Source organism: Stegodyphus dumicola, chromosome 4 (assembly GCF_044657685.1).
Source record: "Stegodyphus dumicola isolate Sdum_Otavi_A_Nest chromosome 4, ASM4465768v1".
Taxonomy (NCBI): Eukaryota; Metazoa; Arthropoda; class Arachnida; order Araneae; family Eresidae; genus Stegodyphus; species Stegodyphus dumicola.
Window position 1 is genome coordinate 74,481,337 of NC_140771.1, and position 72,089 is coordinate 74,553,425.

A 72,089-nucleotide genomic window follows, 5' to 3' on the forward strand; every position below is an offset into this window, starting at 1 on the left:
AAAAGGGGCAAATTGCCCAGAAGGGCTATTAATTTCGTTTTGACATTTTGCTTTAGCTCACTATAAACGGCGTTTCACTTTTCGAATTGTTGCCATCAAATATTAGAATCCTGCATCATATTTAAAGAAATTAAATAATAAAGAATCTGCATGAATGTATGTATGTTTCTAGCATTGTGATAAAACAACGGTAACTAGAGACCTCAAACTTTGAATAACGTAGTCCTTCACTCGAATATAGGCATCTGGAAGCCCAAATTTGGAGTTTAGAATTTGCTTTATTATCTATTTCATATTTTGCAAAACTTAATTAAACGAGTAATTAATTAAATTTTAAACGAATTTTTGATTAACAAACTCATCGATTTCAAAGCGAGGAATGGCAACACTGTACGAAAAAAACAGCATTTTTATCTCCAGCGCTTAAGACTGTATCGGAAATTCTAAATATATCTCTTTTTAGTTTATTCTGTGGTATTGCTGTTGAATTGAATTTTATAGTTTAAGTGCGGAGAATATGATATTTAATAAATAAAAGTAACACTCAAAACGTTAAAAAAACACCCTTTTGGGCGTAATATAAAGTTATTTATTCTAAGTGCGTTTGTGTTTGGAACAAATAATCAGATAATTACCGATTAAAAGGAAGTACAAATTAAGAGAATTTAAATAGAATGAAAAAAGCATATAGCCCATTAGTGAGCAGAATGTATTAGATTGATAAACGATGCTAGTTCGACATAGGTTAGAATATCAGGGAACTAGCTGAACGAGTGTTTATGGTTTTCCTCGTGTGTAAGGTAAACAAACAAGTTTCACTTTGAAAGTCCTCCACGAATGTAACAGCATGCCTTCCCATAGACAGGTAACCTTTGTATGCTTTTTCCGTACTGATTTAAACAAGCAGTAGCAAGCATATATGAAATACTAAGTATAATGATAAAAATTTGATGTAATTGTAAGATGATATATCATGTAAGATCAACATCATGCCGAAACCACGAATCGACAACATCCCTTTCCGAGGGAAATAACTTTATTGCAATGGGCTTTCTTTTGCAAAAATCGATGTTCTACACTATAGTTTTAACATGTTATATATATAAAAAAAAATGCATCTTACTTTTTGATCATAATGCAAAACGGAAAATTTTTTTTAAAAATCAATATTAATATTAAAGGGTATCACCGTTATCCTCGGCAGGGAATGCGAATATATTGTTCATTTTTTCCTGGTTCATTTACATTAGCGTTTCTTAAACTGTGTCGCTACCCCCATCGGGGTCGCGGGACCTGCAGCAGGGAATGGCTAAACAATTTAGCAGTTTTGATATTTCTTTAACTTATTATAATAGTTTTACAATTACCAAATATTTTTACAAAATGTAGCTGAAACTAAATAAAGATAAGGAAATACAGACAAAGAAAAAGGAAAATGCTTCGACTCATTCTTTTTATAACAGAAACGTTCATTTTACTTGCTTTGCACGTGACGCTGTCATTTCGTCGGTTACTTATTTAAAACTTTCACATTGTTCTATGTCTTAAAATTAGAAATTAAAGTTAATGACCTAAAACTGCATTCGTATATTACAATACAAGTGAAAAAATTTGACACTTTCACACACGCGTGTGTCGGATTTCTTTATGGGGTCGCACAAAATTTTCGTAAATATTATGGGGTCCTGGAAATCGCGAAAAAATGTCAGTGATAAAAAGGGGTCGCGAATGAAAAAAAGTTTAAGTAACCCTGATTTACATCATAGAATAATTTAGATTCATGGCCTTAAATTTTAAAATGACATTTATTCATTTTTAAATTCTATAGTGTAGAACATCAATTTTTGCAAAATTCTTAAAGCTGTTTCTTTTTTTTTTTTTTTTTTTTTTTTTTTTTTTCAGTTTTAAAGCTAAGGAAAAAAGTAAACATCTAAAAATAACACAAAATGTGGGCAGATACTCTTTGCTCTCTTCCTCTGTTTAAGAACAAAGGCGTGTCGACAAATAGAACCGAGGCATTTTACTTAATTGCAGGAATTACTATAGAAAGTTTAATTAGCCCTTTGGGATAAACTATGAGGAATCCGGCCAATTCGATCATGATAAAGTGAAAAGTAACGGATCCGATTTAAAGTCTTCGAAAGTTACTAAACTAGAAGAGAAACGCTAATGTGACAATCAAAATCGTAAAAACAACCTTGTATTTAGCGTCTTCGAAAGTTACTGTTTGTTTTTCTTACAAATTTTGCTATGTGTTGTGTTACTAGAAATAATCCTTTAACTTGTATTGGAATAATATAAATCACTTAATATTGGACGCCTTTGAAAAAAGAAAGCATGAATTAGAAAAAAGTGTAAAAAAAATTGAGGTTCTTTTCTCCCAAAGCATGTACATTTTCAATCTACCGAAAGCATTTCTTTCGTGAAAAAAAGGCAACCAATCTTTCCCTCTCATTTGAAAATTGTGACTATTACATAATTATAGCCATTATAATAATAGGTATTATTGTGATTTTGTGTTTCATTATTATAAAACTATTTTAGCAATCCCTTTACTTGACCGTCTCATTTTCCATTTAAAATCTCAGTTTTCAAATTTAGAAGACTGCATTAACCCTGTTTTGCATAAAGCCATCAGTTTGTGCTAATCGTGTACATGAAATTGTGGTAAATAAGTTGAAGTTGGTATATAAAGATGATTTACCCTCTCCGGAATTTCTATCGAAGAGACGAAATGTTGGCGACGGCATTTTATGTCTATTCCCAAAGCAAAGCTCCCAGATACGATAGTTTTGGCTTTAAAAGCTTCAAATAAAATCTTTTTACCAAATATTGATGTGCTTTTGCACGTAGAAGCTACACTGCAGATAACATCTTGCGAATGTGAACGTTCTGCAAGTACTTTGAAAAGGTTAGAAAATTATAATGGAACTACTATAACGGAAGAGCACAGAAATTCTTTGGCATTAATGCACATTCATTATATCAAAGAAATAGCAATTGACAAAATTATTGATATTGTTGCTTTTTTCTTTATTGTGACACCAGTTGTTACGTTATTGTCTTCCTTCACGTTCGTACGGGGTTCGTGTGGATTTGGAGTGAATAACGACGACACTACTTGATGAAATATCCAAACACACTTTACTTAGCCAATATTAATCAGAACAGCTCTAAAGTCACTTTTTTTACAGTCGTCGAAGATCTACTATAAACACGCCGACACAATCAGCACAGCTTTCAGGTTATCAAACTATCACGGTGAAGACAGCTTCACTACAAAGCACCAGAGTACAGCTCCCGACTCTGCGTGGTCGTTCTCGGAACTTCACGTACTTTCGAGACTCTCCACGCTACAATTCGCGATGCAGTCGACGACACACAGAGCACAGGCTCCCGACTCTTCGGTTCAATCGTTTTCGGAGCTTAACACACTCTCTCGACGATGTACTAACCGCGATACACTAAGAGACTCTTCGATGCACTCGACGACCAACTCGGCACTCACTGGCCGGCTGTCAACTCGATCGTCTCCGCACGAACTAATTAGATGAGACACACTCTCTCGCACTCTATGCGAGACACACTCTCAATGACTGACTATCAGCTTGCTAGACGAGGCATACACTCACTCGTCCTCTCGACGAGGCGCTCTCTCTGACTGCGGACCAGCAGGGTTTATATAGCTTTCGGCTTGTGTTCGAGAACATTCTGGGCTAAACCGGCAAGAATTCGTTCCAGAAAGTTCTCCATCAGACCATGGCTAATCGCAAATTTTTGTCGCCAAATAGACGATTTCTCGCCAAGTTTGGCAACCCTGCCTTCCCTTGCTATTTTATGGAAACCCTAAACCTGCTTTGCGGGGAAGCGATCTTACCGCTTACATTTCGTAACAATATATTTGCCACGGAAAATGGAATTCGGGAATATTTTAATTGCCGAACAAAAATGAAAGGCCGGAAAAATGTTTGCCTTTTTTTTATTTATTTATTTGCAGTTTAATTTCATGTCCAAAATAAATTATGTATTTACAGTTTTTATGCATTTAATTCAATATCTTTATTATATAATTATATGCAAAATTAGTATGGATTTTATGTATTTATTTATCTTTATAGTTGTATTATGAAACAAAGAAAATTATGCTAATATTTTAATAATAATTTTTAAATAATTTAAAAACAAAAATATTGAATTACCCATTCAGTATGTTTGTAAGGTAATAATTATAAATTCGGTAATGAAATGCAATATATCCTTAATTATGTTACATAATTTTATTATTAATAAAATTCATAATATAATTATTATTTATATTAAGATAACTGCCATTAACATAATATATTTGTCATGAAATAATCGCCTATATACTTGAAGATGTTATAATAGGTAGAACAGTGTAGCCATAGCAGTCGTAACGGGCGCCCCCCCCCCGTAATTTGAGCTGGCTACGCCCATGTATGACATCATTTTCGCTTATATTGCCATTGAATTACAAAAGTAATTAATTGAGTTCACACGGAGCTTGTACTGGAGGCCACCGGAGCCAGTCTCCGGTGCTTCTCAGTTTTTTAGATAAATCTTAACTGCAGCCGGAGCCCTTTTTTATGCAACTGGAACCATAATTTCAGCAGAAAATTCATTGGATTTCCAAAAATTTATTTTAACAACAAGTGTGCCTTACGACGATTTTAAGCGGCGAAGTTTTTCAACCACTTTATTTTCGATGACGATTTTTTTACCACGTTATTTTAGAACTGCGATGTTTTCTTCTTGTTTTGTTTTTTCGCACGATTTTTTGTAGGAAGACGTTTTCGCCGTGCGGTGTTTTCTCCGCGATGTTTCCGGCGGACACCCGAACGGATCATCCTGCTTCCGACATAGTTCAGCAGACTGTTCTACGGATTAAGATGTTATGTCCTTGAATTTTTCTTACCTCTTTGCGTAAAATACTCTACGTAACAATATGGCATGCATAACAGTATTTGACATGATTACTATTTATATGATTATTGGTAAACTCAATAAACATGTGCAATATTCTAATATTTTAAGTTATTTGATAACTACCTACAAAAGCATCTTTATGAGTTTACGAAATAAATTAAATTTAAACGATGCTTGTTTAATTCATTTATTAAGAATTTAGGGATTATATTATATTGATGAATACTTTTAAAATGTCAATGACGTAACTTTCTATTGAGGCAAAAATTCAAACAGATTCTGTGATTTAAGCAGTGGTCTTAAAGACAACACGTGTATGTATCTAATGAAATTTTCATCTATGATAGAGCTGAATCGATTTTAAATTCAGTTCTAGAAATTTCCAGATACAACTTAATGGTTTCAATTATAAGGCAACATATTGCTATATAGCTGTGTTCATGACGTGACTTGCGAAATATGATTTGAATTTATTATATTGATTTTTAATACTAGCTTAAAACGAAATATTTTTACTTCAGCGATCAAGAATGTTGTGGTACGTACTGATATCTCATGATCGATCATGTTCTAGATCTACTTAACATAGCCTGAACGGACAAAGCGTTGTTACATTTATTTCAAGAATAAAGAAATAATATCATAACAATTTAGAAGATGAATGCAGATCTCATTCGGAATTTTAAATAAAGTATCATATTTCCGAATGGATTGCCTACATTTCAGGAAGATTGAGTTTTGATTAATTGCATGACATAGGAAAAGTATGAGTTTACTTTGAAGAGTGGTCTTCGTAAGAGAGATGTTATTGTTGTTTTGTCTATGAATTTCATGGAAGAATGGTTGCCAGAGCCTCAACGAGGTTGGATTTCTACTTCCGCCCTAACTTTGAGGCAGAGCGCCCCGGGGAAGGGCGGGAGGTCCGAGGATCTCTCAGCCCTATTTCTTCCACCAAACCATACTAGTGAACTTTCGGCTTGCCATATATTTAAAGTGCCTCCATGCCGCAAAGACACCATACACTTACAAACATCCACGCCTTCTCCGGGATTCGAACCCGCTCCCTTCGGTACCGCCGTAGGCTTCCCTAACCACTGTACCGTCTGGACGGCTTGTAGAGAGATCTTTACTGGAAATGACTCGTCGTCACATTATGCATATGGAAAATCCCAAGTGGCGAGTCTTTTGCTTAAGAAGTTACTTTAAGAAAATGTGCACTTATTCCAAAGTAAGGGTTTTTTGAGATGCTACTGCTTTGAATTCGGGCAGATGAAAAGAAATTTTTAGAATCCTAATTCATTGTTTTAGTAATCGTCAAGTAAAAAGAGTATATTTTTTTGTCAGTGAGTTACTAAATTGCGGTATTCAAAAAAGTATTACATTGCACTAACCAAAACGTTCATTACTCCCCCAATTGAATATAACCATTCTCGAAATATTACTCTCCCTAATCGCGTTTGGCATTAAAAAGAGAAAAGATGCGAATGGAAAACAAATAATGCCTTATTATTGCATATAGTAAGCATTGTTTTCTATATGAAGTTTATGAAGTTTATGAAAATGATGATGTTATTACACGTATTTAACTACAGTAATTAGTACATATTTTATCAGCACTTATGTTCTAAAATTGTATATAATTTGTAAATATATCAATATCTAAATTAAGATTAAAATACATTAAATAAAACAGAAAAGAAACTAAAAAAGACTTCATAACAATTATAATCGAAATTCATTAAAAAAATAATTTATTAATGTATAAGTTGGTGATTTGAAAACAGAGGTAAAAGAGACTGATTAGGAGGCCAGTGGGGAAAAGACCGTTTTCCACGGGGATTAACGGAGGAGAAAAATTGGGCGAATTTTAGACTTCACTGTATTTTTGTTAGTGGCGTTTTAATTGTTTTACCTTTTTTCGTTGGTATGCTGGAAAATTCAAAATCTTGTTTCTATCATCCTTTGAAACTGCATATTATCTGTTTATTCACAGCCTAAATATTGTTAATGCTCGGCTGAGCTATGTCTTAGCTCTAATGTATTCTTCTTGTCAAACTGTAACTCCTGCCGAACTGTAGCCCTTACATTTTTAATCAATTTTAAACTGTAGCCCTTACATTTTTATTCAGTTTTAATTGTTGAATATTTTAATTGCTAATTTTATCATTTTTATTATTTACTATTTTAATAACTAATGTTTTTAATTATTTTATTATTGTAATAGTTATTATGTATTTATTTCATTTATTTATTTTTCCCCTAGTGGGTTTTCTCATAGGGTTCCGGAACTTCTAATGTTAGAAATTAATCCTTGAGTTCATCTTATTTAAAAATTTTGCAGGGCTTCTAAAATAAGGATTTTATCCAGAAATACCGGAGTCGAGTTTAAGCCTTGCTTCTACCGTTAGGTCTATTATATATTAGTTTCGATGAACTAACATTTTGTGAAATTATTGGTAAAAAAGATAATTTTAATAAGCTAAATTATACCAGATTTTAATTACAAATTTTTTAAACAGAAATTTTAATTTTTGAAAGTTTATTCAGGTTGATAATTAATTTACCAATTATAGGATGAATACTTGCTTTGAGGGCTATTCCCGAGAAAATACTTTTCAATTATTTAATAATTGACTTTTTAAAATGCCCTATCATTAATATTATAAATACAGTATAATAACTTTTATTTACAAATATTAAAAAATATTATTTTAAAATTTACAATAAATTTAAAGTTACTTTACATTAATTATTTAAAATTTCCATCGTAAATATTTTCCTTTGTCATTTGCGATTAAGTTTCATAATTAAATCAGATGCAACGGAAGTTTTTACTCATTTAGATTTAAAAAAAAGTAACCATTCGGGGAAATTAGAATATTATTTTTTAAATTCATTTGGAAATGAACAAATTTCTAAACTGGGGGGGGGAGTAAGGGATTTAATGTTTTTTTACATTTCCAGTTTTTTAAAGAACTTCCTATATTTATACCTAAAAAAAAGAATTATGACTTATTCATAAAAAATAATATTTTAGGCATTCAAGAGCTCAAATCTTCGCTTTCATAACTCTTGTTAACCTTTCTATTAGCAAAAGGGGGAAGAACATATTAAAAGGAGCAAGAAATAACATTATTTTTATATTTAGAGAAACTGATTAGTTTTAGCTTATTTAATTTAGATAAATTCATTTATGAATAATTCAGTGAAAATTAGCCTAGTTTAAAACGTGTTTATAATAAATTTTGTAAACACCACATGTTTTCTTAGGCTAACATATTTCTTCTCAGAATAAAGTAAAATAACGGAAACATTTGAGGCATATAATTTTCATGCATTGAATTAAACAACGTACATAATGCCTCATTATCGCATAACCATTGCTTTCTGTATGATGTTTCTGTATACACACATACTAACTTTAAGGGAAAATGTATAATTTGATCATTAGTAATAATTAGCCTAATGTAAAAATTATTTATAACAAATTTTGTAACACCACGTGTTTTTTCTGCCATGTATTTTTTATAGATTAATATAAAAATAACGATAATTAAAAAATCTAATTAATAAAATTTCATTTATTGAATTAGACAATACAATTGTATACAAATACAGCGCAAATACATATTAAGTGTGAAGAAAATGTATAATTTGATCAGTAGTGATATACTGGAAGTATAATGCGTCTTATAAATAACTTCCAAAAGTAGATTAACGCACCAGAATGTTAACTCGCATATCAGCTGTTTCTTCAACAATGAGCAAATTTCTTGCTCAATCCAGTCTACGTCCGGGGACTCGACGTCACACTGACGCATGCGCTGACTTCATTCGTTGGACTTAGTGCAAATCAGTGTCGTGTACTTGTACGCTGCCGTGAAAAGCATTATTTTACCTTGTGTATTATAAAATTATAAATAAATTTTAAGATGAACGATCTAGGTACTGAGTGCTACCCATCTGGCCAGGTAAGATTAATTTCCTTCGTATAAATAATCTGTTATACTTAGTAGCCATAGCGAACTTAAATTCAAGATATCCGGCAAATGGCGACGAAAAATTCTAAGTCCCACGTACTGCTTCTTTGTAGTAGCTTTAACTAGGACTTAGTCTCTTCACGGGAAACATAGTATCTGAATGTGGTTCAGCTTCCCATTTGTATCTAGACCGTGTGAATTACTACTTGTATTATTCAATTTTAACTTGTGTGAGGGAAAAACTGTGAAATATTGTTATTAATTTCCGTAGATAAGGTATTTTGTTTATAGTAATGTGTTTCATGGTATAATTAAAGCTTTCTTCATTATTGTGGATTTTTCAGGGTACAACGACACCGGTTGTAGCTTCGTCGCCTGTGAAAGATTCTTCTGTCCGGCCGCACGGTAAGTGTTTGTTTTTAATAATATAAATAGTATAGGTATATATTTTATTTTATTTATAGTTTTTACAGAATGCGGAAAACTTTTTTAATTGTATATTTAAAAAGTAATTGCATTTGAAAGTAAAATGAAACACTTTTTTAAACTAATTTTACAGCAGTAAAAAAAAAAAATTATAATAATTTTTTATGTCGTGATATAATTAAAAGAATTGCCGTCATGAATCATTTATAACAAATAGATTAGTAGAATATTTTATCAGATTTGCTCAACGATACTTATGTTTGAGAGGCTGAATAATTTTGAATTTATCAAATTTGACTATCCATATGAAGAGGACTATCCATATGATTTAAGAACTGCGATAAAATGAGACAGAAATTTATTCAAGTTAAAAATTTAGGTACCAATAGAAGTATTAATATGATTTAAATTTTGCGTCATAACTTATTATTTTCTTGTAATTAAAAATATTAGCTTATTGCTTTGACATTGTTTAAATGATAATAGTAATAAAAGTTTTTGAAAACTGCATTTATTACATTATTTAAATGATAATAGTAGTAAAAGTTTTTGTGTGAAAACTGCATTTATTACAAATTTAATTTGCACCTTATATTAGAGGGGTAAAATAAAATAATGATCTTTCACCCAAAAAACATTTATTAATATGTAATGTAACAGATATTTTAAAGGTATCAAAAATTCTGTAGATGTTGAACTTTTTTTTAACTGAATCAGAAAGGTTTTAATTTGGTATATTGTAGCGTGTTCCATTAAAAAAATTTTTCTTAATTAGTTCACATGGTATTTGTAATATTGTACCTTAAATGTTTTCAATAATTTTGGTAATTTTTCCGAATGAAATTTGATTAAGATAAATTGCGAAAAGGAATTTGTCAGTTATTTATTGAAGGTTTATTAATATTAGGAATTAGTAAGTAATACTGGCTTTAAATTTTAATTTATTTGTATCAAACTAAAATAATACTAAATGTTCTGATGTTTCGTTTGTATTAAGAATTGGTGTTAAAAACTTTGCAAATACTTCAAAATTGATGAAGGCGATGATAAACTTTGTAAAATGTGTGTGTTAAGTATTCATTACCTTCTGTTATGAAAACAAAATACTTAATTTTCTGTCTCTGCAACATATTTGTATGCTCAATAATTATTAATGTCTGAGTTGAAGTATTTGATTTATAGTTGTATTGTAGGAAATTTATTAATTATTATAATGAAAAAAAAAATATTCTTTTGAAAGTTTTTTAACTTGCAGAAAAATAATACAAATTTTGCAATGAAACCTAATTTCTGGTTACCATGATAGTTTTAGCTTCCTGATTTTCTTAAAATGAAAATAGATTGGTGTGTACATAGACAAAGTTAAGGCAGTGCGCAATGCCTAGTTTGTGCAATTCTCTGATGTTTTTTTAAGTGAAAATAAATTGATGTGTGCATAGGCCCAGAGTTTGTGCAATTCTTTGACTTATTTTGGTTTTGTGTAGTGGCAATCTTGAAATTGTGCTTTCCTGGTGCTGATCTTTGCACCAGAATGAATCGCCAATAAATAAGGTGCACCCAATTGTAAACTTTTACTCAAATTTTTATTACATTTTGATAATTTGTGTTCCCATTGAAATGTTGCGACCTCGTTGGCGACTAAGGTTTCGCCAAGCTAACTTGCGAAGGACAACAGCTGTTTTCAAAATAGTCTTACTCTAAGAATTCCATTCCAGAACATTCAATTAATTAAAAAGGCAGGAAACATCTGTAATAAGTGCTACCTTTTACAACAAATTCTCCTTTTTGTGTAACTTATCTCCACATACACAGCAGTCTGTTTTTGCTTTAGAAAAAAAGAAGTTTTCCTATACTATTAGAAGCAAGAAATTACCCAACAGTGGTGAAATAAAATTCATATGGATTTAAGGTTGAATAAAAATAAACTATAATTTAAATTTAAGTTGAAAATAAAAATCTTTTACAACAGATTCACTTAAAACTGAGATACAGCAATACCTTGCATACTCTGGCTAATTCGTTCTGCTCTTATCGCATATTGTTTGAAATCTGACTAACTGAAAAATTAAATGCATCATACCAAAAAAAGAAAAGATAATAGGTTTTCCCCAAAAAATCTCCTTCCCTCTTGTCTTTCAACAAATAAAATGCACTATGTAAATTAAAATCTCTTATGAATAATTTTTTAAATGCATATTTATTGTAGTTCACTTTTAATTGTCTAAAAATTTTAGTATCATTGTCTGCAGACGTTTCTTTGGCCTTTTTACTCACCATTGACTGAATAGTAAAGTCTCTGAGCAATGGTAGTTTCTTGGGAAAGGGGCTGGCTGCATGAGTGTTTTTCCTGTTATAAAATTATGAGGGTACACTTTTAGCTTTTAGAAACTATTTACAATCTTAGAATGTATAATCACAGAGAACTGCAATACCAGCATAGTTCTATTTTCAAAATCTGTATCCAAAGTGTTGCCAATTACAAATTACTAAATATTAAATGTGACCATTTACAAATTATTAAATATTACATCTTCCTTTTTTTTTTTTTTTTTTTTTTTTTTTTTTTTTTAAGGAGTTCAAAAGTTTTAACAGCCTAAAATCAGTCCAAATATCTGGCCGGCTTTCTAATCACTCGCCCACTTCTAGTTCTTAGCTCACCGTTTCTTGTGTCTGAGTTAGCAGAGTTTGGTAGTTGATCTTCTAAACTTTGCCCTTGAGAATATCTGGAATCATATCCTTTTATATTTGTTTTCTGCATATTAACTCCTTGTTCTGTTCCTCTGATATTCTGATCAACAGCTGACCTGTTTTCTCTAATATCTTTTCTATTTCTTCTCAATACTGATCCACCTGATCTAAGTATATATGATCTAGGCGTCTTATGCACTTCTTCTACAACTGCTGGTTTCCAGCGATTATCTTGATATACCCGAACACAATCTCCTTTATTTAGCGATGGTAATGGTTTTGTACGACGATCATAATATGACTTCTGTTTAGTTCTTTCTTGGTTGATTTTTTCTTTTACATTTCTCACAACTTGAGGTTTAAGTAATTCTTCAGATGTAGGAAGAATCATTCTTGTTCTTCTACTCATAAGTCGTTGAGCTGGTGATCCTAGCATCTCATTAGTTGGAGTGTTCCTATGAGCTAACAATGCTAAATAAGGATCAGCATGATCTGCTTGAGCTTTCTTTAACAATTTCTTCGCTGTTTGTACTGAACGCTCTGCTAATCCGTTCGACTGTGGATGGTATAGACTGCTTGTTATATGTTTAAATTGGTATTTCTTTGCAAATTCTGCAAATTCTTTACTTGCAAACTGAGGTCCATTATCAGATATCACTATCAATGGTATACCGTATCTTGCAAAATGAGATTTCATGTAACTGATCACTGTCTGACTTCGAGTATCCGGTAGTTTGGAGATTTCAAAAAAGTTGGAATAGTAATCTACAATTAATAAATATACATCTTTGTTAATCTCAAATAAATCTGTCGCAACTTTATACCAAGGTAAATTGGGAATTTCATGTGGTATCATAGGCTCTCTTATGTTTTTGTTCTGGTATTCATTACATATAGAACATTTTGAAATTTTATCTTCTATCTGCTTGTTCATAAGTGGCCAAAACAAAACATCTCTAGATCTTTTTTTACATTTTTCTATACCAAAATGACCCTCATGAATTAAATTTAACATTCCCTTTTGCATAGATAAAGGAATAATTACCCTTCCTCCTTTGAAAAATAAGTCATTTTCCATTGTCAACTCATCTCTGTAGTCCCAAAATACTTTGACTTGAGATTCTACCTGATGTTTCCTTTCTGGCCAGCCTCTCAGAATATATTTTTTTAAGCACTGTAGTGTAGCATCACATTCACTTTCTTTCTTCAATGCATAAATTTTGTCCTCAGATGCTGGAATCAGTGTACAAATTTCTGTATCTTCATCATTATCTTCTGTTGTATTCAAATATGCTCTACTCAAAGTGTCTGCTATTAATAAGTCTTTCCCCTTTTTGTATCGTACATCTAGATCATATTTTTGTAAATTTAACAGCATTCTTTGCAATCGCTGTGGTGCTTTAAAAAGAGGTTTCTTAGTTATGCTTTCTAATGGTCGATGATCAGTTTCAACTGTAATACGTTTGCCATATATATATTGATGAAATTTAGAACATCCAAAAGTAATAGCTAAAAGCTCTTTTTCTATCTGAGCATAATTTTTCTGACTTTTTGTTAGAGCTCTGGAAGCATAAGCAATTGGTTGGTTTTCTTGTAGTAAAACAGCACCTAATCCTTCAGAACTTGCATCTACTGAAAGAGTTACATCCTTATTAACATCATAGAATTTTAATACGGGTGCTTTTGCAATCAATTCTTTAAGTGTCTCGAAAGCTTTTTGATGCTTTTCAGTCCAGTGCCAGAGGACATTTTTCTCAAGTAACTGTCTTAATGGTGCAGTAATAGTAGTTAAGTTAGGAATAAATTTGGCTAAATAATTAATCATTCTCAAAAATCTTTGTAGCGAAGGCACATCTGTAGGTTCTGGCATTTTAACAATTGCTTCCACTTTAGAAAAATCAGGGGTTGATCTTTACATTATGGTAACTTGGCGATTTTTTGGCGAAAATTTCGCAACCAACTCTCCTACAGCAACCCTCTATTTCCCCGCCGCCATTTTGTCTTCACGAAGTAAAGACATGTTTCTTTTCTTTTTATCTACTGAACACTTCTTCCAACAATCTACTAGCCGAATTACACTTATGCTAGAAATTTTATGTAACAAAACTGCTTAATCATGACAAATATTCACTGCAAAATTGGGAAAAAGTGCACAATACCATACTCCTTACGCGTTTTTCAAAATAACACATACACATAAACCATGTACACACCGACTTATTTTTACTTAAAAAAAATCCCAGAATTGCACAAAAATGGCATTGCGCACACTCTTCACTATATCCATGTACACTGCTTTTTTCTCAAAAATTAGAAAAATTTCACGAAAATACATGACAATTTTCTCAATCTTTAAACCCGGTAAAAAGAACATATATGAAATTACATGATCGCGAAAAAGTATTTACCCTTTCCAAATATGAACATTTCCACTTATAAAATAAATAAAATATCCAAAAACTTTTACCTCTAAATCATCTATTACATTATACACGTCACCAACGAATTTATACCGCAAGCATTACAAATACTTTATATCAAATATTTAAATTATTTCCATGCACGTCTACTTCAACTTAAACGTATACCAAATTCCTACAAACATAAAATTCACAAAATAACTATCATTTAATTAAAATATCACTAAACCATGTACACGTCGACTTATTTTTACTTAAAAAAACATCCCAGAATTGCACAAAAATGGCATTGCGTACACTCTTCACTATATCCATGTACACTGCTTTTTTTCTCATAAATTAGAAAAATTTCACGAAAATACATGACAATTTTCTCAATCTTTAAACCCAGTAAAAAGAACATATATGAAATTACCTGATCGCGAAAAAGTATTTACCCTTTCCAAATATGAACATTTTCACATATAAAATAAATAAAATATCCAAAAACTTTTACCTCTAAATCATCTATTATATTATAAACATCACCAACGAATTCATACCGCAACCATTACAAATACTTAGTGTCAGATATTTAAATTATTTCCATGCACGTTTACTTCAACTAAAATGTATACCAAATTCTTACAAATATAAAATTCACAAAATAACTATCATTTCATTAAAATATAATTAAATTCAAAAACACTACTTAAAATATAAATGAGCACATACATTAAATTAATAAAAATTACCTTACAATCCTAATTACTTTAAACTAAATCATTGCTAATAACAATTTTCCCAATAATACCAAATTCCTTTCCACCTTACATTTAGAACAATGCATAAAAATAATATCCTCAAATAATTAAAAATACTAACTTACCTAATCTTCTTCAGAATCTTGATTACGTGTCCGATAAACTTTTCTTCTTTCTGTTTCAGGATCTTTAAAATCATACTTATATTTTACAGCAAGGTACCAGGTAAAATAAATAACTTAATAAAACATCTTTATTTCTATCTCGCACAACCTTAAACAAACATTTATTACTACCCTTTTCAATACCACTAAATACCCATTTCGAATTCACTTTAGTTACGGCCATGGGATCCAAAAATTAACCAACACTGTTTCACACAACACAGAATAAAGCCAAATACAAAATTTCCAGATTTTTTCCCGATTTCCCCCCCTTTTCCGATTAAAGAACCGTAATTCGTCCATTAATATCACATGACATATCCCATGATCTCTCATTTCCCTCACACAAAATAATGCGTAATCGGAACTGAGTACTGCTCACATTATTACCAAAGTCCCAGGTAGTAATCTTTATCGCCTCCAAAATGTCGCCAAACTACCAGTTACCATATTGTAAAGATCAACCAAATCAGGTTTTAGTCCATTTTCACTTAACTCATGCCCTATATAATTCACACGATTAACTTTTATTTTACATTTAGTCTTATTGAACTTCAAATTATTTTCTCGTGCTTTCTGGAGTACTTTTTTAATTCGTAGCTCATGTTCCTTTTCATTAGATCTCCATATTAAGATATCATCTATAATACATTCAACACCTTCTAGACCTTCTATTATTTGGCTTAATTTTCTTTGGCAAATTTCTGGAGCTGAACATATGCTAAAAGGTAATCTTTTAAATTTGTATCTGCCAAAAGGTGTATTGAATGTACACAAATTACTACTTTCTTCGTCAAGCTGGATTTGCCAAAAAGCACTATTAGCATCTAAACCAGAAAATATTTTTGCGTGAGGCATTCTAGTGACAACTTTGTCAATGGTTAACATCGGATAATGTTCTCGTTTTATAGCTTTATTTAAATCTCTAGGATCTAAACATATTCTTATTTTGTTCGGTTTGACAACTGTGACCATTGAATTTACCCATTCAGTTGGTTCTCTTACTTTCTCAATAACATTTAAATTTTCCATTCTTTGTAATTCTTTCTTAACTTTATCACGTATAGCTATGGGTATTTTTCTTGGAGGATGAATGACTGGCGTTACATCTTGTTTTAACTGGATTTTATATTTTCCATTCAAACAACCTAAGCCTTCAAATACATCTTTGTATTCCTCCAGTAAGTCTTCAGTGTAAACAGACATTACTTTCTGAATCAAACCTAATTGCAAACATGATTTTAATCCTAATATAAAAGGTACTTCTTTGTCAATAACTTGGAATTCCACAACATAATTATTTTTTCCATATTGGCAGTTAAGTACTACTTTTCCTAAAGTATCCAATTTATTCCCAGAGAATGTAACTAATCTTTTAATTTCAGACTTCTGTATCGGAACATTTAGCAATTTCACTTTGGTTTTAGAAATAACATTGCACATTGCTCCAGTATCTAACTGCAAATTTAGTTTACTTTTATTTACATTAACGTCAACAGTCCATTTCTCTTCCTTGTTATCTGAATTAAGGTTTAATGTGCCAACATAAAATTCTAACTCTTCCTCAGATTCATGATTTATTAATTTAATTTGTCTATCTTTTTTGTTTGCCTTGACTGCTTCATTTTTTATTATATAGCTTTTACACTGATTCGCGAAATGATTTGCCATTTTACATTTATGACAGATTTTTCCATATGCTGGACACATTCGATACTCATGAGATGTTCCACATTTAGAATAAACTTTTTTTGTCTTTTGTTTATTGGTATTTACCTCTTTGTAGGTATTCTTATTATATTTACTTAGTTTCTTTTTCACTAAGTTTACAGCAGTTTCCTCATCTTTTATGATTTTCATTTGATGTGCACTTATTTCAGATCTGCATATATCAAGAGCTCTTTCTAATGTTAATTCTGTTTCATGTAACAATCTTGCTCTCACTATCTCATCTTTAATACCACAAACAATTTTATCCTTTATTAAACTATCCGTTAATTGTGCAAACTCGCATGTTCTAGCTTTATTTCGAAGGTCAGTTACGTATTCATCTATGGTTTCTGACGCAGTTTGATTTCTAGTAAAGAATAAATGTCTTTCATATGTAATATTTTTCTTAGGAATACAATATTCCGTAAATTTTGTTTTAATTTCACTTAATTTAATTTCTTTACCCTCTTCTATAGGAAATGTATTATATATTTCAAGACCACGAATTCCTATTACATGAAGAAAAGTATTAACTCTTACCTTCTCTTCTTTATTATGTAATCCACTAGCTACTTCATATATTTCAAATGATTGCAGCCATCTCTGCCAATTCGAAGCCAGATTTCCATCAAATTTCATCGGCTCTGGTGGTTTTAAACTTTCCATTTTGAAAGCAAAACACTCCTGACACCATATAAAATTATGAGGGTACACTTTTAGCTTTTAGAAACTATTTATTTACAATCTTAGAATGTATAATCACAGAGAACTGCAATACCAGTATAGTTCTATTTTCAAAATCTGTATCCAAAGTGTTTCCAATTACAAATTACTAAATATTAAATGTTACCATTTACAAATTATTAAATATTACACCTGTGTGTAATGTAAATACGAGCCAGTTAAGTCTTTCACGAAGGCATCTTTCCTCCTAGATAGCTCTCAAGTGCTTTCCCATAATCTTGCATTTTCTGTAATGTTGGAAATTTTAATAAAGTGAAATGCAGTTTTGGGAATTATTCATTCAGAATGTCTAGAAATTATCTACAAATTTTCAATCGGTTATATTCCTTAGAAACATACTTTTAAATTTACTATTCACTCTTTTGAGTGGCTTTCTCATTTTTTTTAGTATGCTTTTGCATAATTAATTAAACGACAATTTTTTAATTTCTTTATTTATAGTATTTTCCCCTTTTGGTATCAAAAAATGAGTTCAAATCAATCTTCTGTATTATTTTATTTGCTATAGTTTAGTTTGAAAAATCTTTTTTAAAAATTGTTTTTTATGTCTAGATAAAGAAGCTGCAGTAGCTTTAAAGCCATTAGTGCTAACTGCAGCTTCTTTATCTAAGATTGAAATATTAAATATGAGATATAACTAAAAAGCTGAAATGCAGCCATTTTCTATACATGTTGTGCGTGTTGCATCATTTAATTTTAAAATTATAGAAGTCATAACACATATTGGTGAAATAATTTTTATGATTTCTGCTATGAAATTTAATTAAACAACCGTTAAATTAAAATGAAAGCAATTTCTTCCAAGAATAAAATTTGAAAGCTGTACCTATGTCAAAGACAAAAATATCAAGTTAGCTGAATAAACTAATTACTTTTATTGCTTATTAAGGAAAAGAGTTATTTATAAAATTCAACTCTCTTTTTTAAGTAGATTTGTATGGTCTCAAAATCAGATTTACAAATAATAGCATTTGTAGGCATAACAGCATTTTTTTAAAATTCAATTTTATTCAGTATTTAGTTTTTAAGCACGATCAAATGTATACAAATTGTTTTCTATGCTGGATAATTTCGTTTAAAATATGTCCAACTAGAGAAGACACAAGTAGTCTGCTCTATAGAAGTTAGTGCTGTTAATTAGTATTCTAAATCTGGCAAACAGTTGCCAAATGTAATGCAATTGAAGACATAGGACTTAAGAAAAAGCTAGTGTCTAAATAAGACGGGCAAAGTTGTGAGGTCTTGGCTAAATGGGGAACGTTTATTTGCTTTCATCTACTTCATTTGCCCTTCTGTGTGAGGGGGGGGAAGAAATTTTGGCTCCAAAAGCTACCAAAAGTACACTATTTCCCCTTTTGACTAATCTTCCACCGGCTATAAAGATGCCAGACCACTTCTATCTGTACTCCCTTATTATTACAGCTTTTATTTTGTAAATGGTGCAACGATTATCAGTAAACTGTCAATGCAAACCATCTTCAAATGGTCGGCAGGCCTACGGATGACTTTATAACTTGTTCACGAAGAGAAGATTTAAACCTGTAACCAAATTTTCTTTTTCATACAAATGTGAAAAATTCACAAATCTCTCATAATTATCTCAGCACGAGAATAGTTTTGAGTATTCTATGTGTTAACATGTTTTCTTTTTTCAAAAAAAAAAAAAAAAATGAATGTTTAAAATATGTAATTGGTAGAAATGTGAGAAAGGTACTGTATCTTTTTTCCTGATTCATTTTACCTTCCATTCAAATATATATTTTGATAATTGGTTAGGTGGTTTTGGAATACAGATGAAGCATGACTGTCCAACATTCATCTAAACAGAATATTTTTTATTTAATGTCAAAAACTTTTTTTTTAACCATAAAGCATGACTAAAACCAAGGACTCAAATTGAACAAAATAAATAAAACAAACAAAAAAAAAAAAACAAAAAAAAAAAAAAAACCATCGCCAATCAATGTGATTATTTAGTGCCAGTAATGGATAAGTGTCACAATCCAATCATTAGATCTTTTCCTTGGTTCCATGTAAACCCAATTGATTCTCAGTAAGTTAGTTTAATTTTTGTAGAAAATGATATAATTCCTATTTATCTGTTTTTCTGTTGCATTTTGAAAAAAAAAAAAAAATATTAAAACTTTGGACTTGCCTTCAACAGAACTGCATTCAGTAGAGTATTTAGAAATTATGGAAACCTGGCATCAAGATATGTGTCACTTAACGTGAAAGTGAATAACACTGGCTCTGCAACATAAAAAATTATGGCTAGCAATTTGAAGTTTTTTATATGTTATGTTCGTAACTTGTATAAGTTATTTATCTGACTAAATAAAAATCAATCTGTTTCTCAACTTTTACTGGAATGATTGGCAAGATTTCTGTTAATTTTCATTGTCGGCAGAATTTCATAATCAAATATAATGTTTTACTGTAGTGCTTACGTCTGAAATGCTCATTTTTCTTTCAAAATCTAATGTAAATTAAATGTGGGCATTTGATGTTCAACTTGATAACAAATAAAATGACTTATTGTAATTTCAGATTAGAAATTGTTTTTCTTCAATTTATTCAGCAACTACTGGATGTCTGTGTCCAGTAGGTAATTAATCCCAAATAATGGCACTTTCTGGACACTGTTTGCTGAGGTGTCATTGTTCTGAATGGGAATAAGGGGTTGGATATAGAGAGAGAATGGTGCATCACAGAGTGTAACAGAATGGTGTTATAGCTTTAAAATGTACTATTTCCATAAAGATGCTTGTGGGCCTTGAAATTGATTCATTCTTTTTAAATAATTCTATATTTTCTCAGGCAGTTCTACCTTGCTGTCACAGTAAATCATTTTCCAACTTGGAGTTGTTATTGTAGAACTCCCAGTTCTCTGGCCGATGTAGAATCATAACCTATCTAAATAATCGGGAAATAAAGATATAATTGTGTTTCCCCCCACATGCAGGCTAAACACGTATTGAGTGAGGAATTTTTTTTTTTTTTTTTTTTTTTTTTTACTCATTTTGGTGACTAATAGTTCTGTATTGAATAAAACAGTACTTATCATGAGATTTGTAGATACCAGGAAAATATTAAGTGTTAAGGTTTTAAAATTTTTTTATAAGCCAACTAATACATAATGAATAATTGTTCTGTGAAGACCATATAAAAGCTACATATTATGTTTACAAAACATTTCCTGCTTGCCTGTTGAAATTATTCTCATAAAATTCTAAATGTTATTTTGAGAATATAACTTGAAGTACATGCCTAGTACAGTACAAAGTTCAAAATCTGGATATCCAATATCTGTACCTCCAGTTTAACAGCAAACCTTCCCTAATGAGACCTTGCTCATTTCAGCTATGGTATTCGCAGTGCTTGAACATAACATTTGATGAATCAAATGTTGTTGCCTCATTCACTGATCCGTATGATTACTGGATCTATCCCACTGTGATTGCTTTTCTCTAGAATTTCTTAAAAGATATGATGTATGACGTCCACAAGGACAGTGCTCAGGATATTCTACGCATCTCTAATTTCCGTGGCTGCCCAAGATATGCCCAGAATGTTCATGATTCCATGTATGGACAATAAAGGCATGTGTTGAAATTCATGGATGTAACTTTTGTGCATTTTTTAGGTATATTTGTTATTAATAAACTGCATTTTATTCACTTCTTATATTCACCATACACAAGCATGACGGTGATATTTTTATTCTCCTTAAATATAAGATTCCAACTCGTCTTTGAGTAGTCTGCCTTTCTCAGAAGCTTGAACAGGCTGTATTGAAATATCTTGAATGAGATATTAGTTTAGAGTGTAAAATAACTATGAATATTTCTGTATCCTTTGACAAAGTTAATTATGTTTTTGTTTTTATAGGTGAGAAGCTGAAAATGATGAACCCTACTCCCAATGGTTACAGTAGTATTCCTAATCACAAACCTAAGCCCGAAGGTCAAGATACTGTTAAAAAACATCATGATGATAATAAAAATTCTAATTCGGAGCACCACAAGCACAGTTCTGACCATGTAAAGAAGAAAGAGGGTGATCCTTTAAAGCATAAACATTCTAGTTCTCATTCAAAACCCAAAGATACTTCCAAAGACTCTAATGTAAAAAGTGATATTAAAAAAGAGCATCATAGTGACAAAGAAAAAAAGCATCATAGTTCGTCAAATAAAGACAGTTCAAAAACCAAAGAAAGCAGTAATAAACATTTAGATCATTCTAAGCACAATTCTATCAAAAAAGAAGATAAGTCGAAAACTGTGGACTCTGTGAAAAAAGAGCACAGTAATTCTGATGGACAACCAAAATCTGACAACTTCAAAGAAAATGAGAAGGTAAAAGACAGTAGCTTGAAAGAAAGCAAACACAAGGATTCAAAGGAGAAGCATAAAGAGAAACATAAAGATTCAAAAGACAAAGTACATAAAGAAAAATCAAAGGAAAAAAGTGACAAACCGAAGCATGAATCGTCTGAAAAGAGCAAAGAAAAACATGGAGAGAAACACAAAGATAAAGATAAACATGGAGAAAAACATAAAGAGAAACTTGGTGAAAAACATAAAGAAAAAAGTGAAAAAGTTAAGGTAGAAAAACCTGAAAAAGAAAAGCCTAAGATAAAATCTAATGAATCTGATCAAGATGGTTATTTTTCGCCTGCAAGAAATTCTGTAGCAGAGAAAACAGATGTAAATATTAAAGAGGAGCCATTGAGTGAGGACGATATGCCTTTAGTGAGTATTATTTCTTAAGCAGTCTTAAGATTTTGATTATTTCCATTTAGCTCATTATTATTTTGTGCATATGTCGGAGTTGTCAGTTCTTCGAAAACTTGGATGATCATGGTTATTTTTTACATTAAGAATTGTTGATTGCAAAGTTTCAAAGGGAGTCAGATTTTTAAAAGAAGGGTAAAGCAGCATCGTTATTTCTAAATGTGTCGCCAATTGGGCATTTTTTTCCCCCCTTAAGTGATATTTTAGCTCAATTTCCGTTTGATCTGAATTATTTTAATCCATAATAAAAGTCTGTAGATGATAAAAATTTAACCTTTAGTAAGTAAATATCTATATTAGATTTTGCTTTAAATATAAGTGATAACATTTTAAAATTTATCTAATTGATTTTATTCCTCTTAATTATTGATTTCATGTTTGAAAGCACTTTATTTTTTTTTCCTTCCTACTCAAGTTTTTAAGACAAAATTTTAATTTAGAATAATCAATTAAAGGATGAAGTAATATATTTTCACCAAAATCATATTATTATTGGGATTTTTGTTCTCTGGTAAATCAAGTTAAAGAGTTTTATTATGGCTAAGAAATAAAAATATGCTTGTTGTTGACTTAGGCCTTGGGCATGTTGCAGGTGACAGGACAAATTTGCTGAGCTACATTTTAGTTTTTAAAGAGAATCTTCTAGGAGATGGTTCCGGGAAGATCTCGACCCTCTTCTGCTTCAACCAACTTCTCAATATTTGGCTCGACAGAATTTCATGTGCTCCCATGATGCAAAGACACTACATTTACAAACATCTTTGCCTTCTTTTGGGTTTGAGGATGATGTCAATGATATGGCAGCCAGCAGCACTAACCATTGTGTCAATAGGACAGCATTACCCAGGGCGAAGGCACCCAGCTGTCATACCACCATTCCAACGGAGTAGTAAATTATGTTGAAATTAGTTTAAATAATTTCAATTTTGTGTTACGTAAAATGGTTTAGGTTAGATTTGCCAGTTGTCCTGAAGTTTTGTTGCTAGGCAACATGAAAATCGTGGAGGTTTATCATATTTCGAGGTTGGCAGATCTCTAAAACTGTTTCTGGATATCTTATGTATCATATATAATACAGTATGGGCACTTCTTGACTTGTATCTTATATTAGCCTATATTTAAAAAAATAACTGTAATTAAACATGACTGTCATTTAATTTATTGAATATTACTGTAAAATATGTTAATCAAAAAGGGCCCACCAGCGGTCAAATTGTATTGTCACTGAATATTAGTTGTTTGACCTGAACCCTTTTCGATAATCAAATAAATCAAACCATTAATGGAATAGATGTATGGGTATGCATTGTCAGTACAAGAAGTCTCCTAGAGCAAGGTGCAATGGGCGACAGAGATCTAGAACTCTTCTACTGTCATGAATTGTTTTAAGTTGAGGGTTGAATATGACTGGGCTTTATCATGGCCCATCATAATTTGGTTTCACATTTAATCCTTGCTATAAATTTGATATCCTTGTATATGTAAGCATTCATTGTTGTTCTGGGTGAATAACATCACCATTTTTTTATGTTTTCATCAGTTCAAGGAGCCGTAGACCTAATACTTCCAGCAGTGTCTTCAGTGAAATCCTATCCATCCTGAAAGTGTTTAAACCATTGGTTCTGAACAGGGACGAAGGGCATGTTTTGTGTGGTAGGGTTGGGTGATGAGCATATTTTGGCATTCAAACTTAATTTGTGGAAAGTGCAGAAGCACCAACTGCTTGGCGCGTTTTTAAGAATTGCACAAACTCTGTATCCATGTACACATCGACCTATTTTCACTTAAAAAGTCAAGGAAAATTGACAAAAATCCAATTCTTCTTACTCTTTTAAAAAGCGCCAAGCAAATAAGTGGACGATTCTGCACTTAGCCTTTAATTTTAACCCCCCCCCCAAAAAAAATTTATTAAATCGATGGTTAATCTTTGAATTATGGTAACTTGGCGATTTTTTGGCGAACATTTGGCGACCAACTCTGCTACAGCAACCCTCTTTTTTTTTTTTTTTTTTTTTTTTTTTTTTTTTGCTGGTGAAGATGTTTTTTTTCTTTTTATTTACTGAACACTTTTTCCAACAATCTGCTATCCGAATTACACTTATGCTAGAAATTTTATGGAACAAAACTGCTTAATCATGACAAATATTAACTGCCAAATTGGGAAAAAGTGCAGAATCTCAAACTCCTTGCCGCGTTTTTCAGAATCGCATATACACATAAACCATGTACACATAGACTTATTTTTACTTAAAAAAACATCCCAGAATTGCACAAAAATGGCATTGCACACACTCTTAACTTTATCCATCTACACTGCTATTTTCTCATAAATTACAAAAATTTGCACGAAAATGCAGGAAAATTTTGTGAATCTTTAAACTCGGTAAAAAGCGTATATATGAAATTACCTGATCGCGAAAAAGTATATACCCTTTCCAAGGATGAACATTTCCACGTATAAAATAAATAAAATATCCAAAAACTTTTACGTCTAAATTATCTATTATATTATAAACGTCACCAACGAATTTATACCACAAACATTAAAAATGGTTACAAATACTTAGTGTCAAATATTTAAATTATTGCCATGCACGTTTACTTCCACTGAAACGTATACCAAATTCCTACAAACATATAATTCACAAAATAGCTATCATTTAATTAAAATATAATTAAATTAAAAAACACTACTTAAAATATAAATAAGCACATACATTAAATTAATAAAAATTAGCTTACAATCCTAATTACTTTAAACTAAATCATTGCTAATGATTTAGTTCACCAGTTTGTCTTTTTGCTTTAGAATGTCACACACTGTTGTTTCCGCAATTCCGTAATCCAATTCCATCTGCTGCCTTGTAGTGCCGTTTGCTACTTTGGAAATTAATTCTAGTTTTTGTGCAATCGTCAACACAACCTTCTTTTGTTTTCCTGACATTTTAAATCGGTAACGAGAAACACATAACCAAAATGCGCAAGCACTAAACACAATAAAAGATAAGAAATTAACTCCGACCGGTTCGCAAACACTATCAGGCTTAAACTAACATTGGTGAGTGGGAGGAAGTGGACGGGTCAGTAAGATTAAGACGTGAGAGTGTGGTGGAGCGGGCACTGCAAGGGTGAGTAAGAAAGCGCTTACTCATCAGAGGGGAAGGTTCCGAGAAGGCCTGGGATGTTGTTGCTATAAATAAGCACGGTGTTAGCAAGTTTAACGTTTCACTCAGCTTTGTGAAAATTTTTATTTTCTTTGCTTTACACTTGTAAAAAAAAAAAATTGTGCGGCAGACGCGGATAATCGGGAGTCTTCTGTACTGCAGTTTTCCATATTTGAGTTTTATGAACAGGAAACTGTAATGCCTATTCCTGTTCCATATTCAGATATGCTCAGACATATCTTTTCCATGCTTTTGTTCCCTGTATAGCATATCCACATTCTATGATGCCATTCATTTAACTTTGTCATACTTTGTATATGAACCTTATAAAATGTAATTGTGTGTTGGATTTTTATTAATTTATAAATTTTTTAAAAACTATTATTATATATGTTCTCGTATGCAAATTCATAGGCTAACCGTAAGCCATTGAAAGTGACAAAACCAGAGAAAAAAAGTGAAGATTCCCATACAGCAAAACCTATAAAAAAGGAACCAGAAGATTCATTTGAAAGAAAAACTGTGAAAAGGGAAGCTGATGACTCGGATGATGAACCTCTTGCTTTAAGGTAATTAAAATTTTATGTATTAATAGCAATCTCTTTAATGTATATAAACATGTTGGTGTAAATAAATCATGCAAATTTTTCCCATTCAATTTTATTTATTTATTTTTTGTTAGATCAGTTAAAATTATTTTAGTGTGTTGAATTAAAACTAAAAATGATCAAATTTTGAATAAACTAAATAAGATAATTTAGGCCTCAATAATAATTTTTTTATTAAGCTAATGGATTATGTAAATTTAAATATTATTTAAAATCTTGATTTTATTATACTTAACGAATGGAATGTTTTGTTGTTTAATTGTAGAGAATGTCGGGATACAGGATAGTTGTTAAATTTCATTACCTTTTTTTAGCCCAAAGTGAATTTGCATAAAAGGGCTATTTATTAATTTGAATTGATTCAATATAAATATTGTTTCACTTTTCAAATTGTTGCCAGCAAATATTAGAACCCTGCATTATATTTAATTAAATAACGAAGAATCTGAATGAATCTAGTATATATGTTTCTCGCACTGTGGAAAAACAACTGTACCTAGAGCCATCCAATTTTGAATAATAGAGTCCTCCATTCGAATATGGGCATCTGGAAGCCCAAATTTAAAATTTCATTATTATCCATTTCATAATTTGACAAATACTAAAGAATTTTTTATTAACAAATTCGATGATTTCAAAGCGAGGAATGGCATCATTGTATGGAAGAAAAAAAAAAGATTTAAAATTATGTCCAAAAGGGCCTTTTTTTAACATTTTGTGTTTTACCTTTATTTATTAAATATCATGTTCTTCGCACCTAAACCATAAAATTCAGTTCAAGAGCAATAACGCGAAATAATTTTGAAATGAATATATCTTTAGAATTTCTGATACACTGCCTCACGCACTGGAGATAAAAATGTTTTTTCTGTACAGCATTGCCATTGCTTGCTTTGAAATCCTTGAGTTTGTTAATCAAAAATTTGTTAAACAGGGTTCATAGCGGTCCTCACAAATGTGTATAAGTCCTAATGTTTGAAAATAAAATATAAAAGCTCTTTTAGGTGCTTATTTTTTCTCTAAAGCACATTATTTTAAGTGCTTATTTTTTGCTTTTAGTGTTTTTTTTTTTTAAAGGAATGCACATTTCCCCCCATAACAAAGCTAAATAAACAACTTCCTTATTTGGAACGTCTGATGGTGAATCATACTCCCAGAAATAGCTTTTTGCCCTCTCTCTGCATTAACATAACCTTTGGTGCCCAGGAGTACAGATAGGTGTATGTCGTTCTATTGGTCAAACCACTACAGTCCGTATTCTTTTGCTCTCGCCCATTACTACTCATGTTTGAATTTCTATCAAATGTTTTAATAATTTACATTCTCATTTTGCATGGTCAGTTCATATTCATGTTCATTATGATTAGTATGCTTATATTATGAGCATATGTGTGAATATTTATACAGTTGTAATTGGACAGGTGCTTATTTTTTTAACTAAAATGTGCTACAAACCCTGTTAAAATTTTACAAAATATAAAATCAATAATAAAACCAATTTCAATTTGGGCTCATATTCGCAGGAGGATTGCTCTAGGTACTGTAGTTTTGTCAGAATGTGAGAAACATGCATACATTTATGCAGATTCTTCACTATTCAATTTCTTTAAATATAATACAGGGCGATAATAGTATGTGGCAACAATTTGAAAAGTGAAACAATGCTAGTAGTGAATCAATGCAAAATGCCAAAACAAAATTAATACAGTCAAAAGTCGTTAATCCGGACTCGTCGGGACTTCGGCGATTCCGGATTATCGATTTATGTGGATTATAGATCATCAGTTTAAATCTGGTAAGATGACATGCAGAAATTATAACATTAAAAATATGAAACCGTAATAAAGAACAATTATGATCTAAAGGGTATCAAAATTTACATAAAAAAGCTTAATATTTATTTGTTTACTTTACTTTCTTCGCTATCGGAGGCGAATTATAATGACGAGGAATTTGATTTAAATCATATCAAATCGAGATAAAATACTACATTTAGTAAGGAATTATAAGCCAAATAAAATAAAAACATCTGCCCTGAAGATAAGGATAGTGCTAACAGATCAACTTCCAATTCGTTGCGCGCCGCGTCGTCCTACGCCGCAGAGCAGTGTGAAATTGATAAACAGATTTCGGAATGGTTAGATAAACAAATGATATGCCTTTATTCATTTTTTGCAGCACTTCCACTTTTTGTTTAATGGACTTCGAAACATACTTTCGCTTTGTAGATCCTTTACGTATTAGTAAATATATTGGAAATTCTATTTGACATGATCGAAAGTTCAAGCTTACTTTTATAAAATTGCTCTAACAGTCTGCAAAAAATAATAAACCAGATCCAATTTGAAGATTAAGGAACAACGCAATCTGCAACATTAACTGAATTAGATAATTTTAGCTTAGCTTATATCGTCTGTTATACATTAAACGTGCATGCGTAAACGTATTTTGAGCATGCACACACGCATATTCGCAGCCGTAAAGGTCTTACGTGCATGCGTCAACTCGACGCATGTGCAGAAAGTTTGTAGCTTTGAGGTCCGGATTATAGATCATTCCGGATTATGAGTGTCCGAATTAAAGACTTTTGACTGTAGTCCATCTGGGCAAATTGCCATCGGAAATTTTAAGGATGTGGTCTTTTAAATATTTTGTGATATTGCTGTTAAATTGAATTTTTATAGTTTAACTGCGAAGAACATTATATTTAATTAATATCACATAAAATGTTAGAAATGCCCTTTTAGCCGTAATATAAAATCTGAAATCTTTTAGATTTTTATTTAATTAGTGCACAGTTTTTCTATTTAGTGAAATGCAGTATACATTATCTGCTAGCTGGCCATTTATATACAAATAAATTCACTCATTCGATATTCCTGTTTCAAATGTTCATAAGCCTGTTCAAATGTCTATGATTTTCAAAACATTTTACTAATTTATTTTTAATATTTTTTTCTTTTTAAATAAAATGTAAAATACAGCATATTATTCTTAAGTAATATGTTTTTAACCATCATGCAACATTTGGAAAAGTTTGGTGCAGTATTTTTTAAGAAAAGTGTACCAAACTAGCACACTGTCACAAAAGAATTGCGGAAAAAAAGAGAAATTAAACATATGGTTTTTAAAAACATTAGGCTTTTAATTTATATTTTATGTGTTTTATATAATCTACAATCTGTCTTTTTTAAATAAAAAAAAAAAAAAAGAATCTAGAGTATAAGTTTGTTTTGAGAAAAATTATACCCTAATAACTGTTGTCTCGAAATAGTTGCATTTCGCCAGTCGATATGTCATATGTTCCCTTAAGCCCAAAAGCGGCCGAGCGGTAAAGTCGCTGAACACTGGTAGTTCGGTCCGAGGTTCGAATCCCGCGAACAGGCTGGCTGCATGAATGTTTTTGTGGTTTTCCCCATGTGTAACGTGTATACGAGCCAGTTTCCCTTAGAAAGTCCTTCATGAAGGCATCCATCCCCTTAGGCAGATAGCCCTCGAGGCTTTGCCATAATTAAATAACCTAACCTAACCATTGTCCCCTTAAGCCATTTTTACATTCCAAATGCCACTCTCAGAACAACAAAATGAATGACTTCCATATAACAAACAAATACTCGCATAAAAGGTGTATGTGGTCGCAAGTGTAAATCAAAGATATATATATAACTAAATAATACAATAATACAATAAAAAGGATCTAAATATTTACAGATATATGCAACACCATGGAAAGAATAGACATACTTGATAAAATTTTTCTATCTTTTATTGCTGCCATATTTTGTTTTGCAAGTTTTGGTTTTATAGTTACAGTTTTAAGCATTGCGTTTGAAATTTGCTGTAACTCAGAGCAAAAAATAGATATTACCTTAGTGTTTTTTTAATGCTATAGAATTATTCATAATAATGATTAAAATATTATGTAATGATAAAAGCAACTTTGCATAAAGAAATTATAAATAATGTATCTTGTGGAATTTTATGTATTCTTTTAAGGAAAGAGAAGAAGAAGTTAAAGACAGAAAAAGAAAAAGCTCAGAAGAAAAGGAAAGCTGAAAGTGAAGATGAAGATTATGATACAAAAAAGGTATTTTGTGTAATGCAGAATTTGTAAGTAAGCACTTAGTTTTAGGCAGTGTGGTTTATTTTTTTCCATAGAATTAAATGTATAAATAATTTGTTCAATATTTCAGCCTCTCAAAAAGGTAAAAAAAGAAAAGCCTTCTCAAAAGCCAAAGCAAGAAGCAGAAACTGGGAGCCCAAAAAAGAGAGTAAAAAAAGAAGAAGAGCAAGAGGTTTGGAAATGGTTAGTTAACAGGTCATATGTACATGTTTTAAAAGTAATAATGTCTTATCTGTTCTTCATGTATGCAGCAATAAAGTGCTGAGTGTAGTTTTTCAAAGCTGGTAATTATTTGAATGGGTTTTTTAATAATTCAAGCTTTATGTTTAACTTTTTGATTTTGCTTTAAATTTTAACATGTGGTTTTCATCCATTTATATTGTATATCAAATTATAGAGAAACTTTTTTTTTACTTCAATATTGAATTCTAAAGCAGTTTAATAGAGACTGTTTTAGTGGTACGTACAATGCTTACATTGATATTCGGTATCTCATAATTCATTCCTAGTACTTAAGCATTATTATTATAATAATTTTCACATTCCATTGTTTAAGTTCAGCATTGGTGGTGCTTAAAGATAGTTTTTTGAGTAATGCTCATTTAAAGAGATTTAATGGTATTGTGTGAACTGATTTCTTCGTCACCTTGGTATAGCACTTCTAGATTCTTTTATAACAGGTTGGTAAAAGACTATATTTTTATACCTAAATGTGGCTTTTAATTTTAAATAACAAATTATAGACTTTATTCGAATAATGACACTTAAAATGCTGTGGAATGCATAATGAAAATTTGAATATTGAATGGAATAATGCACATAACATGAGCATTTACTAAATTTTTTTATTTTAATATAAAACACTCACTAATTTGTTTTGTTAATGTAATTTTGTAAATTTCTTTCGTAAATATGCTTTCAATAATTTGTTTGCTACATAATTTGTTTTGTAATACAACTGGATTTGTTATTGAGCCTTTTTACTATTCTTCAGTTAAATGCGCTGAATAATTTATGACCACACTTATATAAGGAAGTAAGAAACATATATTGCAAAGATTTGTTTATTTTTAAAAGTTAAAGGTTTAGCAATGTGTATGGTTTACCTAATATTTATGTAATTTGCCATATATTTACATATTCTTCATTAGCCATATTTTGAAAATGTTGAGATTTCCATCAAAATCAACAATTTGTTTTTGAAATTGAGTATAAATTACATGAGAAAATTTTCTGTAACGAAGTTCACACTAATTTATTGTGTTGTATATAATTTATATTTTGAGCTATTTCAATTAAAGAATTGTTTTCATTCTATCAATAAGAGTTGTTATGTAAATGCTGAAAATAATGTAAATTTTCTAGCATATATCAAAATTCACTAAGATTTTTTAGCATACCATTTTGTTATTTTTAGTTCCCCTTCTTTTAAAAGAAAGTGTGAATTCTCGAGTTGCATTGTATTTTTAAATATTTCAGGTGGGAAGAAGAAAAACTTGAAGATGGTGTAAAATGGAAAACTCTTGAACACAATGGCCCTGTCTTTCCACCTCCATATGAACGTGTTCCAGACAATGTTAAATTTTACTATGATGGTAAGTTATATTTCTAAATTTCAAAGAATGATTTATATGAGTCACATTGTCTGTATTTTATGCGATCTGTTGGGATATATATCTTTAATAAATATGACATATTTACATAGTATTTTGAAGACCATGTGAGAATTTAAAAAATAGTGAGAGATAAAGGGTTATTGGATTTATCGACTGTTTAACATTTAAAAGTGAATACTTCAAAGTATGTGAATTTGTTGGCACCTGCTTGGTCTATAACTGCATTACTAGTTATCAGCCAGCTGACTTTTGATTATTAGTGAAGTACTGCCTACATTACAGTTTTGCTAACTAAGAGAAGGCAATTTAAATTTTTACTTATTCCTATTACTCATAGAAGTTAAGTTTAGCAATTGAAAAGTCCTCTGCAACTTAAATACCTGATAATGTTAAAATACAGCATAAACAAAAATACTAAAGGCAAATATTGGAAAAACACATTAACTGGTAACGATTTTCTTAACCACTAGCAATCTAGGAATATGTCTGATGAGCACGCTATGTCCTTCTATTCATGCCCAGGCAAGAGACTGCAAAACTAACATTGGAACATCTACAATATATATGTGTATTATTTCTACAAGCTAGTCTTCTATTTTCTGTAAAAATTTATAATATATCTTTAAATGTGCAATAATTTATGTCTTTTCTATAGGTATGTACCAAAATAAAAAATTTAAAGAAAAATTGGCTATTTAAGCTGTGAAGAATTACAAATATAAAAATGGTAGCAATACTGTGCGTTGTAATCTATCGCTGATATAATCTAATAATATTGTAATCTATCAACCACATATCTAATTTTTCTGTATCGTGAAAATCTTTTTCCTGCTTTTAAATTCTTCATATTTTGTTAACAAAAAAAAAAGAAAAAAAAAAAAAAAAAAGCTTTTTTTTTTTTTTTTTTTTTTTTTTTTTTTTTTTTTTTTTCCCTTTTAAGTGATGATGTGTGACTGCTAAATATTATTTAAGTTTAGTAGCCCTAATTTTAATTTATTTATATTCTGTCTGCCTTATCGAGTGAATTTGAATCATATGTGTTCAGCAGTAAAAATGATTTTTACAAAAAATAATAATAATAATTTGCCTTGCCAATACTGTATATGTTGGAAAAATTTTAAGTATTAAAAGGAAGTGTGTGCTTTTTCACACATATTTTATTTTTTTGAACTAGTTCTTAAACTGAAGTTCTGATTATCCAGAGGATAAATATTATTTATATATTTGTTTTTTCTTTACAGGCAAACCTATGAAATTAAGTGAACTGGCTGAAGAAGTAGCTGGCTTTTATGGTAGAATGCTTGATCATGAATATACCACAAAGGATGTCTTCAATAATAATTTCTTCAAAGATTGGAGGAAGGTTGGTAAAGTCTGATCATTTATAAATTCATGTGCTTGATTTAGGAATATTGTTTTAGCTTCAATTTAAAAATAATAAGTTTTAAGGGGTTTCCCTACACACACACACAATTCATTGATTGAAACTGAGAAATTAACATGTCTTACTTTTTTAAATCATACTTTATTTCCCCAAAATAATTATTTCCATCGTTAGGAAAATTACCTTTTTAGTGTTTTGTAATCTTGTTATTATTGTTGATGACTTGAATTATTTGTTATACAACTTTTTCAAAAAGTATTATCCATTTTGAATTTGCTTTGTTAATAATATTGCTGCCATTGACCTTAATAAAAAAGAATAAAAAAATACAAAATTTATTACTTCAATTTTAGAATTGTGTTGTTTCTTTTTTCAGTTCACATTTGAAATATGTTAAATCTTTTCTTAACTATATCACATACCACATATCTGATTTTTCTGTATCATGAAAATTTTTGTTCTGCTTTTAAATTCTTCATACTTTGTTAAACAAACAAAGCTTTGTGTGCCTCTTACTTGAACGTTGTTCATCATTAATGATGTTTGTTCCAAAGATATTGTCATTTACAATCTTGATTGTTGTCAATAAATGTTTAAAATGTTTTCTTTAAAAAAGTGATAATATCCTTCTCTTGAAAGTAATGAGTTGCAATAATCTTGTCATCCCATTTCTTATTCTCCTTTTTTAGTTTCAAAATCGCCTGCATTCTCTGTAGGCTTTTTCATAATAAAATTTGTAGTAGTTGTGAAGACATAAATTCTTTAGAAAATTTTAGTTTGCTTTGGTATAAGAAAACTGTAAATTTTTAAGAAATGAAAGCGATGTGTAAGATGAAGATTGATATGTAATTGCTGATTCATAGTACAGATAGTTGGTATAATTTATTATATCTAAATAGTAAAAAATATTTCATAACACTGCAATACTTAAGTATACAGAATCAATCTTGATTTTTAAGAAGTTTTCAAGAAAAAGTGTTTTTCTGTAAATTTAAATCATGCCCTCTTTTTTGAAATTCTTAACTCATAAAATAATTTCTCTTTTGAAAAATGTCTTTAAATTATTTTAGGTCATGACACCTGAAGAAAGAGAGATTATTAAAGACTTAAAGAAGTGTAATTTCAAAGACTTCGATGTATATTACAAACAAAAATCTGAAGAAAGAAAAAATATGAGTAAAGAGGAAAAAGCTGTATGTTATATATATATATATATATATTATCATTTTAAAATATTTGAAAATAATTAGCCTTCAGTTATTTTGTGCTAATTAATTAATGTTATAAAAATTTCAGGAAATAAAAAAACAGAATGAAGAATTGACTGCAAAATATGGTTTCTGTATAATTGATGGTCACAAGCAAAAGATTGGCAACTTTAAAATTGAGCCTCCAGGTTTATTCAGAGGACGTGGAGAGCATCCTAAAATGGGGATGTTAAAACGACGTGTTGAAGCTGAAGATATAATGATCAATATTGGAAAGTAAGTTCTTAATATATCTTTGTATTGCAGATTAAATATAAGATATTCTCTAATATTAAAAAGGAAACTTTGCATCTTTTTAGCTGTATCTTGAACTAACAGCTTTTATTGTCTTTTTTGGCTATGTCTTGAACTAGCAGCTTTTTCCTTTTTTTCTAGGTGTCTTTTGAACTAGCAATTCTTATTTTTGCAAAACTACTTAAAAAATGTAAGGACTTTTCAATCACTGCTAATTTGCTGAAATTGCCCATTAAACCTGGTTTTATCAGCAACATATCAATAGTTCTTTTGTCCAAACAATGGAAAATAAAAGGATTATCTTGGTAGATCACCAAATTGCAATGTTTTTAATTTTAAGCCTTTAGTTAAGAAAATATGGTAATGATTTTATATGCAATTTACTGCTTTTAGTTAGTTGGCTTTGGATGAAATTCATGACTACTATTTTTCTAAAGTATTTGCAAAAAGATAACTTGGTAGTTCTAAAAAATAATTTTTTTAAATTTAATTATTTTTAATTAGACTACCTTGAATAATCATTCAACTTATGCATTATTAACTTACTACAGTTATCCAAAAGAGACTGGGTTTAGATTCATTTAAAACATACAATGTTATTTTTAAAAAATGGCTGATTTTCAGAGGGAAAAAAATGCTTAAATCATTGGCACTTAGCCCTTTCACGTTATGAATGTAAAATTCCATATAGAAAAGTGTCTTTCATATTCGTTTACACATGAAACTTGCTGCCAGCTTTTAGTGTGTCTGATATAGGTTGGAAATATATTGCAAGGAAAAAAAATCAATATACAAAGTGAGAGAGTTTTTATTTATTTATTTATTGTTATTATTATTATTATCAAGAAAATACCATTTATTCATGGCATTTTGAGAAACTTTGAAATTTCAGGGCTAAACCTGTAATGCTGAGAGCATTTATGCAAATTCCAGTCTCTCACCTTTATGATTTTCAGTCTAACTTTTATTATTTTGGATTGTCTTAATGTACTGTAATAAAGATTCAGACAATGATTAATCAGTTAATAAATTACATTTAATTTTTTCTTTATATCTTTATACAGAACAGTACAAAACTTATCTTACTTAACGTTTTACAAAACTTAACTTCCATTAACTCTTAATTTTTTTGTCATAAAGTACTTTGGTTAATAAAAACTTATACAAAATGAAATTAGCCAAAGAACATAAAATTTAGAATATTTAATTCATATTTTATGTACTAAAAATAATTCAATAACCTGAAGTCATGTATTATATAATAAATTTAAGCCAATTTTGAGGTCTGCATGCAATTTGGAAACCTCTGTATTTCAGATTTCAAGGTTGGCAGCTGTAAAAGCTGTTTGATCAAGAAGAATTAAAATTTAACTTACTATCACTGCAGGGCTAACTGGCAGTGAGAGAAAAAAATATGCATATGCATTGTATTGATATATGCTATTTACCAATTACTATCTGTTGTACTGTGAGATTATAAAGAGTAGTTCATACTGTTTCCATTTCAACAATGTGTATATCAGAAACATATGATTACATTAAATTGATAATTACTTGCTTGATTACATTTAAATTGTTAATTCTAATTTATACTTTGACCTTAAAAGGGTATTCTGACTTAAGTGAGAGGAGAAAAATTTTGTTGGTAGGTCTTGCTATTTTCTTTTAAACTAAACAGCATGATTCTTGTTTTATTTTGCAACATATATGCTGCTCTTCAGTCTGTTATGATACATATGAAGTTAAGGGAAAGTGAATGCCCAAGTTATACAAAGCAAGTATTCAATGTCTGACCTGAAATTGTTATGTGACTTTATTAATATTTATTGCTATGGACAACATATCTTGTCTGCCAAAAATTTTCATCTATTGCTAGTGATGAGATATCTTGTCCTCTGCATCATATCTTTCAGTCTGCAAGTGAATAATTAAGCTAAAAATTTGGAAAGGCAAATCTATCACCAAACCAGATTATATTTTGGATTACAAGTACATTTGTGGTATCAACAGACAATTAACTCCTTTCATTATACTCGCCATTGTGCGAAAAATGATACTGAAAAATTCACACTAGTACACTAAAATTAGTAGGAGATACTCAAGAGACGTGGTTTTGCAAGGAAATCATTCTTATGTTGCTAACCCCAAAAAGGTACATTCGGCACACTCTTTTGACTAGTTTATTATGAGTAAAGTAAGTTTCTTCCAATTCACTTAGTCTTTATTACAAGGGATAGCCAGCAGTTGAATCATACCAGCAATGAATATGTTAAGAAATGTTTAAATTGGATGAAAATTTGGCAGATCCCTTTGTTGGCGAATAATAAATTCTAATTTTTTTAGAAAGTCATGCAACATGCTCTTATACTATGTTATTCGACTTTTCTACAAAGTATTTAATATGCATGTCAATTTTTCAGGGAAGCGAAAGTTCCGGAACCACCTCCAGGTCACAAATGGAAAGAAGTTCGTCATGATAATACGGTTTCATGGTTAGCCAGTTGGTCCGAAAATATTCTTGGGTCTACAAAGTACATCATGTTGAATCCAAGCTCAAAATTAAAAGTTAGTATGATGGGGAAAAAAAGAGCATATTTATGTAAGTTTTTTGCTTTTTGTGCTAGAAACATTAGAGAGATATGATTAAGGTTTATTTTGTTTTCTTTATGTAGGGAGAGAAAGATTGGCAGAAATATGAAACAGCTCGTAAATTGAAAGCTCATGCAGACAGAATAAGAGCAGAATATACAAGAGATTTTAAATCTAAAGAAATGAAAGTGAGACAGAGAGCTGTTGCACTGTATTTTATAGATAAAGTAAGTTTCTTTTAGGCAGTTTGTAAATTTCTGTTACTAATTCTGATTTAAGTTCTCAAATAACAAACATAGGTTTAAAAAAGGGGGGGGATTTTGGCTAATATTTAAAAAAAAAAAAAAAATTTTTAAATATTAGCCAAAATCCCCCCCCCTTTTTTTAAACCTATGTTTGTTATTTGAGAACTTAAATCAGAATTAAATTTTTTTTTTTTAAATATATATTTACATATAAAGGAAACAATTTGTAATGTTGTAGTTAAAAAATAAGTATTAATTTCCTTTTATGCATTGCAATTAAATAAAGTTTAAATTTTTAATTATATTTGCTTAAATAAGCAACGTGAGTAGTATGTAATGGGAAAACATATACAAAATAAACTGATTGAAATAATTTTTATAATCATTCAAATTATTGTCTTTAATGTAGAACTAAAATCTGCATAAATCTTTTCCACTGCATATCTGTGTAAACATGTAATAAGTAATGGATGTGCCTCAATAGAGGATGAATGGCAGAAATAGCAGAACAGGTATAGTTCATCTGGTTTCTATACGTATGATTAAATGCTTGTATGGGATTTTTATGATTAATCACACATCTAACTGGAATGCGAGTTGTTTCCTTTAACCTCCATGTGTTTTGCAGAATCAATCATACTTGCAAATAACAATTAAGCCATAATAATAATAAGTTTAAAGAAATTTTTGTGATAATGTTTGTTGGTTGGTTGTTTCTCTAAAACATAGTCAAAAATTTGCTGTAGATTTCTAATTTAAAAAAAAAAAAAAAAAAAAAAAAAACTTGTTTTTTTATAGCTTGCATTGAGAGCTGGAAATGAAAAAGATGAGGATACTGCCGACACAGTAGGTTGTTGTTCTTTACGAGTTGAGCACATTACTTTGGATGAAGAAAAAGATGGTCAAGAATATGTTGTCAGTTTTGACTTCTTAGGTAAAGATTCCATCAGATATGTAAATTCTGTTCCTGTTGAAAAGCGAGCTTTCAAAAATCTGAAGCTTTTCATGGAAAATAAACAGCCTGGTGATGACTTGTTTGATCGCTTGAATGTAAGTGGATAAAATGCATTTATATTTAATAACAAATGTATGTTTTTTGCAATTGTTAAATATTTTTGTATTAAAAATTTTCATTCTAAACATAAGTATTTTTACTGTAAACATGCGAGAAGTGTGTATTAAGAAAGTAACTCATAGATCAACTGTATATTATGTAAAATATTCAAAATCTTTTATAAATCCTATATTCATTAACTTATTATATTTGCTTACTTATTTATACCTTTTTTTTTTTTTTTTAAACTAATTTTACATCATGAAAATTGAGAGAGGAAAATTACATGGTGTTTAATGTTTCTGAGAGAGATTTAAATGAACATAGGACATTAAAAATAATATAAACTTTCATATTATTACTGTAATCTATATTTTCAAGTTTAATTTATTAATGTTAGTAGTATTTTTCTTTTTGTCTGCACATTTTGCATTATAAATTCGAAATTTCTAAATAATATTCTGAAAAGGCTTGGAAGAATATATGCAAATAAATATGTAGCATTGTACTAAGATGGCAAAGCAAATGTACTCAGAATTTTATAATTATATAAACGTATCACTGTAATAGACATCTTCTGTAGAACCTATTTGTTGTTTATTATGCTTGAATCTGTTAAAGTTAGATTATTATACATGCATTTTTAGTAGCTACTGGTCATGGAAGCTGTAAATGTATTTTACCCCGTTTAGTTTTTAATTCTTTGACACCTTAATTTCTTTTTGGGGGATAATTGGAGCTAGTTTAGCTCTAGCTTTGTATCATATCACTCTTTAAAACATTAAAGAAGTGTCCAATTCCAGCAAATAATATCAATATAATCATCCCAAGCTATTACTGCACTCTTAGTGTTAATAAATATATATGGTAATAAATGGTTTGATATCTTAACATTTTTGTCTTGTCATCTTAAAACGAAACAAATTTAATGCTAAATACATTATTTACTATTTAGAAATAAACATTAATACATATTTAAAATCATTCATCTCACTTAGATTGTTTTTAAAACTAATTTAATGATAAATACAATATATACAAGATAAAAATAAATATCAATACATATTTATCATCTTAATATTGTTCATCTCACTTTGATTTTGCTCCCTTGAACTAAACTGGTGAGAGTTTCATCATTTACACTCATGCAATAAACAATTAAATCGTATAACGTGTGAGAGAAAGTGTTAGGCTATAGAGTTAGATATGTAAAAACCCCACATTAAGAAAATGAGGTAGTACAAATTTAAGAGTTTTTGTATATGTGTCTTTTTTTTTTTTTTTTTTAAATGTTTGCTAAACAGTATAAGTTGGTGATGGTTGATTCATTTGTTTAAATCGAAATGCTTGGGAAAAAATATAAGTAATATAGAATGAAATATATAACTTACTGAGATATTAAGCATTTGTTGTTTTATAATTTTATCATGTTATCCAAACTGTTTTAATCACCATTTTTTGCTATTTCTAATTACAAAATATCATATGTGCTTTAGAAGTGTCTTGGGTTCACATACTCATTGAGAAGAATTTTAAATTTTACATCTAACTATATCTAATTATGGCAAATATGTTCTTAATTTTCAGTTGGTTCAAAGTTTCACTGAGTCACTTTTTAATTATTCTGTCTCTGAATATTTAAATAGCATTTAGATATTGTTGAATCATATGTTTGCATCCTTAAAATTCATATTAAATGCAGAGTTGTGCTGATGTATAAGCTTGATTTCTTGATTAATATATTTTTTGTTCTTGTAGACTGCAATTCTGAACAAATACCTGAATGATCTCATGGAAGGCTTGACTGCCAAAGTCTTCCGTACCTACAATGCATCTAAAACGTTGCAAGAGCAGTTGGATCTGTTGACTAAAGGTAGGTAGTTACTTATTTCAGGAAACAAGAGAAAATGGTTTCTATTAAAAATAAAACAACACTTTTAATTTAAATATTTTCCAGAATTAAGTATTGGTATATTTCAAAAACAAGTTTGTGCGGTTTAATCAGAATTTCTGTTAGATCATTGTTAGTTAATAAATTTGAATTTAGAACTTCAAATACTGTTACTGAAATTTTAAAATGTTTATATACTTTTTTAAAAAGTTATTCTACGACTTTTTGAATAGGTATTTAATGTATGTATTTGCATTTTTGTATTCTATAGCTTGTTAAATGGAAGGAAGAATTTTTTTTTAAATTTTATTTTGAAATCAGAAAGCACAAGTTTTTATATAATTTTTCTGATTTTCATGTATATACATTTTACAATTTTGTTGCAGAGGATATGTCATTACCGGAGAAACTGCTAGCATACAATCGAGCAAATAGAGCCGTAGCTATTCTTTGCAACCATCAACGGGCTGTTCCTAAAGGATTCTCCAAGAGCATGGAAAACCTCAAAGCTAAGGTGATACATTTATTTTAATTTGTGATTTGTTATTCATTTAATCAGTTTATAACTGTCTTACTATCTTCAGCACATCCATTTTATCTGAAAAGTATGTAATTTTAACCATTTTTGGAAAAGTACCCGAAATTCTTTTATAAATTTATGATAAGCATTTTTAGAGCTATTTTAAAGGTGTTTGTTTTTTAAATTAGTTACCTTAATCTAACTTTTACTTGAAGATAGTAATTGGTAATTTTTTTACAATAATAGCTATTTAATATGATCAGGTTGCTGCTGCTGTTGCTTATTCTCATTGTCTGCATATTTAACCTCCTGGTCTCTAAAATAGTCATGGTATCTGGCCTTGCCAAAGGTCTTGTTCACATATGATGATAACAAATTTATTCCAATTAAGTTTTAGTTAGAATGATTTTTAGGTTGACTTGGTGGGGGAGAGGGGGAATTCAAAGGTCTGGTACTATTCTGCTATAAAACAACTCTGTGTGACTTTTCTGAGTTGACAGATTCTTGCTTGCCACAAAGACAGTATATAACCTTCCTTGTCTTCTCTAGGATTTGAACTAGAACCTACTGACAGAACTACCAGCTTTGCTAATTATATTATTTCAGTGTAGTGATAAAATTCGCAACTGTGGGATTGATTCCAATAACTCGATCATTATGAGATAAAAGCTTCTGCGACCAACTTGACTGCTATTAGTATTGCATTTATATAATAATTATTAGTATTATATTTATACAATAGTAAGTGATTAATTATTAAAAAAAAAGCTTTTATAGTAGTCTGTTTTGTATTTTTTTAAAGATGTACAGATAAAAACTTTGTTTTAACTTGGTAGTTAATAATGTTACATTTATTCTGTAGTAAGTAAAGCATACTGTACTGTTATACTGTACCTGGGTGAAGCATTTATTATAGAGTTTTTTTTCTTTGAAATTAATTGTCCATATTAAAATGCATTTTAAAATTTAGCTGGTCACTGATATCATATCTAAAATAAAAAATCTTGCACCCTTCTACATTCTTCCATTGGTCAGAGGCTTCCTCATGATTACTTTGGGTTAGTTAAACCTGTATTTTTCACCGTGAGGGAGTGCAGATGTCGACTCTAATCTTTTCATTGCTCACTTCAGTGTCTCCTTCATTTGACATCCAGGCATAAAAATTATTCACATTGTTGGTAGGGGGATTTCTACATATTAAGATGATGAAAAGGCATTTTAGCTTCTTTAAGAAAGCTATTATGTATCTGTTATTTTTTGTTTTATAATGTGCATAAAGAAATTCAATTATCAAAATGACGCCCTTTGTGAAGGGCCATTTAACATTAAAATAATTGTCTTCTGTTCCTTTAATATTCTATGCCTTCCCTCTTTAATTGCAGTAAAGAAAGCACTGCTTGCAGCTTGCATAATGCTTTGAAGGACACTTTGCAAGTTGTGTCAGAAATCTACTGTCAGACTACTAGCAAAAAGCGAATAAGTTATTTATAATAGTCAATAGTATGTTTAGATTTAATCTAGAAAAAACCACCATTTTCTCAAATCCAATATTTTACTTTAAATGTTCTTTATATGCTGAAATAAATTTCACAAAATTTATAATCACTATGGGAGAACTGGAAAATTCAATTTCTTGATACCTTTCACTACTAGAATAAATCTAGCATAAGTGATGTCATAGGCAGGTCTTTGCAGAACATAGACATAAATATAGAAATTATATCCCTCTCTATATAGATGGATCAAAATCCCGAGATCACGTTGGTGCAGCCTTTGTGGTATAAAAAACAATTGGGGGGGGCTTCAATTACATCCAGCTTGTTCTGTTTTTGATCTGAGCTTACTGCAGTTTATCAGGCTTTAACGTTTCTGTCAAAACAACATTACAGGAATTTCATTATCTATATTGATTCCTTGGATGCCCTAAAATTATTAAAGAGCCTACGTATAATTCACATCCCATTATTACCAGAATTCTGAAGCTAAATCAGACTCTAAAATAGCTGGGATATCAGATTCTCTATTCCTGGATCTTTGGCCACACTGGCATAAAACAGAACAAACTAGCTTACATTACATTTAAAACTGCTACTACAATGTCTATATCCCAGATCCCACTCAGGGGTATCAGGGGTGATGATCAAATGTAAAAATTTCAATAAATGGCAGAGGCACTGGGATAGCTAAACAGACAATAAGCTTAAACCCACTATTAAATGCTGTCAGTCTGCGGCAAATAGAAAGGAACAAGGTACCTTAACCTGGTTGAGAATATGTCGTTGTCGACTGACTTGCAAGGGTCTGCTGAAATGCGAGAAGATTCCCCATCGCCCAGATTGTAATGCACATCTGACAGTCCACCATATTTTATTAGAATATCATAGTTATTTTAACTGAAAACATCATCACAAGTTTTTCCAGTTTTTAAGGTATGTTGACTTATTAATTGAATTATAAACTGTAATCTGTTTTTACCTAATCTAAAATACCTAGCGTATTGGGAAACTAAGTACCGTTTCATTCTAGCGCTGTCGTAGGCGTCCCGCGCATGCGCACTAGTCTTTCTTGTTCACTGACTTTCAATTGCCGCCGTTTTGGTTGCTCTATGTTGTGTTTTCAGTTTGCTGTGCACATTCAAAATGTTTAAGACAATTAGTTCTCCCGCTCACTGTGAAATTCGTGCCGTGATTAAATTTTTTAACGTGAGGAATGTTAAACCGGCCGAAATTTATCGTCAAGTGACAGAAGTTTACGGTGAATGCGCGATAAGTGATGGAATGGTGAGAAAGTGGGTAAGAATGTTTAATGCAGGTCGAACAAATGTCCACTCCGAGGCTCGGAGTGGTCGGCCTTCTGTTGTCACCGATGATTTGGTAAGGAAAATTGATGAAGCAATTCATGAGAGCAGACGCTTCACAATGACAACTCTTTCAGAGGCATTTCCACCGTCCGACTCTCACTTGTTCCTGCACATGAACCGCGAGCTTGATGGCAAGTGCTTTGGATCTGACGATGACATGAAAAATGCTGTGGAGTCGTGGTTATCGAAACTGGTGGGAAGTTTTTTTGACGATGGTATACAAAAACTGGTCACCCGCTATGACAAGTGTTCGATCATTGGCGGAAATTATGATGAAAAATAGTATAAGACATGTATTTTCATGTAAAAATAAAATTGGATTCGAAAAAATTGTTTTACTTTTTTTCTCTCCCAAAACGGTACTTAGTTTCCGAATACGCCTCATATAAAATAATAATCCACATTAAACTTTTCCTAGCATACTTTGTAATCACTGATTTTACCCTTTGTTTGAATCAAATAACCTTATAAAGGTTTTATGACAGAAATTATAGTAAATCAAATTATTAAATTTCTCAAATGCAATTAAAAAAATTTCTCCATTTAATTCATTGAATTATCTTGTTTTAATGCTTATGAATAATATCCTATTTAAAATGTATGTTAAAGAAAATTATTTAATATGTTTAAAAATATTTATTTTATATTTAGGGCACCTACTTCATTTTTGTCGATGAAATTTTATTTTTTAAAATACAATTTTTTGCTGTTTTTTTAGATTGATGATAAATTAAAGCAAATAAAAGAATTCAAAAAAGAATTAAAGGAAGTTAAGCAAGCAGCTAAGAATGGCAGTTCTAAGGACAAAGTGTAAGCATAGTTTTTTTATACATTTCCATTAAAGGAATGTGTTTTATTTATTTAGAAGAAGATAGCTGAAGGATTTGCCTTTATAAATTTGGAAGTGTTTTATAATAAAAGCATGCATAGTTGTTAAATTTAAATAGGGAAAAGTACATTTTAAAATTTTATAAATTAGAAACTTAATACTTATCATTATTTTCAGGCTGTATGATAAAAAGAAGAAAAGACTTGCACAACTGGAAGAACAGTTGAAAAAATTAGAAGTTCAAGTGACTGATAAAGAAGAAAACAAGCAGATAGCATTAGGAACATCCAAATTAAATTATTTGGACCCCAGAATTAGTGTTGCTTGGTGTGTGTGTGATTAATATTAGTGAAATATTCTAGGTTTTTCAAAGCCATGGGAATATACTTTTTTCTTCTCTAAGATTTTTTTAGTTACCTGTTCTTTTTTGATGATATAACTCTGCTAGGTTAAAATAAAGACTCAAAAGTTTTTTAAAAGCATAAAATTAATGCTAAATTAGATATAAATAAAGTATAAAATATAAATAGAGGGCACCCTGTACTTTTGGGATTCTATCAATGTTTTATTAAAATCTTATAAATACTGTAATTATTCTGATGAAATGTAAGCATTCTTCTGGAAAATAATAATAATAATAATAAAAAGTATACTTCTATGTTGACTTGCACTTCAGTCAGATCTGGATGGTAATTTTCTTCAGATATTAAAGGATTTATCTGATGAGGAAATATTTTAAATAATTTCTTGAAAGTATGTATAATACAGTCAAAAGTCGTTAATCCGGACTCGTCGGGACTTCGGCGATTCCGGATTATAGATCATCAGTTTAAATCTCGTAAGATGGCATACAGAAATTCTAAAATTAAAAATATGAAACCGTAATTTATGAAATAAAGAACAGTTATGATCTAAAGGGTATCAAAATTTACAAAAAAAAAAAAGCTTAATATTTATTTGTTTACTTTATTAAACATTTCTTTCAATGTAAGTTGCTTCGATTTATGTGATAATACTTTCTCTTTAATTCTACAGACATAATTTCTTGTTCAGTTACAAAGTTCCGCTGTTCAAGTCCCGTTAATTGCTGTGCCGAGAATACCGATTAACTTGTCAATCAAAATTTTTTCGTTTTCACTAACCTCTCTATCACATTCTTCATGTCTTCATCCATTTTTTGCAGCAATTCCACTTTTTGTTTGATGAACATTGAAACATACTTTCGTTTTGTACGATCCTTTGGGAGCTCCAGAATCGGAAATTCTATTTGACATAATCGAAAGTTCAAGTTTACTTTTATGGTATTGCTCTTACAGTCTGCAAAAAAAATAAGCCGGATCCAATTCGAAAATTAAGGAACAGCACAATCATCAACATTAACTGAAATCGATAATTAGATAATTTTAGCTTATGCCGTCCGTTATACATAAAACGCGCACGCGAAAACTTATTCTTCGCTTGCGCACACTCGTAAAAGGTCTTACACGCACGCGTAAACGCCTATGCGCATGTGTCAACGCAACGCATGCGCAGAAAGTTTTTAGCTTTGAGGTCCGGATTATAGATCATTCCGAATTATGGGTGTCCGAATTAACGACTTTTGACTGTAGTAATAATATATTATTATAATATAAAAACACTTCATCTATTATGCATATTAAGTAACCTTGTGGAGAAAGATTTTAAGGAAATGATTGAACATAAGGTATATCCTTCTTAGAATTAAGTCTAAAATCTTTAAATTGTGGATTGCCATGGTCTGGAATAGATCTAATTTTAGGTAACTAGGAACAATGTCCATAAAATAATTTTCTCTTTGTGATATTTAAAACAGTTAATTATCTTTCTTTTACTTTCAGCATAGGGACAATATGCTATGTATGTATGTATTCTTTCTTTCTAAGATGTGAAATCATCTTGCCCCCAACTATCATAAACCATATTCCTTGCAGCTCCTCTATAGGTTGAGCAGTCGGAATAAAAATTGGATATAATTTTTTTGATTTTATGTAGATTACAAAGCTGCAGTATAAAATAATTAAAGTTTTTTTATTTCTGTTACTGAAAGATATGAAGTGGTCTGCTTTCCTGGGTAAAGTTACATTGAAGTACAAATCTATTTTCATTTTCCATATAAAGTGTAACAACATTTATGTTTTTATTGTGTTTCCTTTTTTAATGATTGTAGAATTGCTGCAAAATAAGTATTTGTTGTGGTTTTTGTGAAGTGACAAATTTTGTAAAATACTATATATATATAACACATCGTTCAATAAGTCCAGGACTAAGAAAATATCCATTTCACAAAATTCACGTTTATTCATCAACATAATCACTACCAAAAATGAGCTATGCAAACATTCCAATGCTGTTCTAACTTTTCAATACCATGCTTGCAAAGCAATTTGTCCTTGTCCGCAAAATAACCTTCAGTAGCAGTGATGACTTCTTCATTCGAGCCAAAGTCCACCCCCGGGCATCTTTTTCAGATCAGCTAACAGCCAGTAGTCGCTGGAGAGTATGATGTGTGGGGAAGCAAAGTGAAGCCCAACTTGTTCAGTGTAACCAGTGTTTGCATTGACTTGTAGCACAGGTCATTGTCTTGAAGGAAGATGAATTTTTTTCCCCTCAATTTCGTCCTTCAGACACACTGTAATAGGCACTGTTGATAGATTTTCCTTATTCAAAGTAGTCCATGTAAATTATACCTCACGCATCCGAAAATGCTGATACTATAATTTTACCAGCTGACTGTTGTGTTTTTGGACGCTTCGGACGGCTTTCACCTGCTGAATGCCGTTTCGACTCCGGGTGAAATAATGGATCCATGTTTTGTCCATTATCGCTTACTGACACAAGAAATCCTGTTTATTGCAAGTAAACAGTGACAAACAGCTCTGTGAATCATCGACTCATTGTTGCTTTTGTTCCATTGTGAGCACACACAGCACCCATTTGGGAAACACTTTTTTCATGCCCAACTTTTCATGTAAAATTGAACATGCTCGTCCAGTTGATATGTTTACCATCTCAGTAAGCTCACGAACTTTCATTTTGTGGCCATTGATCACGATTTTCAACACTTATTTCACATTTTCCGGAGTGACTGTTTTATTTGGCCTATCCGAGCGTGCCGCATCATTTGTATCTGTGCAACTGTGCTTGGAATCAGCATATCAACAGCAAATGGTTGTTTTCGATGGAGCAGAGTCTGGATAACAATTTTCAAGCTATTGCTGAGCTTGGACGGTATTTTTGCCCATTAAATAGCAATGTTCGATCAACACTTGAAATTCGTATTTCTCCATTTTGTCCACAAATGCACAGGTCCGAATGCCATGAAGATCAGACCCATGACATTTGAAGGTTAGTTCTTTCAAACAACGAAGTTAACTTCACAATACTACGCCATCTGTCGGTTAGCCTGGGACTTATTGAATGATGTGTTACATTTGGGTATCATCCATACTTGCAAGATATTTCTCTAAATCTTTGTTTTTTCACATGTTCTCAGATTGGTTTTTATTTATATAGTATGGTCATATATTATGTATGCAAATAAAATGAATTCATAATTGTGTTAATGTTTTTTTTTTTTTTTTTTTTTTTTTTTTTTTCCAATTTTATACAGGTGCAAGAAATGGGGTGTTCCTATCGAAAAAATATATAACCGCACACAAAGAGATAAATTCAGGTGGGCAATTGAAATGGCCGGACCCGATTATAAGTTTTGATGTCGACTGGTCAGCCTCATGCATTACCGTAACAGGGGCTGACATCATGTTAGCTGAATATGAAGAAAAAGTGTCTTGCCTTCATCTCTATGTACAATTAAATCATGTGTGTAGCCATCTAGAAACTTTAGAAAAGGGACACTTGACGGGCATCATTCCACGTCTGCAGCCTAGCTGCCAGTGTATAATATCAGCCATCTTTTTTGTGTAATCCAAAGGAGGATTGGGCCCTTAGTGGTCTTTGTGTAACTTTCTCTTTTGTACTGAGGAATCTTGGACGTAGCTGATTGTACCAAATGCATCCCTATGCTGCTTATGTTTAATGGGAATATTTATTTATTATGTGGAATTATTCCAAATTTGTGTTTTGTTGGCTTAGGTTTGTCTGTGCATTATATATATATATATATAGTATATGTATTTATTTAGTCAAATCGTAGTGACATGAACTGTAGGCATACAGTCAATGATCGAAAGTCATTTTTACATTCAGATCCATAAATTGGACTTAGCTTGGCTAATGATTCATAAGCAACTTGATGTATTTCAGACTTGGAGATTAACACCATGACTAATTGCTTGTGAAGCACAGGCCCTTGGTAGACTGGCATAAATTTTGTGACTTTTTCCAATATGTATCAATATAACATTTTTGTTAGCACCTAAATTGCATCCTCTTTTTTAATGCATTTTAGCCATATTAATGGGATAAATGTTAGTATCACATCATTTGGGAATCATGAAAAAATCATTTTTGTCATTCTTTATTTTACTTTCATGGATTGTTAAAATTTTATTGCATATTACGACCTTATCACTTTGCAATGAAGTTGAATCTGATGTTTGCTTGTGGAGTGTGTAAATTGCCTTATATTTATTACTCTTTTTACCAAGAGAATATCTGTATGTGAATTTTGTTTATATATATTACATATTTAAACCGTTGTGATGTTTTATACCATTTTAGTTTTTCTCATGAAATTCAGATCTTTATGACAATGAAGAATAATTTATTTAAGTAATGAGTTAAAAGGAATATTTACTTGCATAGTAATCTCCATTCCATATAAGACTATTAAATTTATTTGTGTGAATCTAAGTACATGTATTACAGATGATATTAATCAAGCATTAAAAGTACTTAATTTTAGATGTCAAGGAGTCATAAATCTAAATTCTACATACTAAAATCTAAAACTTTTACCATCAGTTTAACCTTTTCTTAGGAGCTGGGACATATGTCCCATGTGTTTACTATATTAAATTGATTATTATTGGTTTTTTTTTTTTTTTGTTTTTTTTTTTTTTTTTGTTGATTGAATAGTAGACTGAATGGCTTTAGAACATAAAAAAATTAGTCTCTATAGCCAATGTGAAAACAACAGTGATAGTTTTGAAAAGAGGCATTATTGAAGACTGTATCATTTAGTGTTAAGAGGAAAATTTTTAAACTAGAAAAAAAGCATTAAAAATCATAAATACTTCCTGAAAATGCTAGGTAATTTGTTGTTTGCCTTAAGGTTTACAAATTTAGTGGACAGTCATTAAAACCAAAATTAATTATGTATAATTTTAAAATTAAGAATCTTGAATGTTATTTTTATTAACCCAGTGCATGTTTCTGTTATTTTTTAATTAATTTTAAAAACAAAAATATTATCCCCCTCATAGCATTTCCTTTTTTATATTATTTATTTAATAAGTAGGTTTTGTATTCTCGATTAGAAATGATTGTACATACCATGTGTGTATTAGATATATGAATATTTTATAGCATTTTTACATTTTTGTAAAATTGGAAATTGCAGTTAAAATATTGATTACTATGTAAGTAAATATGCTTAAGTTATTCAAGCATATTAAATCCATTAACTATGCACATTAATTTTATCTCGATTGTCTTGTGCATTTTAATACTAGTTATAAAACTGCTTGTGCATTTTAATACTAGTTAGGTGATTTTAAATATAACAGCTGTTTTGAGGTTACGAAAATTTGAAACTATCATTAGTGATGTGTTGCATAATTGGTAAAAGGGGTCCAGGACTCTTGCATTTATATGAATTTTGAAATAAATTCTGATTTTTTGCTATCTAAGTAATAGAAAATAAGAGTATATATATTATTATAGTCTTTGTTTAAAGAATGTTCATTAAATTGCAATGAAGTAGAATTTTTATAAGTTTTTACCTTTTCTCTTGTGATTAGCGGCATTACTAATGATTCATAAATTAACAATAATTTGAAAAGCAAGCTATTTTCAGTATTATTTTTAAATTTATAGCTACTTTACTGATGACATCCTTTTGGCATTTTCACTTACTGTGAAAAATTTTTAAAAAACCACGGTTCTGTTATGTATATTTCTGTGCAAAATGAAACAATATGAATTATGTAAGCTGTTACTTTATTACACAAACTGATATATTATAAAAAAATATTTGCTTTATGAGGATAAACTTTTCAATATCAAATCATGTGCAAAATTTTAAATTGAATATCTGGTTAAAAATTTGTCCTCAAAAGAAATCTGTATATTGCAACAAATCAGTCAAGAGCAAGATGTTCTGCACCAATCTGTAGGTATTATTTCGATCGGTTTTTATTTATTTATTTTTTTTTAAAGGAATATGAATGTGGTAGCTGACTGCTGTAATGAAATTGTACAATAAAAATATCAACACTTTTAACCATTTTTTATTTCTATGAATTTTTTCACCATAATCATATATATCATGTATGTAATCTTTCCACCATGACTTGGCGCATGCATACATCACATCTGACAATTCCAGTTACTTTAGGTAAACCAGAACTAACAGTGTAAGCTCTTCTATAATGGAATTTGGGTTTGCATATTTGCAACCTTGTATGAACTCTCTGACTGTATTCAAAATAACATATCTGTTCTACAAGGGGTAGGGTCCTTGACCCAGGCACCCTTGTGCTACACAGTTTCCCCAATGCGTCTATAGTGAAGTGAACTCCCCTTTTTAACTGGTGTGGTGAAGTTCTTTTTCATGGTGGACAAACAACAAATTTATAACAATTAGAAAATGCAGCCTTGTTTGCCGACTTCACTATTTCTTCAAAATTTCAGTTGCATTGAAATGCATCATAATTTATACTGGTTTGATTGTAATTTAGTCACTCATAGACAAATTTTCAACCCAATCCCCCCCCCAAATAAACTCCAATTTTCAATGATCAAACAGTACTTTTACATCTTTAAAAACATGCATGTAAGATATATTGCTTTTTAACAAACCACTCTACATTTATTTAAAACCCATACTTTAAAAATACTTTTGTAAATTATATAGATATTAGAAATTTTCATTCTGTTACTCAAGCAGAAATATTACTAAATTAAATATTATAAAATTACTAATATATTTCTGAAATGAATATTTTAACCCTTTGCGGCGCACTATACATTAACGTTGGAATTTCAACAAAAAAAGTTGTATGCAGTCTATTTAGTCCTAAAGGAGTATAAGGTAGAATTTTCTAAAAATTGCACTTACTGTTTTAATTCTGTGGGTGATCTATGAGGTGGAACACTGTGCCGCCAGAGCTTTTAAAAGTGTGACTAAGCGAGCATTGCAGTGAAGCACGAAAATGAGTAGAAGCGTTTGTATAAGAATGAAAAAACTCTGTATTAAGGCTGTATACATGATTTCTAGGATATACACAATATTCTTGAATATATACAGATAAATGAAATAAATATCTATATACACAAGTCCTATATACAAAAATATTTACAAATTTTCCTATTTCTTTACTTCGTGAAATTGTTCAAAGCAAGTCACACTTTTTTGATGGAAGCACAAACCAACTACGATTAATATTAACAATGAAGAAAAATAAGCTTATATACATACACAAAGAATATCTACACAATTATTGAAAATAAACGGGAATGCGACTAAAAAGCGACAAAAAATTCGTGCAGGTCTAAGAAAATATGAGTCGAGCTACTAATAAAATTCCCGCCTAAAAACTACAACGAAAAAATTCGAGATGCCAACATTAGGGCTTTCATAACACAAAACACACCTCACCCCTCAATACTGCTTTGTTTGAATTCATTCCCCCCCCCCAAAAAAAACAGAAAACGTAAATAACGGGTGTTTTCTCCTAAAGACAGATATTCTGATTCGTAACAGCATGAGATTGCTAAAGGCATAGTGTTCCCGCTAATGGAACACCCGGGTTTATTCAATGATTCTGCGTATGGTTTTTGTATGAAAGATTAAAAAAAATATAGAACAAATAATTTGGAGTACAGCCAGCAAAATTATGTCTAATTAATTTTTCCAAATAAAATTTTTATACCATTAAAAAAATAGAGAAAATTACTTGAAAAAAGTGGATTTTAATAACACATAATAAATGAAAATTCTGTGTTTCCTTGTGATATGTTGCTATCTACTGTTTAAAAAGAAAAGTTCAAAGTATATTATAAGGGCATTTTTATCTATTTACGGTTGAATTTAAAGGTTTCAGAAGCAATTCAATTTGGGTGTTCCATGCAGTGGAACACTGAGCCACAAAGGGTTAAATTACAAATAATCATACAAAGATAAATCAGAATTCCATAAACCATATATGTTTGAGGTTTTTGTATTGTGATTTATGTAGGAGGAAAAAATTTAGATAAGAACAAGAAATATACAACTGCCCATCATCATCAAAAGTATTTATATTTATAAATTATGAATGCAAATGTTTGTAATTTATAAATAAACTTTATTTTTAAATGTTTGATGTGATTTTGTTTCTACAACTAAATTTTTTATGGTATAGAAATTTGTGTTCAATTAAAGTTTGAAAAAATAGCTTTCGGCTTTTCTTCGATTTCATAGTCCGTCATGAAGAAAATTGATTATCTTGCTTTTATTGCACTAATTTCTTTATACCTTTAAGAAAATACATGACGCTTACAATCATCTGTGCTGTGTGCAGCTGAAAAGTCTATTACATACGTTGCAATATGCTTGATTTACAGAAATTTCAGATTTTTTAATGTATGGAAATCCTCAAGAATGAGTCTTGCCAGCAAAGTAAACAAGCCCTTCACTATAGCATACTCATGGAGAAAATTGCAAGAATGCCCATGTGTGTTTACATGGAATCGAACTGCTAGTGTATAGCGACTTTACAGCTTATGGTAAAAGCTGAAGCTCATCTTGCTCACAGCTAATCATAGGTTAATTGAACAATCACATTATGGATAGAAACAAAAGGAAATAAAAATTTATTTTAAAAGCTGTCATTGAATGTTTTTACTATTATACATAGTCATGTAGGTATCCGTATATATTTGTATTCAAACGCATATATTAATAAGAACATAAAACATGCTTATTCCGAATGATTATTTGTTAATGAAAGAGTTCTTCCTTGATTATGATGTCTTTAATAAGCTAGCACAAACGATAAGGAAAAGCAACAGGGCTGATGGAGTATTTGTTTCGCAAGTAATTTTCTGAAGGTCGTTCTAAATAGCATTCTACATCTGTATTTTAACTATCTCAATACTGAAAAAAATCCATTTAATAGTATAAAGTTACTGTACTGTCAGTTATAAGTCTGTAAGAGTTCAACAAAACAGGACCTTAGGGGTTTGCACTTCGCTGCAATTTAATATTGAAAAATCAGCAAAACTCTCAACCACATGAATTCTTTATTATTTTGCTAAACATCAAATGAATATGTTTCATTTGCCCTCCTTTTTTGTGTTTGTACGTATAAAATCTCTAGTTTTTAAGAAATTTCCATAGAAACTATGAAGAATCCACAGTAGTTTGGAGTTTTTTCAATAATTACAGTGACTTAGCATAGTAATCTTTTAGTGTATGTTATAAATTTCATCAGAAATATTAATGATTTTAATTTTTTGTTTGTTACATTATTAAGTTACATAAAGCAAACTATCTTCATATCAATTGGAAATTTATATTTTTATATTCTAATCAGAAAGGTTGCAAAGGACTTATTCCAAAATGGAATTTCTGATTAGGATATGAAACTCGTCACATTTTGGCTTTAAATTCATATGCAATATACAGACAAGTAAAAACTCGTTTTTTTTAAGTTAACATTCAAATTTCATGATAATTCTTTCCAGCTGGTAATATTAAAATGCTACTATGTCGCTTCCAGTTCATATTGTTCTATTTTCAATAAGAACTTTTTTTTACATTGATTTTCTGTCTCTAAACAGCAGGTATTTAGTCTTCCTTACTTTTCTATGTGATTTAAGAGTATTGCTGTTTGTTTTTAAAGAACTTCTAATATATTTTGCATTAAAATATTTGTGAGAAAATAATAAACATAGATTTTTAAAAATAAAAAAAAAAAAAAAATGGCTAGGATTGACTAAGCGGGAAAATGATGATTCACAGGTAATGGATACAGGACAATCTACTAGCACTAAGAATATAGAAAATATAATGAAAGTTATTAATTATTTAGGTTTACATGGAATATGGATGAAATGAACCCTCAATGTGTTAATCAAAGTATCAAACCATTGTTTCTTAAAAAGACATCTTGAATCTAAGCATGCCAATTTAAAGGATAAATCTGAAGAATATTTCAAGAGGAAATTATCAGAGTTGAAAAATAGTAAATAATTAATGAAAGGTTTTTGTTACTTCAAGTGAAAAAGCTTTGGAAGCTAGTTACATAGTAAGCCTAAGCATTGCAAAACTGGACAGGCTCATACAATTAGAGAAATCATCATATTACCAGGAGCTAAAGATACCATTTTAACATTATTTAACGAAAAAGCGTCCAATGAATCTAATAATATTCCGTTATCAAATGATACAGTTAAGTCAAGGAATTCATGAAACTGCAAATTCCATAAAAGTGATACTTATTCAAAAAATGAGACACAATAAGAATTTTGCATTGCAGTTGGATGAAAGTACTGATATAATGAACTTTGTTCAATTACTAGTTTACATACATTTTGAAGAAGATAAACAAACTACTGAAGAGTATTTATTTTCTGAATCCCTTCATGATAAAGCAACTACAAATGAAATTTTCAAAGTAATTGATAATTTTATCTCTGAGAATGATGTTCTTTGTGCATTGGCGCATGCGGTGATGGAGCTTAGGCTTTAACAGGAAAACATTCTAGTGTTACTTCTCAATTAAAGGAAGTCGCAGCTGAAACTAAATTTACTCACTGCTCCATTCATCATGAAGCTTTAGTAGGCAAAACAATGTCTGAAAACCTGAAAATCATTTTGAATCAAATTGAATACTCTGAAAACTGTTAATTTTATTAAAAGCCAAGTTTTAGTTTCAAAAATATTTACGATTTTAATGCTAAGAGATGGGGATATTTTTTATGATTTAAAAAACTTTCATGTACACATTGAGTTTTACATTAGGCACACTACCTTAGAATTTCAGAGTAATAAAGTACAGTGTGCAGCTAGTCTGTATGTATATAATGTTTCCACAAAAAAATTATCCACTTAAGCTGTTTTGATCATGGATAGAAAGTACTAGCACAAAAGGCAGATGCTATTTAGGATATATTTGTTAGCTGTTTTCCCTGCACTGCTTTACCAATGATATATCCAAAAGTAAGTGATGCACAGTGACTAGTCACTCACTATGTATTTCGTGATACATAGCGACTAAGTTGTACAAGTCGTGAGACAGTAATTTATCCTGGGTTACATTTCCAGTAGTTAAAAGTCTAGTAGTCTTGTAGTACCAAGATTTGCATCCAATAGTTATTAGATGTTTCTATATACAAGAGGGCAGTTGTAGTAGCATTTATTTATTCCCTACAATGCATATCATACTTTCCTGGTACATTTTTCACTGTGGGTCTCCTTTTTATCAATGGTCAGGTAATGTACAATACAGCCCAGGTTCCCTTGGAAAATCCTCCATGGAGTCATTTCTTTCTTTTACATAAACAGCCTTTATGCTTTCCCATAATTGAATGTTTAAATTATAAAGACTTCCACATTACTTTATGTGCTAACCTATTATACCTTAGGTCTCATGACCTTAACTAAATTATCAGAATTTAAACAAAATCTGGTAATGATTTTGCTTATGCAAAGATAACTAAACAGAAATTTTTTACATCACACAGTCTCTCAAATGTCAGAAGATGAATTCGATGTTCCGATTCTGAAAAAAAGCCATAAATTCTTGATTTCTCCAAAATACAAAAGTAGCTTTGAACTGCTTGTATTGAAATTTAGTATAGTTTATCTTCAATGAAAAAATAAAAGCAAATTTCTAATCGGGAGACTTTTAATGAGTGTAAAAACAATCTTTATAAACAAGTTCAAACATATTTACGCACTGCAAAAGTACTCATTTAGTGTGCAATTTAATGTAAACAAAATAGCGTATAAAATTGTTTTTATTAATGTAAAAAAAATTATAACATTTTATTTTATTATTATTTATAAAAATTCTATTTCAAAAAACATTCTTAACTTATTTTTATATTTTTACGTTTTATTTGATTTCCTGATTTATTATATATATATTTTACTGGAATCTAAAAATTAAACTTCGATATACAGTACAAAGTTTGAAATCTGGACTCGTTGGGACTTCGGTGATTCCATATTTGGGATTTTTCCGGATCATCAGTTTAAATCTAGTAAGATCGCATTACTAAATTTCGATCACGACAGAATTCATTCAGGTATTTAAGTAAAACAAATTCATAAATTTTTGAAGGAGATGATAATAGGCTAATTGGCCTGTAGTTGATGGGAAGACCCGGTTTTGAAATAGGAATGACTGTGGCAATTTTCCAACAGTTAGGAAAGTAACATTTTTTAAGCATTATATTAATCAGGACCGCAATCCACATTACATGGAAGTTTTTGATCATGTGATTCTACTATGCCTGGTGCCTTCTTGGGTTTCATTTTATCAATGAATTCTAGTACCTCAAATGGTTCAGTAGACCTGAGATCAGGCGTGATTGGTTGTGTTAGAAAATGTTCGACACGTGAATTTATGCGCTCCTGTGTAAACGGGCAGTTACAGTAATCGTCGTTATTTGGACTGAATTGTGTAACAAGGCTGTCAGTGATAGCTTCAGCCTTTTCAGTGTCTGTAAAAGCCATCTGATTAGCAGTGGCCATTTCAAGGAGGAATGTGTTTAAATTTTTTGCTTAATCGGGTGGCAGCATGCCAAGCCGCTCTGTCGTCAGTCGTTAAGGACGCTATGTAGTGTTTCCACTCCGCTTGTTTTTCAAGCGGGTTTCAAACCTAATCTCGTTCTGTAGTCTGCAAAATTGAATACAGATACTGGGATCACGTGTTCTTTGAAAAAAGTTTTCGCAGGTAGTTTCGCTGCTTAATTTTGGATTTAGTTTTAGGTGGGAGCCTAGCCTAGTGATAGGTTTTGAAGCCGCAGCTTTCGCTTCTTTTAGTAAAGACTCCAAATTTTTGATACACCTGTCAAAGTTCACATTGCTGGAAATTTTAATAGGGGGGTAACTGTATGTTCCAAAATAAACCGAAAATCGTCCCAATATGTAGAGACTTGCTCCTGCAATTTTAATCGATTTTGAATATCAAGGGTAATCAAAACAGGATAGTGATCATCAGAATCTAAGTCTTGAATCACTTTAATTTCATGCCGAAAATAAACATTATAAAAAGTAGCCAGATCAAGAACTGCGGGGGACCCTCTAGCAGGGTGATAAGTCGGGGCAGTAGGAGCTATAATCTGTACATCGGAGCTCTGAACCTATGAATTTAGTTTAATGCATCTAATAATTTTGTGCATCTCCAAATCAGATGATGGTGGTTCAGTGGGTTTACTAATTTTAACACTTTTTCATTTTTGACAATATTTTAATTACTATATACAGAGCGTATTCTTAGGCCGCCGCCTTCAACATGAACAAACTTTATTCTCTTACAACTAAGCGAGCAACAGCGCCCTCTAGCCTTTTTCTTCAAATTACACAACACTCCCCACCTGAACTCGGTGGAGAGTTCATCTTTCAATAATAAATCCTAGAATATTCAATTAATATTTCGACAATAAATCCTGGAGAAATGGTTAAATATAACAAACATGCATACATAATTATAAGCACATAAAATTTTACAAAACATTAAATGATACCTATCAGCAAGGTCAGGAGAATCAAACCTAAAAATACAAACATTAGTTAAGTTCCATATTATATAACAATTGTATAGGCCTTTTTAAGGTACCAGTAGGTGTTTTAATTATGCAAGATCTTATTTTACCATCTCTGCCTGGCATTAATTCCAAAATTTTACCTATTGTCCAAAGATTTCTGGGATGTTTGTCGTCATGAATCAAGACAATATCGTTGATTTTAAACTGAGATGCGTTAGAGTGTGGAGGACAAATATTGGCAGATCTCAGATTAAAAAGATACTCTGATCTCCAACGCTTCCAAAAATGATTTAAAATATCTTGATGGTATTTGTATCGTTTAATAATTGAATTTCTTGACCCAGTCAAATTATTTGATGTTATTTTATTAGCAGGCAAAGATAGCAATCGTCTACCAACCAGAAAATGAGAGGGCGTTAGTGGAGAAGGTTCATTGGGATCGGTAAACACGTAGGTAATTGGTCTACAATTAATCATTGCCTGGATTTCAAGCTCTTTCACAGTAAGGGATGCTCGACCAATAATTTTTCGCAAGCTGGATTTTATGGTTCGTACCATACGCTCCCAGAACCCTCCCCACCATGGACCCCTCTCAATAATAAATTTCCAATTTATGCCTCTAGCAGAAAATAATCCTTTCACAGATGAGTCACTCAAAGTTTTAAAAATATATTTTAGTTCTTTATCAGCTCTTTTAAAAGTCTTGGCATTATCGGAATACACGGTGGTACACAGTCCTCGGCGAGCTAAAAATCTTCGGAAAGCTAGCAAAAAACTTTCAGTGCTGAGATCAGTTACTATCTCTATATGTAAGGCCCGAGTGACCGCACACGTTAACAACAGCATGTAAACTTTACCTTGCCTGTCTTTCGTAAAAAATGGACCGGCGAAGTCCAACCCGGTCACAGCAAATGGAGGCGACTCTTGGATTCTGACTGGAGGAAGTGGAGCGATATCCTGTACCCCAGGACGAGCACTATATCGTTTGCATATCACACATTTTCTGATGATAGTCTTAACACGCTGTCTTCCCTTAATGATCCAATATTTGTCTCTGATCTGAGTTAGTGTCGAATTAACTCCAGCATGGAATAACCCTTTCATGCGAGTCCATGATGATCAACTCGGTAAACTTGCATTTTGAGGGTAATAGAATAGGATGTTTTAAATTCTCGTGACAGTCTGCAAATTGAATGCGACCTTTCAACCGAAGAATTCCCTCCTCATCAAGCCTTGGATTAAGGGAGTAGATGGAAGAATCGAGAATTGATTTTTTATTTGATAACTTAATTATTTCCGCTTGATACGTTTCTCGTTGCGTAATTTTTACCCAATAATGTTCAGCTGCTTTAATCTCAAAAGCACTTAAAGGTCCATTCTCTGTAGACCTTTTCCGAAGCCTCCCAATAAATCTAAATACATAGGCAGTAATTCGAAGTAATTTTCCTAAAGAACTGAATTTTTCTATATGCAAAATTGGGGATTCATTGTTAATTACAGGTGCAGTCAAAATAATACTTTTTCTTAACTCCAACGATTCTGAATTTGGTTTTAATTTCTTTTGTTTTGGAAAGTTTTCAATAGGAAAACGTAATCAGTGTGGCCCATGCCACCACAAATCATTCTTAATTAGTGACTGAGCACTAATTCCTCGAGTTAGTAAATCCGAAGGATTTTGTTTCCCTTCGCAATGGTTCCACAATTTTTTGTTGCATATACTCTGTATTTCTGTAACACGATTGGCGATAAATGGTTTCCAATTATTTGGCGAACCTTTAATCCAAGTAATGGCGATTTCGGAATCACTCCAAAAATAAACATCCTCAATTAAATTACCAAACAATTTTTTCAAATATTTATACATTCGAGCAGCCATGAGTGCTCCCATTAACTCTAAACGAGGAAGCGTGATTGCTCTTAAAGGTGCAACTCTGCATTTCGACATGATGAAGGAAGTTTTAATTTTAGAATCACTCGTACAATATCTGAAATATGAGATGGCCCCATATGATTTAGGACTAGCGTCCGAAAATAGGTGAAGGCTTATATTCATTGGATCGTCATCAAAGAAATTTCTCTGTATCGATATTTCAGTTAAATTATTAAGTTCCTCCCGCCAAATGTTGAATTTGTCCTTAATCTCTGCAGGAAGAACCTCATCCCAGTCAGAACCGGAACACCAGATTTCTTGCATAATAATTTTTGCCCGAATAACAAAGGGTGCAATAAATTCAAATGGATCGTATATTTGGGCGATGCTTTGCAAAAGTTTCCTTTTTGTAGCAATATCGTTTCCAGTAGAAAAGTCAATTAAATTTTTTAAATTTAACTTTATATCGTCTTCAATGGAATTCCAAATCATGCCTAAGAAATTCGATTCACTAGTTAATTTGTTGTCTGATTCCTTAATCCCATCTGAAACCCATAAATCGTTTAATGCTTTAGAATTAGTTCTTAATTTTCTGAAATTCATCCCAGCATCCTTAAATATATTAACCGCATCTACAGATAACCGATATGCATCTTCAACCGTTCCTGCTCCAAAATATAGGTCATCGACATAGACAGAAGAATTTAACATTTGGAAACTGTCCGGCATTTTATCTTTATATTTTCGAATGTGATATTTTATAGTGGCGGCCAAAATGAAAGGAGATATAGTCAAACCGAAAGCTACGCGACACATTTGCATAATCTTAAAGGAGTCATTATTTTCATTAAACCAAAGAAATTTTAGAAATTTTCTATCACCTTCAGCAATTCCTATCATCAAAAAGGCTTTTTCAACGTCTCCACAAAACGCTATCTTAAACTTACGAAAATTTAACATAATGTCTAGTATATTTGGATTTAGATTAGGTCCCGATTCAAGGCAGTCATTTAACGAATTCGTGTCCTCTGTCCTTGAGCTAGCATCGTACACAATTCTTACCTTAGTAGTTTCACTAGGTCGTATCACTGCTCGGTGAGGCATAAAATATCCCAAATTTGTATCATTATTCGGACATTCCTCCACAATTCCTTCTAATATCTGGTTCTCAATTATATTTTTATATTCCCGAAAAATCTCCGGAGTTTTGCTTAGTTTATTGTGAAGGTTTGCGAATCGTTTCTTAGCTACCTCAAAATTATTTCCTAGATTATTCGGACTGTATTTCCAGATTAAATTTGCCTCATATCTTCCGTTTTTAAACTGCAAATTTCTTTCAAACTGGTCTACTATTTCGCAGTCAATATCGGAATAATCATCAGAATCATTAATTCCCATATGTTCTAATTCCCAAAAACCTTTTAAATCTTTCAACACAACAGTGTTTGTCATTACCGCTAAATTTTCAGAACAATTTTTGTTTGTTTTATTTTTCTTGATTCCTACGGCAACCCAACCAAACACAGAACTGACTGCGTACAACCCTTCAGATATTTTAATTCTTTCAGAATAAACTACATTCCAGAATTCATCCCCCCCCAATTAATATCTCAACACCTATGTTATTTTTTCTTGCGCAATCGGCGATCTGCAACCCCATATGCTCCATGAAGTCTGCAATTTGTTTACTAGGCACACTGATGGACGCCGAGGAAATAACATCCGAGATCAAACATTCAATTTTTATTTTATTATTTTGTTTCCAATTCTGAATTTCGATTTCAACGACCGGATAGGAATGATTCATTGCCTTCGTCGCACCAAATGAATAAACAGAAAGTCTTTCATAACGGATTGGAGTAAGTTTTAAATGGTCGGCCAATTTTTTCGTTATAAAGGATCTGTGACTGCCTTGATCAAGAATTAATCTAGTTAATTTTGATTTATACTTAGAACAAGCATAAACTGTACAAGTTTGTAATAATATTTCCCTGGCATTACAGTCATTATTATTATCACCTTGAGGAACAAAAGCAATCAATTTTAAGTTTTGAACTTTATTTCTTTCCTCAGAATTCAAAGTCAGAGATTCAGTTTCATTTTTGGAATAACCTTGTTCCAACTTTTTGTTTACAAGGGATTTATTAGTACAAATCGATTCATTGTGATACATACCGCCACATTTATTACATTTAGTTTTATTTCTGCACCTTTCTGAAGTATGGAATTTTTTAAAACAAGAAAAGCAGCGGTTTTCGGATCTTAGTTTCTTTAATTTATCAGAAACACTCACTTCGCATTTAAATGACTCGTGCAAATTATCACAAAAGATGCATTTTCGGTTAACTGCAATATGAAATGCAGCCGTGGGTGTATTTTTTACATATTTTCTAGTTTCATATTTTGATTGATCGACTCGCGGAGGCACAGGATTTTTCCTTTCGCTTAATACTAGATTTGAAACTTCCCTGCATTCTATTTCCGTTTTAATAAATTGTGTTAATTCCGAAACTTCAACTTTATCTTTCGATCGTCTTTGCCGATTAAATTCCAAAACTAAATCGTCCGGAATTAATTTTAATAATATTGGAATTAATAAATGTCCATATGAGCCAGAAGTTACTTCTAAAGTTTCCAAATTACGAATCGAAACTTCTAATTCGTCATATAATTTACGTAAAGCCTTTACGTTAGCAGAATTTTAACGGCTTCTAAATTGAGAATTTTATTCATGAATGAATTAATGATCAGGTCTTTTCGACCATATCTGTCCTTTAGTAATGCTACACAACTATCATAATTACTTTCTGTTAACTCAAAGCCTGACACAACATTCGAAGCTTGTCCCGTTAAGAATGTTTTTAAGTATACAATTTTTGTATTTTTGAAAGCGTTTCGTTTTTATGTACCGAATTTTCGAAACTATTCCAAAATTCATTCCATTGTTTGGGGTCTCCCCAAAATTTGTCAATCATTAATTTTGGTAATTTCAGCGTACTACTCCCACTAGAACTGGAACTTACATGCAAAATTACATGGTCTCCCCAAAATTTGTCAATCATTAATTTTGGTAATTTCAGCGTACTACTCCCACTAGAACTGGAACTTACATGCAAAATTCCATTACCACTAGACTGGTTTAAATCAGAACTTTGGGGATTCCTCGCTGGCGGTACTGCGGTAACCGCACCTAGAAACTGCTTAATTTGACTACAAGCAATTATACATTTGTCACTGTATTCTTCGCTTATACTATAATCTTCTTCAATTAAGTTAACATCAATTAACTCTTGTATTTCATCATCAAGCGTTCTCAAATTATTTTTCTTTTCGGTTAATAATTCAAACAATTCTCGTAATTCTTTAATCGAATTTTCCTCCCCTTCAATTTTTAATTTATCTTCAATCACTTTAATTAACCTAGTAACAGACGATCTCAATGTGGAACGTTTACGTTTCAATCTATCTAACTTTTCTTCCATTTTATTTAATTTAATTACACCCACGACAGCAATAATAAATACTTACTAATGTACTACAAATAATCACTAAATAATTAATTTAAGATTTCCCTACCTTTATTTGGAATTCCATTTTCCTCGAGTATGAAATATCCATTGAAATCGAAACACTTGGATCGAACACCTAAAATCTTCACAAAGCCTTAATTCCTTACGCCGATGCACCATCTAATAATTTTGTGCATCTCCAAATCAGATGATGGTGGTTCAGTGGGCTTACTAATTTTAACACTTTTTCATTTTTGACAATATTTTAATTACTATATACAGAGCGTATTCTTAGGCCGCCGCCTTCAACATGAACAAACTTTATTCTCTTACAACTAAGCGAGCAACAGCGCCCTCTAGCCTTTTTCTTCAAATTACACAACAATGCAAAACCTGTTCCTATAAGGACAAAATCATGCGGTATGGCGGAAATCATCAACAATAATTAGGTGATTTGTAATTGCTAAAAGTTTATCAAAATCACTCACAGAAAAAACATTCCTCCCACGAGCAGCTCCTTGTGGGGAAAGGTATGCCGAAACGATACTAAGAGGAGGAGAATTTTGTATAAAAATTTTGATAATGGTTGCTTCCAAATCCGGGGGATGGTATCATGTGATGCTTAATTGAACGTTTCACATAGATACAGGTGCCACCACTTGCTTGTCTGCCATTTGTCACCCTGTCATTCGCGTAAATGTCATATTTCCTAATTCTGGGAATTCGCCATGGGATAAATTGAGTATCTCGGACTAAAAACACGTCAAGATAGAATCCCTTACTTCGTGGAATTTATTTTACAAGGCCATTTCCATTCCATGTACAAATGGATAAAGATCTTTTGGCAATATAATTTTTTTCACATTGTGAGTTGAATTTTAGGCCATTGATGGTAGTTTTTGCAATGATAACAGGAGACATAGACCGATTAGCCGAATTAGTCTGAAAGCTCAATATAGCTTTTATAAAGGTAAAAAGCTCCCTTTAAGGCATCTGCTTGCTTAAGCTTAGTCATAGCCTTTTTGAAAGCTAGTAGCAGAATATGGTTGTCTACCACAGGGTCGCGGGAGATGTCAATCAAGCATTTTAGAGTAGAAGAGAAAGTATATGCTGAATCGGCACTCTCTGTTGAGGTGACTGCTGGGGTTAGTTTTTGCTTTTGCTGTAACAGGCAGCGTTGGATGTCTTGAATCACATCCGAGCTCCTTAGTTTCATTCCCTACCGCCGCTGCATAACTCAGCGGATTAACACCACTGGGGTGAGCATGTGTGGGATGTCTTGGAACGGCGTTTGCTGAGGGAATCAAAGTGCCCTGAATTGGAGCTGCCGGGGCAGCGGCCCTCTCCTTAGATGTGGTTTCCTTGCCACGAGTCCGTTTACTTCCTGGGAAACGAGGACAAGATCTATAGTTGGCTGGATGATCGCCTCCGCAGTTGCATCAAGTATCAAGAATATCCATAGGTCTGGTACATTCTGAGGACCAGTGTGGATCAGAACATCTCACACAACGGAATGATAAGACAGACTGCCAATGGAAGAAACCCTGACACCGAAAGCATTGAGCAGGGCCCTTATGGCCACGATAACTCTCAATGCTGACTTCTGTGCATGTTATGGACAACAAACAGATGGTCGATGAAGGGGTGAGGGAGTACTTGTAAATATACAGTGGCATTGAATGTTTGGACCATGGCTGAGACAGCCAAACGCACCGATGCACTTTAAAGCCCATCGACTAACTAGCGTGTAAAAACAGGGATGGCTGTGAACGGCTCCCTATGAGAAAATTTTTTGAACGATCTGCGCATGCGCTGTTTCTTTTTATCGCCAACAAATGATGGTAAACCTATTGTAATTTCTCGCCAGCGTTTCGCGTTTCATTTGAATTAGCATAGGTGTTGTCAGTGAGATTAATAACAACGATAATAAAAAAAAAGTCATTTCAAATGTTTAAGCAAGGAAATATATTTTGCTCTTTTTCACACTATATATGCTATCATCGATAGAATTCAAGAACTTTTAGTAATTAGGTCAAAATTAATTTTAATGTGTAAATTTCAAACTCACAAATTTGAGTACAGATTTTCATCAGATGTCTGAAGGCAGTTACTATATTTCAGTACAGCAAATCCTGGACTATGAAAGAAAAAAAAAATTTAATTGAAGTCTATTCTTCAGCTTCATTCTAATTCCTATGGATACATCTCTCTAAAACAGTTTATTACAGAAGTTTCAAATGTAAAAGAAGTTCATAAAAGTATTGATCAATGAAATTATTTCCAATGGTCAGAGAAATTGGTTGCAGTTTCAGACACTGTTGCAGAAGTTCTCACATACAATTGCTGTTTATTGTGCAAGTAATATTGAAACTAACTAAAGTGCTTGCATAGATTTCTGCATCTTGGAGGAACAAATGGAACATTAGTGCAAACAAATTATGTATATATTGATGCTGTATAATTTGGGAGGTTTCAAAGACTCAGCAGAAAATATGGTGGCATTGATATCAGTTGCATATTTACTTTTCCAGACTATTATATCTGAAAAGTACGAAAAGCATTTCATCTACACCATCAGCTTCTTACAAAAATAACTGAGGTTCATCTCAGTTATTTTTGTAATATAGTATGTACGTATTAGTAAAAGATGCTGTGAATGTAATTTGCTGTACAAGATAATAAACATGAGTGTTGTCAGGATTTCTAAATATATGTTTGAACAATTATGTACAAAACATTCCTTCAAATTCACTTGAAAGAAATGAAAAACGAAACTGAAAAAATTCAAGAATCAGTAAAAAGCAACTTTTTTTAATATTTGGATGATATTTTCTTAATGCTATGTTTAAAATCACAATTTCTTAAACTGTTTGTTTTAAGTATACATTTATACTTCTTGCAGGGTTAAAGTGGCCTTAAATCAACATAATTTATCATGTCATAAATAATGAAAATTTGTCATTATACATTACTTATATAAAATGAAACATAAAGTGACATAGTATAATAAGTTAGGTTTGTAAAGGTAATTTAAATATTTTCATTGTGCAAGACTTGAATGTTCAATGAAGAATTTTTCAATCTTGGTGTTATTTATCGTATAAAACATCACAATTCAAATAAAAGTAGTATTTTGTGGTATAATTCCATTATAGGAGCCGTAGCAAATTGCAGCGAAAATATATGCGCAAAATCTAGCGAAAGCGACGATTTCACACCACGTAAATTTAAATAGTTCTATATTTGTAAGTCACCGCCCACACGATATATTGATTAGGGAAGCTGACTGAGATACCACAAGGCCTGGGCTCGAATTCCGGAGAAGGCATGGTTACAACTGCCGGTTCCTTCATAGGTCGCCGCTTTTTCAGATGGCCCAGACTTTCCTTTCCCCATTGATGACAAATAGCTGATAGCTTTGCGATCTGTAATCGATTGCGAAGTCTCGATACTTTGGTTACGTTTTATGCGGAATTGTGGTAAGGTTATATATGGAAAATCTTGCAGTATTGATAAGGGCCACTCTTCATATTTAATTTTTTTTTCCTTCCTGTATACGAGAGTGGACGCAATACGAATAAATCTCTATGCTACAGTCAATTATTTCTGTTATTCGAATTAATTCATCTTGAGAACTTTAAAAGACTTAATAAACAGAAACTTAATCATATTGCTGATACAAAAGTATTGATATGCTTTGTTCAATTCTCTTGTTAATAAAAAAACAGCAATTGTGCATGTAATGATAGTAAAAAATATCGAAAATTTATATATATATGTCTGTATTGTTGTCTAAGTAGTAATAATGCATGATTATAAAATAAATATTAGAATCTACTGAAGTAATAATTGCACATGTTAGAACACAAGAAAAGAAGAATTTTTATTTATTTTAGTGACCCGTATATATATATATATATATATATATTTTAATTATGTTCACAGAGTTCTTTTTTAAGTTTCCTCCAAACAGCAGAGATGCGTGACCTAAATTTTGTACTGAACAACACAAAATTATGTTCAAAGAAAAGAAATTCATAAATTCTGCATTGCCTACGATTGCTAGTTAAAAAAAATCATGTTTTCTATTTCACCACATCGAAAAATTATACTGGAGGGGGGACACCACTTCATTTGGTTTTTGATGTTTTATATCAATAAAAATCCCATGGTGTTAACCATTGATTATAATTTTAATCCCTCTTCATTGTTAGCTTTTAAGGAGATTTGCATTTTGGCCTCATTCTGTCAATAGTGGTATTAAGGATTTGGTTTTTATCATTTAACCATACTCTCCAGTTTTTTTTTTTCCTTTTTTTTGTTGTTGCTTCTCTTTCCTTACACCCAGTGTGCATGTTGTGCTGAATGCATTATTTCAGATTCAAAATGTATAGACAGAGAACAGTACCAGGACAACAAAAGTGGTAATTTAACAACATAAATAACATTGGCATCAATTATCCCCTCCCTAAGACAACCACTTCCATAGAAAAATTTTTATAGCAGCTGTGGCTATCCTGCAGACGGTTCACTGTATTTTGTGATTTAAAATTTATTAGCTCATTATAATACTGATGCAATCTAAAGTTTTTTCTTAGTTAGTTCAAACAACCCATGTTACTGATCAAAAAGTAGTCTCTTATGATTATTAGTCATATTATTAAAAATTTCAAAATGACTTTTGGAAATTTTCTTCCTTACACAATGATTTGCAGTTTTGCAAAAAATCTTTCACAAATTGGTCTTACTATGGGCAAGTATTGAATTTTGTTTCCGAAACAATAACCAGTAATTTTGTTTAGAGTTAAAAATCATTTCTATGGTATATGTACATCTTTTTAGTTCTTAATAAAGTTCCTTTTCTTATGCCATAAGGCATGTGTAAAATAAGCTTATTTCCTTGTATTATTATTATTATTAAGCCATCCAGAAGACTTTCTGACAATCGAACACTGAAACTTACGCCGTACCTTTCTGTTAATTAGAAAATAATTTTGGATAATAAAATAAACATATTAGAAAAGTATTATATAATTAAAATATTTTAAAAAATATCTTAAATTAATGTATTAGAAATCTCTGTAATTTAAAGCAAGCTTTCGTTCTTCAACTACATGTCCATTTCCGATACCAAAGGCTAATTCCATCATAATAACTTATCTTTTACTCGGTCATTATTCAGCGAAACCTTTCTATTTAAAAATTATGTGATCATCCTTTGTAAAAAAGGCCCAAGATACAACCTCCACCACCTGCGAAATGCATAGCTCTCTTTGTACAGGATCTCTGTGGCTGTTACTGGAAGGCACTAAATAGGCTTCCTTATTCTCTGTTTGTTATTTAGTGTGTGATATATTTTTGTGTATGTGTATTTGATAGTGTGTACATATATATATACTTTTGTCTACCATTGGAAATAAAAATATATGCATTACAAATCTGAGTTATTAAGCACGTTAAGGCTGTTTACACCTTTCGTTCCAAAAGAGATATTCAAATTAAATACATTATTACAGATATTCAATTTGTGTTTATACAGATATTCAATTTGCGTTTATCTACATTTGCTTCAATAATAATATTTTTGTTGGCATTAATTTCTATAAGTAATTTAAACATGAGGTTGTTGTTATCCATTCATTTATTGAAATATTTACATTTATTACTTCTTATATATTAATATTTACATTTATTACTTTTTTTCGCATTAGATAATCCAAGAATTTTATATATGTTACAATTTATGGTATAGGCTTGTATATATGCAATATGAATATATATATATATTAATTTTCCAGAAGAAAAAAATTCTTATCTTCTATTTGTGATCTTATTATCGGATTGTGTTATAAGGTATTTCTCCTGCCTTCGTAGCATGCCTCGGCACATATTCGAGAGGTCCATGGTTCGAGTCGCGGGGAGGGCATTGCTCGTTTTTCATGTCTCTCAGCTTCCAAACAGATCCTAATGTCTCTACAGTGTCTTCTTCAAAATAAACAGATAATCTGATGGAATGAAAATATTTTAGTCATTAAAACTTTTTAATCACTGCTATTTACATCTATATTTCTTTTTTCACATAATTTGAAGTTTTCAAACTATGTTTCAGAGAAATTTTAGATCTCGTGCAACTCCTCTGGGGCATCTTCAAGTCAAAATCAAAATTTAAAACTATTTTTAATATCACTGGACATACTTAAAATAAAGAAATATTTTTTATTCTATTGTTATTGTTACAAAAAATAATATTAAGCAGATCTGTTTTTATGATTAAAATTATAATGAAATAATGATTTTCTTTTCACTTTCTGCATAAAATGCACAAATTTTGTATTTCAATTCTTTTTTAACATTTATTTTTCTGAGGATGGAAATGCTTCTCTCTAAAAAATTACAACTTTAGAGTTTTTTCTGAATTCACAGATTTGAAGAGAGTTGGATAGAAAAGCCACAATTTTTGAAATGAATGAATAAATACAGCCCTGGCTTTTGTTATGTTTTATGCATTTAATAAATTTTTGCCCGACTGTTTATTCTTTAATTCTACCTAACACAATTAATCGATATTTGTTTCTAATATAGAATTTTACCATTAATTCTGCATAATAACATGAGTAATCTTTCTTTAATTGAATTTTATCATTATTAACAAAATACTTTGGCACTATGAACTGAGAATTTTTTCCTTGACTTTTATCTTTCAATACTTTAGGAACTTAGAAATAAATGCGGAAGCACTTCCGCAGAGAACCCGGTAAATGTAAACATCGCCAACATTGGCGATAATAGTTCAAACTTGGTAACCCATCGGATTTATCCTATTCGCTTGTTCGAAGTTTGCAACCATTCTCTTGCATTTATTTTGTTGAATTAACACTGTCGTTGTTCGCATTTGCAGATTTATATTATTCTTCTCTTATTTATTATTATTTTTTCTGAATTTTTAACAACGAATAGATAGAAATATTTTCGTAGATAGATGCCGGTTCTTGGTTCGGGATGAAAGGAGAGGTGAATGCTAACTTGTAATACGGCTGTTCACGTTGTATTCTTAATTATTAACAGCTCTAAGAACCATGAGGTTTCCAAAGTCTAAAATAATTTGATTTCGTAGACCGAAAAAATGTGCATGTGCATTTTAAATAATTAAGTAATGCTTTTACTTTTATTATTGGTTATTGTCATCTAAAATTATGAAAATAAATCAATTTTTATGGAGTAAAATTTTAACAACATAACATATTGTTAATGCTTTTCTAACAATAACCTTTCAGAGGATGGCAGGTGTGACATAAATAGATGATTAAATTGAAATAAAAAATATTGATTATCTAAGATGTCAGAATAGTTCGATGCATCACCATGGTCATCAAAATTAGCAAACCACTGCTGGTGTAAGGAATATATTGTTTTCTGTGTTAACTGGAATTTAAGACAAATTTTTTTCGTATATCACGCTTAACCGGTTAATTTCAGTACATTAATACTAATTTATATTTTTAAATAAATTTTTATTTCCATTATAAATCCTTATATATTGTCTTATGCTTAATATATTCTTTTCTGTGCTAACTTGAATTTAATACACATTTATTTTCGTATATCACGTTTAACCGGTTAGTTTTACATCTACATGCTTATTATCTGTGAATTTTTACTACCATATGCTTAATGTATTGTTTTGTCTGCTAATTTGAATTTACATGCGCTAAAAATCACGTTTACAAAATATCATGTTTACGAATCGGCTCATCGTCAATGAACGGCGAGCTTGGCGAGTAAAAATGCAACGGTGCCAACGGGTTCTC

The 72,089-nt window shown here is 31.0% G+C and overlaps 1 protein-coding gene across 1 annotated transcript; it reads left to right on the forward strand.

The window, feature by feature from the left end:
* Window positions 1-8,761: 8,761 nt before the first annotated feature.
* On the forward strand, window positions 8,762-51,429 carry Top1 (DNA topoisomerase 1). Its single transcript, XM_085815094.1, has 18 exons — window positions 8,762-8,918; window positions 9,272-9,332; window positions 21,711-22,573; window positions 26,194-26,348; window positions 30,384-30,474; window positions 30,581-30,693; window positions 31,990-32,105; window positions 33,368-33,489; window positions 34,581-34,703; window positions 34,807-34,994; window positions 37,433-37,577; window positions 37,685-37,828; window positions 38,645-38,896; window positions 40,659-40,773; window positions 41,178-41,305; window positions 44,890-44,981; window positions 45,178-45,327; window positions 48,632-51,429. The coding sequence occupies exons 1-18, from the start codon at window positions 8,880-8,882 to the stop codon at window positions 48,732-48,734; spliced, it is 3,000 nt and encodes a 999-aa protein (XP_085671220.1). The 5' UTR covers window positions 8,762-8,879; the 3' UTR covers window positions 48,735-51,429.
* The last annotated feature ends 20,660 nt before the right edge of the window (window positions 51,430-72,089 follow it).

Coding starts and splice junctions, on each gene's coding strand:
- Top1 (XM_085815094.1), top strand. CDS start 8,880: ATGAACGATCTAGGTACTGAGTGCTACCCATCTGGCCAG. Junction 22,574..26,193: donor GTGAGGACGATATGCCTTTA/GTGAGTATTATT, acceptor GCAAATTCATAG/GCTAACCGTAAGCCATTGAA. Junction 45,328..48,631: donor CCCAGAATTAGTGTTGCTTG/GTGTGTGTGTGA, acceptor AATTTTATACAG/GTGCAAGAAATGGGGTGTTC.